Raw genomic sequence first — 68,662 nt, 5'->3', positions numbered from 1 at the left:
ACCACAAACTTCATTTTAGAGTCCAGCTACTCACACTAAGTTGTACAATTATTCACACTAGGTATGGTGGCTCTTTGTTGGAAGTGGCAGAAGGGAGAAGGATGTTTGCCTCTGTTTAAAAGAGCTGCTCTCTTCCACTGGCCCAATCCTGGAGCAGCAGTTCCTTCACGTGGACCAATGAGTGATCTCCACCTGTTCCAGCATCATCCATCTTCCATTAACACACACATGCTGAGGGGAGTAGACAGACATGTACAACATTAACATAGAATGATCCAGGGTCAAAACATACCCCTAACCCCGCTGGAGGTGAAGTCATTGGAGGTTTCTTGGGACCAGAGGAAGGACCTGGAAGTGGACATCAGTGCAGTCAAGAGTGCAGCTACTTAAATATAGCTGTTGATGAAGCAACAATGGAAATGACCAAAATTCAGAAATCTCTGGAGGCTGTGGCCAATCCTGAAATTTCTGGGGGTCCATCCTAGCTTCACCCTGGATAATGATCTATCCCAGGAACCAAACAGTCGAGGTGTAAAACTCACACTTATCTACTTTCAAGAAGAGTCGGTTCTTCATGAATCATTCCAGAACCAGGTGGATGTAGTTGACATGGTACTCAAGGTTTTGCAAGAGAGTCTGGATATCGATTAGTTACACAAAAATGAAATGATTTATCAGGTTCTGGAGCACATCATTTTTCAGGGTCAGAAAGACTGCAGGAGCATTTGTTTGACCAAACTGCATCAACACATATTCAGTATGTCCTGCTGATGTATTAAATGCTGTTTTCCAATCATTTCCCTCCAGGATGCAGATTACATGGTAGACGTTCCGAGACTCTGGTTTGGTGAAGTGTTCAGCACCATGGAGTGCGGTGAACATGGAGCTGATGAGGAGCAGAGGGTACTTTTCTTGAGCATTATGCTGTTTAAACCATGGACGTCAATACAGGACCTGAAGAAAAATCCTTCTTATTGATGGAAAAGAATCCAGCACTGACAGGGGAGGATGAGGGAATGCAATTGCAGTTCTCCATGGTGAGGCTTTCTGTCTTGGATAGGCTGCAAAGTCTGCTACTGGGTAGGCAAGCTCTAGGCAGCAGGTCGATGGTGCAGTCATCGGGACATTGAGGGTCAAAGAGAGGGGATGATCCTTACTAAATACTTGAGCCAGTTCATGGTATTCTGGGGGCACCTTGGACAGATCAATCTGTTCAATGCAGACAGAAGTGGTAGCAGCATCGGTCAGGGCCTAACATAGGCAGTGCACATGGCAATAGGGGCTCCAGGTTAGAACCTTTTATTGGGACCAGTCATTGTGTGAATTTGATTTTTAGGCAGAGGAATCTGAGGACCAGGGAGGAATTAGGGCTATCAGTGATGTGAATGGAAATGGACTCATGATAGTTTCCAGCCCAGACCAGGGTGATAGGGCTGGTACGGTGACTCACTTGGGCTAGGTGCAGTCCGTCCAGGGCTCGAGCCTCCAGTTGCAGAGACAGGGGCTCAGTGGAAAGTTGTAGCTGTTGGACCAGATTGTTGTTGATGAAATTTTCCTCACCTCCCGAATCCACAACGGCCACCACTGTCAGAGACTGGTTTCACCAACAGAGGAAGGCAGAGCGTTGCAGTCACTGGGGGACCCGTACAGCATTTCAATTCTCTAGTCTTCCCTCTGTCATAGGTGAGTCGGTTCTTTACTGGCTGAGTCAACCAGGCTGCAATGAAGTGGCCCAGTTTGCCACAATACAGGCAGGCGTCGGAGGCTCAGCACTGATTCCTCTCCTGAGTCAGCTGTGCTCGGCCCACTTGCATAGGTTTGGGTTTGTAACTGGAAACAGGAATAGAATGTGCAGGAATGGTGTGGGTGGACCATTCTCTGTGTCTCTCTTACAGGCTGTTATCCAGTCACATGGTGAGTGCAATCAACTGATTCAGGTTGGAGAGCCTCATCACCCATCCATTTTCACCTGCAAGGGCCCAAAATTCTACCCTGACAAATGGATAATAGCTGTTTTCTGGCATCCTTTACCTTGACTGGGTGGCTGAAGACCTTCTTCATCTCTTCTTCTTCTTCTTTATGACTTTTTGGGGTGAAAATAATGTTCAAATGAACTGAAAAACGGAAATATACAGGCGGAAATTGACTGTACTTTATAGGGATAGAAGAGGGGCTGCATCTCAAACACCAGAGATATCTGACTTAAAAATGGTTGACACAAGCTTAAATCACCATTGTAGCATTCAGGGATAGGAAACAAAATGTTCTCCAACACGGGACCGAACGAGAACTAGAAATAAACAGGCCTGACATGGAAGGAAGCACAGAGGCAGGAATGCAGGAGTGGAAAGCTGACAGACCTGAGCAGTTAAATCCAACACTATACTGGTTAACTGGGAAACTTGATTCAATGCAGCATGATGGTTTTCCACAGGACTGTGTAACCACTGCATGTGTTTTACTAAAATCTTTATAGCTATCCATATTTTATACTGTAAAAATTTCAGTCAAGTCAGAGATAGTCTAGCAGAAACTGCTCTTAAAATTTAATGATTTGAAATGGAATGACCATTTTAATGTGAAAAAGAATGGGAATAGGTTCAGTGAACAGTTCAAAGATGAACCGACCTCTTGTGATGATCCTACTAACCTTGACTTTTGTTTTTCAAGTGATCAAACTTAACAATCACCTGTCTGAACAGTGTAGGGAGAAAGACAGCCATTGCTACCGTCCATTAACTTCTTGCTCAACCTCCAAATGTCAAGTGAGCAGGAGTCCATTCAACCTCCGTGGATTGTCCTGTCATTTCTGATTAAAAGTCTAAAAGTGGGACCAGTCCCAACTTTACCCTACAGGGTGTCTTGACAGAATAGAAGCACTTGAGTATCTTTAGTGTGGCCAGCCTGGGCATTTTCTTCTCTCTGTCCTGTTTGGCCAAAAGTTTCAGCTTATCTTGGGCCATGCAGGTTAACTAAACTGTTTCTCTTTTCAACTCTGGATGCAAATTCAAGCTTCTTCATGTCAAGGAACAATCAGTTCTCCATACTTCTTGCTTTGGTTGACTCAGACAGATGAGACTTTTTAAATCGGTTGGTCAGGTGTCCCAACTGAGCTTTGTGACTTCCTTCTTATAGTGAGTACTTTGGAGAAGAGACTTTTGGCCTGTATCACTCTTGGCACCATTCCATATCTATAATTCTGTCTAACAACCATAGACAACATATTCAGTGTAATCTTACTTCTTCCCTAAAACTTTCTGTAGCTTTGGATCAACCTTAGCTGAGGCTACACACTCCCCATAGAGACTGGTCCACTGGAAAGTTCAAATTATTCCACCTGTTCTTGAGCTCCCAGATTTGTCCACCATCCCTTCCCAGTACCATGATCTGAACAAGGTGTTTATTAATAATGGGGCTATCTCTTTACCTCCACTGACCCCTGAGATTGAGCATGCCTTTTCAGAGTTCAAGAGTTGATTCCCCTCTACCTCCATTCTGGATCAAACTTATCCGTCTTGCTAGTTCATCATTGGGAAAGTCCTTTCTCAGTGTTCCTAGCCCAGCTGAAAGCAAATTAAACACTGTGGCCTATATCATGTAGGATATGCTCCTATTTGCCCTTTTAATAACTTCCACATTAAAAGGGGAATTGTAATTACAGTGTGTTGAATTTAGAAAAATGGATATTTTATATATTACAGATTATCTTTTGTATAGTCATCAGAAATTTTACATTAGAAATGTAGACTTTCCAGTGGCTTTACTGTTGATGTTGTACCTTAAGGCAGCAATATACACCCATCTTATGTCACCTTTGACTTCTTTAAATTTCATCTGCTATATTAGTACCTGCATTAACCCAGACTGGAGAACCTGAGCACACATTTTGAAGCAGCCATGGACATGGAAAGATGTAGCATGAGAAGTGACCTTTCTAGAGAATTATACTGTCACTAAAACCACAACTCTGGTTGAGCTCTCTCTGTGCTATCCACTACTTTCACTGGCAGCCAGTTGGAACAGAGGGTCATTAAGAGAGTGCCACAGGCATTCCTGGACTTGCATTTCAGAACTGATCTAAAAGTACCACTTAGATTTTGTTGTATTGTTCATATTATGTGTTATTGTACTTTTCTCTTCATAGCACAGAAACATTGATAACCAGATCACATTTCCTAGCCTTGGTGGAAAAGTCCATGTTGTAAAGCTGTACATGTAGCGAAAGTAAAACTTTTAAAGATGCATTTTGTTCCATACTACAGGACACTAATCCTGAAAACTATGGGAAAGAAAGCTAAGAAATGTGGTTTTATGGATCACATTTGATTTGTTCATCAACATATCCCATGAATTATATTTTACTTCTGTAAGGAACTCATCAGATGGCAGGGTGGAGCTGTCATCTCACAGACTGAAGGTCCAGGGTTCCAGTCTCAGCCTGGGGTCTTTCTGTGTGTTTGCATGTTCTTCCTCTGTCTGTGTGGGTTCCCACTGGGTACTCTGGCTTCCTTGCATAGTCCAAAGACATGCTGAGGGTAATTGGTGATTCTAAATTGTTAGTAGGTGTGAATTTGAGTGTGCTTGGTAGTCTGTATCCAGGTGTAGCCCTGAGCTAGACTGGCCTGTCCACGATGTCCCCTCTCTTTGCCCTAAGTCAGGTGGGACAGACTCCAGACTTCTAACCTTTGGACCACAAACTCATAACCTGCAAACTTTGCTTCAAGCTTATCTCTTTTAATTGATTTTAATATATCCAGATTTAAGCAAATAAAATGACTGAACTACATAGTTTTGTAATTATTCTAATGTATAGAACATATAGACATTTAGTTACCATGAAATAATTGAGTCAAATTAGATTTTAAGCTTGCTATGTTTATGTTGCAATTCCATGTCGTGGTGATTATGTAAAAAACAAACATGTGCACTCTGCACATTACAGAGATATTGCACCTGTCACCAGTAGGATGAGGATTAATTTGTATTGAAAATATTACTAATAAAATATTAATTAAAAAAAAATTCTATTTCAGAATATCACCAGTGAAGAGAGGTTGTCAGTGCATTGGACAGAATGTGATGAACAATGTGAAAGAGAATGTGATTTTGAGTTGGAATCAAACAACGCTGTCCCTGGGACTATAGTGACTGATGGTCACGACTCACTACTGGGACTAGGATATAATTCAGTAAATTATTTAAATATAATTTTAGCACATTTTTTTTCACTAAAATAACTGGTCTCTACGTTTTGTCTACTGTATTGTAATCATTATTCAGGATATACACTGATATGGGGCTGCATAAGCAATCAACAGGGCACATGAACCCTTAGTTGTCCTGTATATTAGTTTGAACAGTGGCCGTTCAAATACAGAAATTCTGCTAATTTTTCCGTGCTCTGGTTTAACAGGGTTAATCCTGTGGTTTCTGTGCTTCAGGTCTTCCTGCTCTGCTCCACAGTGATCAGCTCAGCTCTCTGTCTGCCACACTCCTTCCCAGCTTCTCTGCTTGCCCTGCCATCAGCCTGGCGGTTTTTCACTCACCTGCCATGCTCATCTACAGCCACACACCTCTCACAGCATCTCTCCATCACCATCTTTGCTCGTGCCTCTCCATGTCTTAATTTTCACAGTTTGCAATAAAACTGTGCCCAGCTCTTACCAGTTAGTGTCCAAGCTTTTATTACAACAACATTCTTGTACAATTTACCTAATTGTACCCATTAAATCTATAGATGTGTTGATTATGTAGGGAAAGGTTTGCTCAAATAGGTTTTGAGTTACTTATGCCGAATTATTGCACAATCTAACAGGTATTCCACCAGGTAAATATTTAGATCAAATAAATATAATACAACATATGAAGCATCTTTGGTTGCACTGTCAAGAAGAACCTCTGGAATGATCAGGGAAATGATTTAAGGTGAAATTTTTTTATACAGGGGCTTTGCATCTGGAGTCTATACAAGTTAGGGACTGAAATATGAACTACAAAACAGTGGAAGCACTGAACATATATTTAGATACATTTACTAAAATAGCAACACAAAAACAAACTATTTGATGAATGAGTGAGGGGGAAAAGGAAGGAAGAGAACCCAGTATTGCATCGTAGTATAGGACTGAGCCCAAGAAGTGATACAGTGCAGGGCCTCTAATGATCCAAAGGTGGCCACAGCAGGCATCCAAGACAGGAGAGGCAGGAAGTGGAGGGCCGAGGAGGCTGTTCAGGAAGCTGAGTCAAGGCTGCGACACAGGAAGCTGGTACGAGTGGTCACACAAGGTCAGGCTGGGTTAGGATCCTTTCCATCTCCCCAAGCAAACACCAGCAGAGGGAGGGAGAGGTGCCACCAAGTTTAGGAGGAGGTGAGGGCAGCAGTGGAAGAGGTGAGAACCTGCAAGTCGGTGGGAATGAAAGCGCAGGGAGCATGGACAAGATAGGAGAATGCGGTGGAGAGAAAAGTGATCTGGGCTGAGATTTGGAAAGCAGAGCCTCACCTCATCAAATGTCTCATCCAGGCTGTTTATGATGGGCTTCCAAGCCCATCAAATCTGCACACATGGGACAAAACAGAGACACCAATGTGCCCACTGTGTCAGAAGCAAGGGACTCTGGAACACATCCTCAGCAGCTGTGCAAAGGTACCGATGGAGGCATGTCATGAACACCATCGATGAGGACGTCAGCACAGAGGTTGAGTAGGCAAGGCGGCTCCGGCCCTCCAAGCAGACCATCACCTTTGTCAGAGCTGTTGAGCAACCAAAACCTGCCAATAGAACATCAGGCATCCTCACCTCTGCAAGGGACTGGCAGCTATTGGTGGACCTCGAGCGGCAGCTTAAGTTCCTCAACACATTGCAGTTACCACCCTGAGACCAGATGTCCTCATGTCAGAATCCACCAAGCAGGTTGTGCTGTTGGAGCTGACAGTCCCATGGGAAGACATCTGAAAGAGGCCTTCGAACAGAAGCTCTCAAAATGTGCAGAACTGGTCAACAGCTGTAGCAGACAGGATGGAGAGCACCGTGTTTTCTAGTAGAATAGGGATGTTATAGTTTTATAGCCCGTTCTTTAACTAGAGCCTTCAGCCTTCTTCCTCTCTTCCTCTCTTCCTCTCTTCCTCGAAGAGAGGAAGAGGAGAGCCATCCGCAGAACCACTTAAGCGACAGAAAAAAACTCAAGATGGCTGCGACTCAACAGAGAGAGCCATGGAGTCATAGTAGTTAGCTGGGGACACAAGCTGGAGTCTGATCGACTCGGCTCAGTCACCTGGAGGTGGGTGTATTAAAAGACCAAAAACTCCCGACAACTCCAGGAACATCACTGAAGATGTGTCCAGAGGCATCAGGAGATGTTTACTCATGGCTCAATATTACAGTGTAATACAGTGTTCTGAGAGGAAGGGATTACTAGACCACACCTGAAAACAGTCACTAGCCTGATGGTAGGCTAATTTGGAAACTCACTGAAATTGACCCTTTGGGAATAAGATGGAGCTGAGAGTTGCACCAACTTTTCAGAACTTGTATGTACGTCATGATGCTGCGGTGGCGCTTCTGCTGGTGGATGCATGTCATTAACTCATAGGGGTCTGGCACAAACTCCATTGGATAGGGCTGATGTCCAGCTGTCCCTCACAGAGTTACACTTTCAGATACTTTTATGGTTTACATAATTTCAAAGTAGTATAATATTGTGACACATCATTGATTTATTCACGCTTCTGGTGGACAGAGGAGCAAAATAAGATTAAACACACATGCGCATTAGACATGTTTAACTTAAAGTTTAACATATAAATAAGTATGATAAAAGGTTTGAGGAGAGCAAATTCTGTTATCAAGATTAGACCCCAGCTTCAGACAGGATCAGAAGCTGGTCAGAGTTTCTGGCTGTCATTTGGTCCTTTGATAGTGACTGGGAGGTTTGAGCCAGTCACTTGGTTAAACTGGGCCCAATCCACACAATCCACACAACTGGATCCCCTATTGCTTCTCTTCACTGGCTTCCTGTTAAATCCAGAATAGAATTTAAAATCCTTCTTCTGACATATAAAGCTCTTAATAACCAATCTCCAGAGTTCTACTAGGATAATAAGGTACTATCAGATCTTTAAGATATGATGGAGATTGGTTATTAAGAGCTTTATATGTCAGAAGAAGGATTTTAAATTCTATTCTGGATTTAACAGGAAGCCAGTGAAGAGAAGCAAGAAAAGCATTATTAATGTTCCTAAACTTTCATTTTTAACTTTGATTCTTGCTGTAACGGTCTGAAGTTATCCAATGCAGATAAAACAACTTGGAGTGGAAAAAAAAATATTGAAAATTTAGTAGAACTCTTCGCTCTCAAACTGCAGGCTTACTTGTTGTTCCTAGAATTTCTAAAAGTAGAATGGGAGGCAGAGCCTTCAGTTATCAGGCGCCTCTCCTGTGGAACCTGCTCCCAGTTTGGGTTCGGGAGGCAGACACCCTCTCTATTTTTAAGACCAGGCTTAAAACGTTCCTTTTTGACAAATCTTATAGTTAGGGCTGACTGGGTGACCCACAGGGGTTCAGCTTGTGTCTTCATTGCACAGCTGACTCCCTCTTGGTCGTCCCTTCGTTCTGCCTCTAGTCATGCTGCTATAGGCCTAGGCTGCTGGGGGACTTTTCTTGACGCACTGAGCCCTTCTCTATCTACCTTTACATTTAATATGTATATCGTTATTACAGTACATTCACTCTGTTTCCCCCTGTGCTATTTCTCTGAGTGTCCCTGGTCCCAGAGCTGGATGCTTCAGATCTGCGGTTGATGTTCCACCAGCTGGTCCAGTCTCCATCATGTCCACTGTGGGATGCCGCTGCTGACCTTCCTCCAGCCCTCTGCTTCCAACTCCCCTTTTCCACCAGTCAACTCTGCATTGCCTTCACTATAGTGTTATGCTAACTTACATACTGTTTGAATTTTACTGCTAGCTATATATGGAGTATGTTTAATGTCAGAGCCGTACATCATCAGAGTAAACTATGAGTCAGTTTTCAATGTTAGCTTATACTTTGTCTGTGTCACATATCCTGTCATGCATGTATCCAAATGTGTGTTGTGTTTTCCTTGCTTTCCCACCCCTCCCTCTTCTCCCATCCCTCCCCCTTGCCCTCCTCTGTCCCTCTCAACCCGCCCGGCCAGCAGGCAGATGGGTCCCCCTATATAGAGCCGGGTTTTCCTTGCCACTGTCGCCTTTGGGCTTGCTCTGGGGGTCAGGCATATGGGTTCTGTAAAGCGTCTTGAGACAATTTGACTGTAATTGACACCATATAAATAAAATTGAATTGAATTGAATTGAACTGAAAGTATCTTCTTGTCTGGAATCCTCTGGAGATCTGCTTTCTTGTGGTCCGCTCCCGACAACACAAACTTCACACCATCCTGAAAGATCTGGAAGGTGTCCTCCTTTAATGTTGAGCATCTGGTGGGGTGTCTTGGTGTCTCTCCTCTGTTGATCACAGTGGCTCCTGTCTTCAGCCTGTAAAGGAAAATGGATGAAAATTTGTTCTTTCTATGCCTTAAACTTGATCATGGTTGGTTGATCCTACAGTTATAATGCTGTTTTTTTTCATAGTTTTGACGTTGCTCTTTGTCAGTATACCTACGAGCAACCCTGTGTATGGAAACCTAAGAGGGACTTCATGATTTAAAGATATTTATAGTAAAAGTCAAAATGAAAATCCAATAATCTACTTTGCATTTTCACTTTCACAAACTTATTTAACATTTTATGGTCAGTGTCATATCCTTTTGTGCAAGAGGACAGTATTCAAACCCAGCACTCCCCTGGAAATGAAAATTAAATTGTAATTCTCCAACAATGTGAAAATGAACATGACATTTTATTTTTAAAGACTTAATTTGCTCCAAAGTAGACAATCTTGAAATGACCTAACTCACGGTTCTTTTGCATTTGCATTTGCATATCACCGTTGTGTTTTTGTGTCAAAATTAAACGGAAATGCTCTTTTGTAACAATTTCCAAATGACAATGAAAACAAATTTGACAAACACTTAACCTGCTCTACATTTAAAATATGAAAATGCAATAATCCACAGTCTTTTACATGTCAATACACTGTTTGCTATCAAAATCAAAGTATCAAAATGTGATTTTTTCGCAATGTGAAAATAAAATGGTACATGACTGCCATTTTCTGTTACTTCCTGTTTATTTATTTATTTGTTTTTCTTTTTGATGTTTTTGTAGTTGCATATTGTATGCCTATAATGCTTATACTTCACCCCTAGGAGGCCTTACATTATTTCCAAGACTTCTTCTGTTGTATTGTCAACAGAAGAAGTCTTCTGTGCATTGTGGACAGTACACAAAATATAATAGTCTTTATTCAGTTAATCAGCTCGGCAAGTTTATTTTCATCCATCCATCCATTCTCTATACACCGCTTTATCCTCACTAGGGTCATGGGGGGTGCTGGAGTCTATCCCAGCTGACTCAGGTGAAGGCAGGGGACACCCTGGACAGGTCACCAGTCTGTCACAGGGCTACATATACAGACAAACAATCACACTCACATTCACACCTACGGACAATTTAGAATCATCAATTAACCTCAGCATGTTTTTGGACTGTGGGAGGAAGCCGGAGTACCCGGAGAAAACCCACGCATGCACAGGGAGAACATGCAAACTCCATGCAGAAAGGCCTTAAACTGTATTTTATACCAATGATGCATGGCATTCAGTCTGAACCTGCCACATTGGTTGCTTCTTCTGCTATGTAATTTGGACTGTGTCTTTTTTCCTCTGCTGAAAGAGGAGCTGAATGAGGAAGTGACAGATTGACTTAAGACCTCCCTTTATGATGGTACTGACAGACTGCATTGTTGTTTTCATTCAGTGAGGAAGATAAGTATTTGATCCCATGCATATTCATGTTTTGGCCACATAGAAAAAATCAAGCAAACAAAAAAATGCAGTCTATAATTTTAATAGTAGATTTATTTCAACTGTAAACGGCACAATGTCAACAAAAAAAAGACACACACACACACACACACACACACACACACACACACACACGTGTGTGTGTGTGTGTGTCTTGCTGTCATTGTGGGGACATACCATTGACTCCCATTCATATCTAACCCCTAACCCTTACCCTAACCGTAACCAAACCCTAACCCTAACCAAAACAATGGCTAACCCTAAAGAAACGTTTTTGCACTTTTACTTTTTTCAGTAACTACAACATGGCCAAGAAAACACTGTTTAAACTTGTGGGGACCGAAATGAGGTCCACACAAGTGACATAGTTTTCGGTTTTTCCTACAGTTATGGGAACATTTGGTCCCCACAACTGTAGGAAAAACCGAAAACTATGTCACTTGTGGGGACAACTGTAGAAAAAACATGGGCACACACACACACACACGCACGCACGCACGCACGCGCACGCACACACACACACACACACACACACACACACACACACACACACACACACACACACACACACACACACACACATCTACAGCTGCCTAGAGGATAGCAAATCAGTGACCATAACTAGAAATCAGAATTTGTATCCAGGTAAGAATGGAAATAAGATAAGTTCACCCAGAGCAGGTGAGTCCAAGGTTGTACTTTATATTAACTTGTGTTCCTTAGCCTGGACATAAGAACCAAAAATTTTGGCAGAGACTGCGTATGCAGCTCACCACCAGAATGCATCCTGAGCTACAATTCTACCAAAAGAAGAATATTCTGGGGATATCACAACTTCAGATGTGGATCTGCATTACCACCTAGGAGAAACAAGACCTCAATGTCCAGTAACGATACATCAACATCCCAAACTCCAGATCTAAATATGACTTTAACAGCCACATTGACAAGCACACCAAGCCAGAAAGCTACTACACAATTACTAGACCCAGACTTCCATCAGAGGGACAATGGGCATGACCATAAACAATGCAGGAAGCTCAGAATCAAAAATTTCTGTCTTAAATCCATTCTACTGGAATGTATGGTTCAAATGTGACACCCAGAACTTCCATGAAGATTGTCTCGACCAGACTCTGCTGTGGTTGTGGATTGTCCTGTTAAACCCTAACCCTAACCCTACAGGTTAAGAAAGAACTGGCCAAGTTCTAGCCAGACCACTGTGTGGGAGAAAATAGACCCCAGTGCAAGTTGGATGCACAAAGACCATTCTGGGACACCGCATGAAGGACAGAAAAGATGCCGGCTGTAAGATGGTCCCTCATGTGGCAAACCCTAACCCTGCCTAAAGCTTTAAGTAACCGAAAAGTTTAACTTGGTTTTTTGAAACCTATGAAGAATGGGCCCTTCACCAGCCTCTGAGGAATAAAACGCTAATTTTAGGGTGCTTGATAACATGAGTGGGAATCTTCAGGAGACAGGCGAAATGGACTCTGTTCTTGTTCATGATCTTCATACTGGAATGAGGCAACTTTGGCACAACTCAAGCAAGCCTTTGCAAAGGGGTAGTTGTTGCCCTTTGGATGATACTTGATTTCTCCACCATACTCCTAAGCAGATGTGATGGATCAGCACAGTCTACAAAGGACTGTTCACAGTTGTGTTGCTGGGATAGCTCGTAAACATGCCTAAGTCCATGTAAGAAAGAGGAAGAATGAGTTGGATGCTGAAGCTCAGCACCATTACACTCTGAGGCGTAGGCGGAGGAATTACAGCAGCTTTTTACCAGCTACTACCCAAGATGGTGATTCTTATACTTGTCTGATTCATGAAGCTCTTCTTCCAAAGGAAAGAAAACCCAAGAAGTCAGGGATGAACCCAACTATGTAAAAGTTCCTTTGGCTGAGTGCACTGACCCAGAGGTGCTCCAACAAAAAGAGAAAAAAGATTTATAAGGCATATTGTCATATGCACAGAAAACTAGACAGTTACACTGTATAACAACATTCTTATTCTGTGTATTCTCTTCAAGTACATGGACACAATGTAAGAAAAACAACAGCAATTCTGAAAAAATAAGCATACCTAAAGAGACAATGGCAGTGGTCATAAAGTGCACTGTGCAGGATAGTAAACCTTGGTTTGAATAAAGTGAATATGGCAGTGATAAGGTGATTAGTGATTGAACAGTGCATATTGCATCACAGTAATCACAAGTTATACAGCTGGAAACCTGATGTAGCAGCACCGATCTCTGTATAAACAGCAACAGAACTACTTCATTCTACAGTAAACATCCGATGTCCCATTTGGATGTGAGTTTTGGGTTAGCTGTCTTCTGAAATGGTCTCCAGATTTACAGTTGTGAGGATGGCTCTTTGGATTTTCTGTGTGTTTTTTTGGAATGCACCTGACAACAACCTGTGCTGCTGCTACTTAGTACGCTACATGATGGACTTGAAGGAGCCCCAAATCTCTTCCTTTGGACTGCTCAGGCCCAGTAGTCCACTCTGTCCCTCCCCAGTTACACTGTTAGGCAGTATTTAGGTAAATGCTCAGTTCTGTTATTAACCAAAGCTATGATTAATTCTGAAAACATCTGTGTAATACTTTAAGAGCTGTTTCTTGCCCATTCTGCAATTTTGCAATAAATACTTCACCTGCAGCTAAAGATTAATAGTTAGGGCCTTTTGTGATACTGGGCAGATGATTTTTTTTTTTTGTCTGATCAGTGTATCTAGGTGCCTGTGTCTGTGTACGTCCATGTATTTATTTGTATGCACTTATATGTAAATTAATAACTGTTAGTGTGTCATTGATGTTTTAGTTCATGTCATATTTTTACTTTTCTTCACTTTTGTTGCCTGTGAAGCACTTACAACATTTGCTTAGAAATGTTCTTTAGAAAGTCCTAAATAAAGTTTATGATTAGTATCAGTGTTGCTCTGGCCAGTTCAGTCCCTTGCCCATTTCCACCCTTATTAGCCCTCCACAGCAATTCATCATTTGCCGCACTGATATTGAGTGAAATGCCGATCCAATGATCCTTTGCTACCTTCACTGCTCATTTTCAGGGTCTCTTGAAAACTGGATGTTTAGAGGACTAATGAAGACAGAGAAGATGAGGCTAGTTTGATTTTAGTGGCATTAATACACCGTCACTGCATCTGTGTCTTGTGATCCACAAGACAGATGGCTTTGTTCCACTGCTTAGATTTGGGTATCGATCAACATGTCCCTACCAATGTCAAGGTATTGTTGAAGTGGCCCTACTAATGTTTTCACAGATCATAAGAACATGGCATTTTAACTGCACACTTTCATCAGTAAGTCATAAGCAGTGCGGCCAGCTGTGTGTGTTTTTGTGCAGCTAGCATTAAAAGTAGGCTACAAATGTAAGAAACGAGAGTAACATTTGATTATCTTTGGTGAAAAAAGAATTCAGATGTTTTACTTCTTAAAAAGTACAAACACAACAAATTAGAAATGCTCCATTACAAGTTAAAGCCCGGCAGTCAAAATGTATGGAATTATTTCCATAGCAAAATATCCCTATAATATCAAAAACAATGAAGCACTCAGAGAGCACAGTCCTCCGCCAAGGCTGCTCATTCCACCGTATGTCAGAAATGAGCATTTGTTTATTAGTTATTGATGATCAGAAAACACAACAACACAGAATGTGTCCATTTCATATACAGTGGGTACGGAAAGTATTCAGACTCCTTGAAATTTTTCACTCTCTGTGTCATTGCAGCCATTTGCCAAAATCAAAAAAGTTCATTTTATTTCTCATTAATGTACACTCAGCACCCCATCTTGACAGAAAAAAACAGAAATGTAGAATTTTTTTGCAAATTTATTAAAAAAGAAAAACTGAAATATCACATGGTCAGAAGTATTCAGACCCTGTGCTCAGTATTGAGTAGAAGCACCCTTTTCAGCTAGTACAGCCATGAGTCTTCTTGGGAATGACGCAACAAGTTTTTCACACCTGGATTTGGGGATCCTCTGCCTTTCTTCCTTGCAGATCCTCTCCAGTTCTGTCAGGTTGGATGGTGAATGTTGGTGGACAGACATTTTGAGGTCTCTCCAGAGATGCTCAATTGGGTTTAGGTCAGGGCTCTGGCTGGGCCAGTCAAGAACGGTCACAGAGTTGTTCTGAAGCCACTCCTTTGTTATTTTAGCTGTGTGCTTAGGGTCATTGTCCTGTTGAAAGGTGAACCTTCGGCCCAGTCTGAGGTCCTGAGCACTCTGGAAGAGGTTTTCCTCCAGGATATCTCTGTACTTGGCCGCATTCATCCTTCCTTCAGTTGCAACCAGTCGTCCTGTCCCTGCAGCTGAAAAACACCCCCCCAACATGATGCTCCCACCACCATGTTTCACTGTAGGGATTGTATTGGGCAGGTGATGAGCAGTACCTGCTTTTCTCCACACATACCGCTTAGAATTAACACCAGAAAGTTCAATCTTGGTCTCATCAGAGCAGAGAATCTTATTTCTCATAGTCTGGGAGTCCTTCATGTGTTTTTTCAAACTCTATGCGGGCTTTCATGTGTCTTTCACTGAGGAGAGGCTTCCGTCGGGCCACTCTACCATAAAGCCCCGACTGGTGGAGGGCTGCAGTGATAGTTGACTTTGTGGAACTTTCTCCTATCTCCCGACTGCATCTCTGGAGCTCAGCCACAGTGATCTTTGGGTTCTTCTTTACCTCTCTCACCAAGGCTCTTCTCCCACCATTGCTCAGTTTGGCTGGACGGCCAGGTCTAGGAAGAGTTGTGGTCGTCCCAAACTTCTTCCATTTGAGGATTATGGAGGCTCTGAGGAACCTTGAGTGCTACAGAAATTCTTTTGTAACCTTGTCCATATCTGTGCTTTGCCACAATTCTGTCTCTGAGCTCCTTGGGCAGTTCCTTCCACCTCATGATTCTCATTTGCTCTGACATGCACTGTGAGCTGGAAGGTCTTATATAGACAGGTGTGTGCCTTTCCTAATCAAGTCCAATCAGTTTAATTAAACACAGCTGGACTCCAATAAAGAAGCAGAACCATCTGGAGGAGGATCAGAAGAAATGGACAGCATGTGAGTTAAATATGAATGTCGCTGTAAAGGGTCTGAATACTTCTGACCATGTGGTATTTCAGTTTTTCTTTTTTAATACATTTGCAAACATTTCTACATTTCTGTTTTTTTTTTCTGTCAAGATGGGGTGCTGAGTGTACATTAATGAGAAATAAAATGAACTTTTTTGATTTTGACAAATGGCTGCAATGACACAGAGTGAAAAAGTTCAAGGGGTCTGAATACTTTCCATACCCACTGTAGATGTACCACAGACAAAACGACGTTGGGCTGAGCACAGGTGTGTTTTCTGTGTACGTTATGTATGGATACTGAATCGTGTGACCTAAATATGTAGCGGGCAGCAGGAACTGATGGGACTCAGAAACACCCCCACAATTTAATCAGTTGTTCCTTGGATCATTTCTGATGGATCAGTCCTGATAAGTCCTCAGAGGTGGATTTGTAGTAGGATCACAATCAGCTGATGTAGTGTTCACTTGTTGTCATGGTTACAGTGATGCCATGCTGCTATCTGGCAATGACACAGAAATCTTTAACAAATCCAGACTATAAGCTGCATCACTGCCAAAATCTAATCACTCGGTCCTTGTGTCATTTCTGACCTTCACTGAAAATTTCATCCAAATAATCCAATAGTCCGTTTTTGAGTGATGTTGCTCTTAGACGGAATAACAGACAGACAGACAGACAGACAGACAGACCGACAGACCAGCGTTGATCGTCACATAGCTTAGAGGCAGAGTAATAAAAGTTCTTTGCTCCAGCTGATAGGCTGTCACATACGACATTATTACATTACAGATATTTAAGCATCAGTGTAGAACAATAATTACACTGTTATTTCAGGTTCAGTATATTTTGACCATTTCATTTACAGCTATGTAGTCTGATAATAAACCCCATTCAGAAACCAATACACAGTTTATAAGCAAATAATGATGAATTAGATTTTTTCAGATTCAAGCTGTTTATGTGCACATACAGTGATACTGCACATTTTGGTATTTGACAGTGTATCTGAATAAAGTTAAAATAAACGGGGCAGTTTTATTTTCTTACAATCTTGAATAACTAATTGGTAAATGTATAATTAATAGCAGTTCACTGACACAGCATTTATCCAATTCTTCTGGAAACCCAGGACATATTATGAAGCCCTTTTAAAAGAGGCCTTTTCCTCGTGCTTCCACCGATTGGTCGGTAACTTTATTTACTTTATTTATTACAGCTTTAAATGCCTCTTGACTTGCAGGTTGCTCTGGATGTGGAATGTATTGGCTGGGACAGGTTCTGATAGACGAGCAATCTTTCATTTCTGATCTCTACTGTATGGATTACCTGCTTTTTTATTTCTGACATTAAGAAGTGTTTATATTTTGATGAATTCAGAAGCGTGTTGTTGTTTGCATCCACTCCAGAACCATTTTGTGCATTTGTATTTAAAAAATGATTTATTTAGTTCATATTTGTTGATTAAATGATTTTTTATAACAATTTATTTAGTTCATATTTGTTGATTAAATGATTTTTTATAACAATTTATTTCATTTATTGAATGTAATTATATTATATTACTTCCACTACAATTTCTAACTATCCAGTTATTGTTTTTCTCTTGTAGCTGATAAAAAAGCAACACAGACAGGATGAATGGATGTCACAGAGCAGACACTAAGCAGGTTTAAAATCAGTGAAATTAAAACGGTTTCTTCTGCATTATTTGGATAACTTGTCTTTTGGATAGTAAAGCATCACCGTCCTCCCCCTTTCATCTCTCTCTCTCTCTCTCTCTCTCTCTCTCTCCCTCCCCCTCTCCCATCCTCTCTGATGCTTCTCTGTGGTTCAGGTCTCCAGCTCTGATATCACACACAGTAAATGCTCTTGATCGACCCTGAAGAGTTCATCTGCTGTAGAAACACTTCAGTTTGGGCGGTGTGGATTAAACATTCTGTTGCTGGGTCCGACAGCGTTTCCGAGATGCTAAATTCAGTGATTTTGGAAATCTCAGGGCAGTTTGAACTTTCAGAGAGACTTGAATAAGCAACGCATCAGCAGAAAAGCTGTGGAGAAGAGAGAGACGAGGAGGGGAGGGGGCTCTGCCTTGAAAAGTTCATTAACCTGAACTAAGGTGTAGCTTTGCTACATTTTTTTTCTTTTAAGGGTTTCTTGTCCAGGCAGCAAAATTTCACCTAAAAGCAGACAACAGGATCGTCCTGCGCTGACACGACTGGTCGGCAGGAAACGGCTGGTGGCAGCAGGGGTCCTGGGGGTCGTTATGGTTCTGGTTTTGGTGATCCTCATCCCGGTTCTTGTCAGCTCAGCAGGGGCAGCGGCTCACTACGAGATGCTCGGTACTTGTAGGATGGTGTGCGACCCGTACGGCACCAAATCTCCGACCAGCACCGTCACCACGGACACCGTCAGAGACAACAGCCTCATGCAGTCTTTGCCCACTTTTATCCAAGGTCCGAAAGGAGAACCGGGTCGTCCGGGTAAGGCAGGTCCAAGGGGAACTCCGGGTGAGCCGGGACCTCCCGGTCCAGCCGGACCGCCCGGAGATAAAGGTGAACCGGGCAGACCCGGTTTACCGGGACCTCCGGGACCCAGCGCAGCTGCCGGTGCCATCAGCGCGGCCACCTACAGCACCGTGCCCAAGATCGCCTTTTACGCAGGGCTGAAAAAACAGCACGAGGGATATGAAGTGCTCAAGTTCGACGACGTGGTGACCAACTTGGGAAACCACTACGATCCCACTACTGGAAAGTTTACGTGCTCCATCCCCGGGATTTATTTCTTCACTTATCATGTGCTGATGCGCGGAGGGGACGGCACCAGCATGTGGGCTGACCTGTGCAAAAACAACCAGGTAACAAACTGCATGTAGGAGCAGTCCTTTAACAGGCTGTGATGCTTCATGATTTTCCACTGGGTGCAAGACTGCATTATCAGATTCAGAAACAGGTTTGTGCGCGATTTTGTGCACCAGGACTCCGCTTATTTCATCCAGATACAACCTCATATAAACAGATGTGCTCAAAGATCTGGCATGTAGACGCAGCTTTTTTCAGTAATGGAGTTTAAATAAGTCATGAATACGTGCATATCAGCAGTCTAGTCCATGTGTAATGATCCAGTAAAAAAAACAAACAGGAAACCTGTGTGGATGAAGGAGGGAGAAGAGGCAAAATGCAAAGATTAACGGATTTAAAGGTCAGAGGTCAGTTACTGAATAATTTTATTCAATCAGAACAAGAGTGATTTATTGCCACAATAATTACATATATTTTATGTGAAATAGCTCCACCACAATGTTGGAATATTCACTTCACATATTTTTTAAAAAAAGCTCTTTTTCTAAATAACGACCACCGGAGTAGTAATATGACATGGATTTGATTTATTGTAGCTGATTCAGGGAGCAGTGTGTTGTGATTGAATGCAAAATAAAAAAAACATTTGGCCTTTCCCTGTTTGCAGCATGAATCATTTAATGCATAAATAAATGAAGATATTAATAAATGTACATTTTCAAAGTCACACCTCAAGTGTCCCCCTGTCTGGGAAAAAAAGGTTTTACTGCTATTTCCAAAATAAACCAGCAAACTAACAGAAAAATAAAATGAGAAAAAAACTATATATATGTATATATACATTTTAAAAATGATATGAAGAAATGATTTAAAAAGTAGTGCTGTCAGTGCTGCATTAGTAGCAATAACAACAATAATAGTATTAATAATTTTAATAATAAAAAGGCACAGCTGCCCTCTGCTGCCTCCTGTCTCTGTTCCACGGTGCTGTCCTGCCCTCTGTGTGTCTCTGTAGTGATCAGGCTGTCAGCAGCAGATCTAATCTGTGGGGTAAACCAGTGTTGCAGCGCTGCTCCACCAAGCACATCCCTCCTGCCTGTCAGCCGCTACAGTAATACTGCCACAAACTGCACCGAACACAGCAAACATCTCTGGGATTAAACTAGCAGAGCTGTAAGCCATGAGAGATCAGATGCTGAAAGACATGTTTCAATTAAGGCAACTGCTACTCACACTTTTGTGCATTTTCAGAGCAGGAAAAACACGTCTGTGAAACTGAGTGATGCATACTGAGACTGCGTGTTGTTCTGATATACAGTAGAACCACTAAAACATACACTGATTTTATTAACTGATTTAAATCCTCTCAAACTTACCAAGTCATTTTGAGTTCAATTATTGAAAATAAAAAAAGGAAACTATCTTAACACACATTTCTAAATCCTTGCATTGTGTCTTGTTTCCTGGAGCAGACACACACACAAAAAAACTTAATTCATAATAAAAATAAGGAAAACAGTAGTTCACCAAGCAGAACGTTTTTGGTGCTTGTTTTAAGAAAAATGCATCAGGGCATCCCAAAATAAATGAATTCAGATGAAGATATTTGCAGCATAAGAATCTCTCTTCCTAAGACACCTGCCAGTCATTGACTCTCTATGAGCATTAGATTCATGCATCTCCAGTAGAGTGACAACGATGTTATCTGTTTTAATCAAACTATTTGATGTTTTAAGTTTACGTGTGAGTAATGTAATAATAGGGATTTTTGATACCAAAGTTTTAAAATGCCATTTTAAAAAATCATTTCAGTAACAACTTTTTTTTTTTGCATTTGTCATTTAAATAATATTTAAACCTTCTCAGAACTGTGAGCTGTCACACAATGGTGAAATACAGAAGACTTTTATTGTCCTTCATTCTATAAATCTCGACATTTTAATGCAATCTTTGTCTTATTCATTTGTCTTCTACATCCAGAGTCCTTTAACTCTCCAGTTTGTTGTACTGCATTTTTAAACCAGCAAATAAAACAGATAAAGCACATAAAAACATACGGGTATGATTAATCATGTCTTTACTGATATCAGCGTAATTATCCTGAGTTTGGTGTTTGTCTGAAATCATAATTATCAGAACTTTTCTCTTCAGTCGACCTGCTTATTTTCTGTCTGAGAATGCAGATGTGTCTTCTGCGTGACAACGGACAGAACAACAGTGAAGATAATGTTAAAAATAGTAGAAGCAAAATGTGCACATTTATAAACTGACAATAGCACTTTGTTCACCAGGCGTCACACGCTGCTTCTGTCTTCTAAATGTTTTTAAATACTCACGTGCTGTGCTTCATTCTGAGGCACTCTGATTTCATTTTGTTCTCTACTACAGCAGGTTACAGAAACATTTGAAATATTGTATTTATATTGAGGTTTAGTGACCGCTGTACATCGTTGTTAGTTTTTATAATTAAAATGCATACAAACATGAAACTCATATGATCACTCTGATCAGCTACGATATTAAAATGCGGCTTGCAAGTTTATGCATTGGTCATAATATTACAGTAATATACAGTAAAACAAAATCTGTACTTTTACTTATGATAATTCAACAACATTTTACTGGGAACATTTTCACCTCAGATGTAATGCAAGACTTCTCATATTGTTACACTGCAGCATACATACTTCAAGAAGTACCTTTTTCACTACTGCAAAAAATATAAAACAAATTCAAGAAGAACACATCATCCTTACATGAGATCACAATTTAAAGACATTGTTTGTTACAATTTGATTTGTGTAATCATATCAAAATATTCATCCAGCCAGAAATATGGTCTGAAGCAGTCTACAGTCACAGCAAAGAAACTATAATATAAATACCCAAATAATACAAATCTAAATAAAAACTTAATTCTTAGATTATAAAGAAAAACCAGGTGCTAGCTTTGTTGTCAGGGAGGATTTCAGACAGACTCTGTAGTGACTTTCTATCGAGGATACCAGCAGGCTTCTGTTTTTTTTTCCTGAACTTGTACTCAGTTTATACTCTTTGTCTTCACTGTGCTAAAGGCTCGAGCTCGGTGCTGTGCTGCTGCGATACACGGCTTTGCTAATGCACATCTACCTTATGTGGTAAAAATAACACCAAGAAATGTAGCTACTTTTGCTTGTGTTTTTTTTTTTTTGTCCTTTTGTTTTTGCCGCTGTCATGGAAAAGAAGTCAGAGTAAAGAGTGGTGGAGTGAAACTGAGTCCCATTGCATCAGCGCCCACAAACAGTGTTTAGAAAAGCATGTATTGTTTCTTAGACTGAAAATACAGCTACTCAAATGGCCACTCAGTGCTGACTGCAGAGACGAGTCAATGGACCGCTCATGTCTTTACAGCAGAAGAAAATTTTCAGTTACATCCTGATAAAAGAAATAATTATGGTATTTTTACCAAATTTTCCCATTCATGAAAACCCTAAGGGGGTTTACTGTTTTAAAACGTAAATCGTATATAGGTTATACATAATTAAAACCAACGGGTAAGTGTCATCATAGGAAAATCTACGGCCCAGACATGTTTGAGGTCCCCGTCAGCTCGACTTCACCTCTTAGCTCACTTTTGGATTGTCTAGGAGTTACCTAGAGACAGCCAGAGACATCACACTGAGCTCCAAAACCGCTGTTTGAGAAACAAATGGTTAATGTCACAGATTGTTCTTCCATTTTTATACTTAATCAATGTTTCCTGTTCACATCAGCCTTTCAGCCCATCAGCGTTTCACCTCCACAGCGTAATCACCGCTGGGTGACATGCTGTTGGCTTGTTGGAGGACTGGTTACAAGCACATCTCTGTAGCCTCTGCATTAGCTGAATTCCCCGTAATCTGGGGTACAGGATCAGCAGAGCATGTCCATCTCCAGTTATGTAACAGTCAGGAATTTAGTCGGATGACAAAATATATTGTGTTATCATACATGATGATTTCAATCCTGGAATTTAAAGACGGCATGAATGATCCAAACCAATCCACAGGATGTAGATCAAGACCAATAAGTCCAGCCGTTTTGATTTACAATATTAACCTTCAATACAAGTGCTTTTGAAATGACAGCTGTCACAAATACTACACTGTTCTCCATTAAAACAACAACCATGCAGCACTGTAAGCAAATGAGCTGCAGAGCCACAGAATGTGCAAGACACTGCTCAGTTTCACTTTGTTAAATACATGCTGCTATTGTGTTTTTTCAGTTACATTTTGCAGATGAATTCCAACAATATTGCTGTTTTCTGAAGATGCCAGTCTTTTCCTAATGCTAAGGTTAGTCAGTGTCTGTCCAAATCTCCTTCAATGCCTTGTGCTAGAGGTGCACAGTGGCCTCCTCCCTGTGTGGACATTAATGGAAATGCTACACTGCTATACAAAACGAAGAAAGCATGTAGTTTAAATACGGTCTGAACATAACTGACTTGACAACTATTTTAGACATTTATGAGAGCAGCTGCAGCTTTGATCTTTTCATCGATTAATCATTTATTATTGATAATTTTGATTCATTCAAATTTATCTAACAATCATTGCTTAAAATACAGGCCTTTTTCCTTTTCAGCATTTCCAAATGGTAGTTTTCACAAGCATGAAAAAAGCAGTCAGTGCCACACCTGAACAGTTCCTGAAAGGTGTAGAACTGTATCAAAAAGAATTCATTTCATTGTAAAAATCTCTAAACCTTTAAAATCATGGACAGAGATGAGATTTTAGGGGTTTAAGCAATGCCTGAAGAGGCAGTTTAACACTACACAAAACAGCTTACTGTGAGGGCTGAACCAAAAGTAGGATGACATCATCTGTTTTTAGCTGCAAAAACTACTACAAATAATTTTCCAAAAACTGTTTGTATGTGTTCTTATAGAACACATACATATGTATGTAGTACAACTCAGGCTCCAACTAGTGATTATTTTTATGGTTGAAAGATCTATCAATTATTGCAGTGAATAATCCACTATTCATATTTAGTGTGGCACGGTACACCAACGCTAGAAAGGTATTGAAATAAGCTGTTAAAACGATACCAGTCCTGTCTATATTAGTATTAGTAATGGTCGTCGTTTTAATTGAAGCTGTATTTCCTGTGAGTTGTCTTGACGTGTGACAGCGGGGCAGTGTGTCTACAGCACTCCGTTTCCACTCCCTGCCCATATTTCTTCTCCCATAGGCACAGCACAGCTCTTATAGAGACAAAAGGAGAAGAGCTGCAAAACCAAGTACTCTTGCCAAACATTTACAGATTGACCACAAAGTAGATGCTAAAAAGCAAAATAAAGCATTTTTTTGTAATGGTCAAAAATCAGGCAAATCCCATGTACTCTCATCTTTACAACACGCCATGTTTCATGTCACTGCAAACTGCTGAAAAAAAAACAGACATTTAAAGACTGCAGGTCAACAACACCAGTGGAAATGATCAATTTATTTCCTGCAAAAAAAAGTGAAACCATATTCTATATGTCTTGAATGACAGACCTGTAGGGAGAGCAGTAAGAGAGATACATATAGGGCCAGTTTTAACTGGCCCTATCTTCAACTTATGGATGTTTTGATGTCCTATGACTCATACACCACTCTAGAGTCAGATCTTTTAAATGAGGGACAAGCAACGACCAGCAACAGACAAGCACCAGCATTAAGGTCAGGTCCTTTAGTTTCCGTTATTTTAATGGGGATGGGTTGTTTGCTGAATCGACCCTGCTGGCCTTGGTTGGGCTGTTGTTGTGGCTGGAGTCACAAATGGTATGATATGTGGTATGATATGTGACCACAGAACAGAGCGTTGTGTTGCCCACTCCTCATCTGCATACAGTTGATGTCTAGTCTATTAAAGAACATTTGTCAATCATCGATCTTACACTGCTGAGTCATACGTCCATCAATTATCCAATGATGGGAAGCAGCATAGTCCGTCACATCTAAAAGCATGCTTTTAGACACATACCATTAGATTTGGGTTGGTGAGTCACCTCTTTGGCACATACAGTCTGCACATATGTCTGTAACGTGGACAGTCTGCATGCTCCTCACCGACATGCATTGATGAGAAAATGTGCATGATGCACACTGTAGGAGCTAAGAAAATGCTTGAAGCCCCTGAGGTGCTTCATCAGGACAAAAAAAGTTGCAGTGTCGACAAACTTTACCACGCCTGACGAAGAGAGCCTAAGACAAATGCTTGTGTTCCAATAATCTGTGCTTTATGGCTCCAAACAGTTGTGATTGTTTACTGTTTTACCGTCTGGGTGGAACACCCACCCGGACAAAGATTGGTTCCTATGTACTATAATATAGAATGCTCATTGGCTCCTACACACACCCTTACCTTATATAATCACTTATCTGTGTGCATGCTGTGTTCCTCCTGTTCCTCCTTGTCCAAAGAAGCAGATATCTGTCCTGTTGCTGGGTTGCCTTTCTATGTCCCGGTCCAGCTCTCCTCGTGTAAAGGTTTATCTTCTGGTATCTCCTCCACACACTTGAGATTGTGTTAAAAGACACAACAAACATTCCTGCAACATCACATACAGATGAGCCATCCTGGAGGAGGTAGACTACCTGTGCAGCCTGAACCAGCTGCAGGTACTGCCTTATGCTATCAGCAGTCACAAGGGTCATAGCAAAATGCAAAAAAACAAAAAAATCTGTTAGGAAGAATAGTGAGCAAAAAATGGTCTGTGGCCACCACTTACAGGAGGTGGCAGGACCCCTCAGGGGGCTGGGCAGAAAACCAGCAGCAAAGACAGTGCCCTTCTGGAGGCTGGGCTGGGGGTTGGCGAAGGCAGATCCTTTCTGGAGGTGGGCCTCTGATGGGGCACAGTGAAGGCGGAGCCCCTGTGTAGGTAGGCTGGGGCTGGCAAAGGCAGTGCCCAGCCAGAGCAGAGGAGCCACTGCAGGCAGAGACTCTGAAGCACTGGAAGCGACTGTAGGCTCTGACACTGGTGCAAGGGAAGTGACTGCAGGCTCTAATGCTGGTCGCTTTTCCATGGGGAGCATCATCTGACTCCGATGCAGTCTCTATACCTGGGGTATCGTCAGTTGACTCTCGTAAAGTCTCTTTGCCAGGGGAAACATCACCTCGATCTGAAACAGTCTCTGAAGCTGTGGAAATGTCAGTCAACTCTGGCAGGTCCCACGACTTGACGCTAGTAGAAACTGAAATGGGGACGATGGTGTCGACCCTCGCAGGGACAGGAACAGGTGAAAGGGCATTGACTCTCTTTGAGAAAGGAACAAGTAAGGCAGTGTTGACCTTCTTGTCTGGAGTTGTCAACAGCCATGCTTCCTTCTAGGGAGCCTTCCAGATGGTGGTTCCTTGGACTCTCGATGAGCATGTTCAGACAGGAAATTGGCTGGGGTGGTATGGGGATTTTCTAATCTAAGACCTCTGTCCAACAGAAAGAATCACAGAACATTAAAAGATATCTGATGGGGGATTTGTGGGTGGACACGTTCTGAAAGGTTGTTGTGGTGTGGTGTGGACAGAGTGCTATAGCAGACTGACAGGTAGATAGCTTTGGAGAGGACAAGGTACAAGCAGGCTGGGAAACGGTGTAAATACAATCCAAAATAAATTTAGGTTGTGAGTACTACAGCCAGGGCTTTTGCGCAACTTCTCTGCATACCACAGATACCACTGCCCTTTGAGTTCTTTGCACTGGGCCCTCTTCCATTCACCTTACAAATAAATCAAAGAATCCAAGTAATCATCGGACTCATCGACTCAAATAAAGCATCTACTAGGCACGATCTGTTATTGTCAGACAAGCTGCTGAGGAACTGATCGCAGTAGCCGAGCAGCCTGATGAATCTGCAGGAGGGCTAGTGGCAAGCTGAATCACCAGGACGAGGCTTGGTGCTGCGAAGTCTGCTGGGGCTAGGATGAGCCAGAGGCACGTTAAAGTGGGCAGCAGAGATGGACCCAAGGTGGCACGTGAGTTGCTGATGCGGATCAGCAGTGGCTTGGGGCAGGCAGGAGACAGGTCGGAGACTGGCAGAGAATAGAGCGTCAGAGTTAATTATTTGGCGGTGAGTGGAGGGATGAGCCTTTTATGATAGTGGGTGATTAAATGCAGGTGAGGTGATACCTGCAGCTGTCTCCAATCTCTGCAATAATCACATACACTGTATGCAGGACTGGAGTGACAGGAGAGAGGGAGAGAGGACAGCTGACTGCTGAAGGGACAGCAGAAACTGGTAAGACGACAGGTGGCGGACTCTGTATCTACACCAGCAACACCTAGTGCATGGAAATAAAAATCACAGAGACTCTCTGCACAACATGACTGGAAGATATGAGAGTGAAATGCAGACTCTTCCACTCACCACGGGAATTCTCTATTGTTTACCTAACTGGAGTGTACATGCCACCACAGGCTAACATGGAGCTAGCCCTGGAGATACTGCATAGAGCTGTTTGTAATCAACAGGACTCCCACCCTGAAGATGTTTTCATTGTTGCCAGGGATGTCAATCAGGCAAACCTAATTTTCACCAGGATGTTAATGCCCAACCAGGAAAGAGAAGATATTAGACCACATTTACACCAATGTGGACAATGTCTACAAGGCTGTGGCGTGCCCTAATCTTGGACAATCTGATCACCTTTCCTTCCAAATTTTGCCGTCATACAAGCCACTTACTAGCAGGACCAAAGCATGCAGAAAAGAGATTAGGGTCTGGCCTGACACTGGCCCATTGAAGGGCTGCTTTGAGAGCATGCTTTTACACAGAGACTGTTACATCCACAAAAACAATCCATGGGTTTGCCTACCAGAAACCCTGGTCCGACAACAAGATCAGAAACCTACTGAAGATCAGGAATGTTGCATACAAGGCCAAAGACACTGCAGCCTACAGAATCATGAGAACCAACCTGAAGCGTTGCATCAGAGCAGCTAAGAGGGAGTGCAGACTCGAGATAGAGGGGGATTTTACCAGCAATGACACTAAACACATACAGCAGAGCCTTCAGTCAATCAGTGACTACAAAACAACCAGCACCATGCCTGCCAACGGTGAGCCCCTGCTTTCTGAGGATCTGAACCTGTTCTTTGCACGCTTCCAAAAATGGCAGCAGCACTGGACCTGTGAACAGACTGGCATCAGACCAACAGCAGCTGAGGTGACTCACTGTGGTGAGTCAAAGCCCAGAAAGCAACTGGACCTGATGGCGTCCCAGGACGTGTTCTACAGGCATGTGCAGACCAGCTTGCTGAGGTGTTCATGGACATCTTCAACCTGAGCTTGACCCAAGTAGTCGTCCCAACATGCCTTAAATCCACCACCACCATGCCTATCCCCAAGCTGAACAATGTGAGCAGCATGAATGACTACAGGCCAGCCACACTCACACCAGGAATTGCGAAAGGCTAATCATGACTCACATCAAGCGCACCATCCCTGCCACTCTGGACTGGCACCAGTTCACTTACCAAGCCAACAGAATAACCAGGACGCCATCAGCATCACCCTGCATGCTGCCCTGGAGCACCTGGCGAAGCCCAACACCTACATCAGACTGCTCTTCCTGGACTTAAATTCAGTCATCAGCATGGTTATTCTCAGCACCCTGGTCTCCAAACTGCACAATCTCTTTCTGAACTCCACCATTTGCAACTGGATACTGGATTTCCTGACCAATTGCCCCCAGTCTGTCAGGTTAGGGAATTACACATCCTCCACCATCACCTTGAACACCCCAAGGATGTGTGCTGAGCTGCCTCCTGTTTGCCCTCTTCACCCATGACTGTCAACCTGTTCATGAAACCAATACCATCACCAAGTTCGCAGATGACACAACAGTGGGGCTTATCTCCATCGATGACAAATCAGCATACAGGAGGGAGACAGAGAACCTGACATTGTGGTGCTCCACCAATAACATCATCCTGAACAGCAAAAGAGACCAAAGGGATTATGGTGGACTACAGGAGGTCCAGAAGGTCAGCCCCTGCTCTTGTGACCATCAATGGAGAGACTGTGGCAAGTCCCCAGTTTCTAGTTACTGGGTGTTCACATCACTGAAGACCTCTCCTGGACCACACACATTGTCCACATCACCAGCAGGGCACAGCGACACATCTACTTCCTGAGGAAACTGAGGAAGGCTGGACTACTTCGCAACCTCCTCCTGAACTTTTGCTGGTGCACAGCAGAGATCATCCTGACGTACTGCAAGGCGTGGTACGCAGGATGCCACAAGAGTGAACAGAAGGCACTGCAAAGGGTCACCAAGGTTGCACAGAGGATCATCGGGTCTGACCTACCTGCCCTCAGCCACATCTTTGAGACTGGAGGTCAGAACAGGGCCAGGATCATCACCCGCAACCCCACCCACCTGCCCACCACCTCATCAGGCTCCTTACCCTCTGGCAAGAGATACAGCATTCAGGGCTGCACCACTAGACACAGAAACAGCTTCTTCCCCAGAGGTGTCAAACTGTTAAACGGACAATAGGTCATTGACAACTCACCCCTCCCCGAATTCACACACACATGCACACACACCTTACAAGTGCAATGCAAACTGTGCAATTATGGAATACATACTGTTTAAGTTCTGTACAGTACTATACATACTATTAATACGGTGCAACACTGTGCTCTGCAGTGCAACACTATTCTGTGCAAAACTTGGTAATGTACTTTTATACTGTGCAATACCATGCAATGCTACACATACAATGAATACTGTGCTGCTAAACAGACCGGGCAATACTGTGCAGGGCTATGCAATACCATGTTTCTTTGCTTTCTCGCAAAGCATACAGTGCAATACACAAGACTGTGACTATGGCCCACTGACACTGTGTCCATAGCATGTTGTTTTAATGACTGTAAATTGTTGTTTAAATTGGGGTAAATTTATTTACTTATTTACTTCGACTTTTTTTTATTTTACTTTTCTTTTTATACTTGAGTCTGGGAGTACCAAACCTCTTATATAGCTGATAGACTGTGAGTGTGTAAGACAGTTCACCTGTCTGAGGCCAAGAGAAACACATTTATATCATTACATCCTGATCGATTCGGTCTCAGTGTTGCAGCAAATTTATAACAACAAGGAATTAATAAAGTAAATACTGAGTCACATTGAGTTTTGTTTGTAAAAACACACCTCTCTCTCTCTTTGGAGATGTTTATATTGATCCTCCCGCTGTTTAATGCTGCAGATATTTAATAAACTCAGAGTGAAGACACCTACAAACGGCTTGAAGCAACAAACTAAATTTGAGCTCCTGTTAACACTGAGGTCCATGTGTGTGTGTCTCCTTCAAGTAAGTTGGTAAGGAAAGCTGACTGTGTCCTCTGGACTGTTAGTGATGCTTATGAGTGGCTGCAAAGCTGTCTGGCTGTTGCTATCTAAGGCAGTTATAGTATAACTGTATATAGTAAATTTGCTTTCGCTTTCACTCAGTTCCATAACTTGACCTATCAGATCTACGGTGTCTCCGGGAGTGGCCAATAAGAATTGTTAGGAAAACATGAACATGCGTTTTTTTGTGTGTTTAAATAAATGCTGGTTCTTTTCTGATGAAGACAGTCACATATTCGAGTTTACTAATACTACTTTACTACCACTACTAATTTTCTTGAAGAATGTTCATCATTATAATGTATATTATATTTTTGATAAAAATTACAAACACAACCAGTCAAACATTTGGACACACCTTCTCATTGAATGATTTTTCTTTATTTTCATGACTATTTACATTGTAGATTCTCACTGAAGGAATCAGAACTATGAATGAACACATATGGAATTATGTAGTAAACAAAAAAAGTGTAAAATAGGTCAAAACACATTTTATATTATAGATTCTTCCAAATAGTCACCCTTTGCTTACTGCTTTGAACACTCTTGGCATTCTCTGGATGAGCTTCATGAGGTAGAACCTGAAATGGTTTCACTTCAATGGTGTGTTTTGTCAAGGTTCATTTGTGGAATTTCTTCCTTCTTAATGGGGATGGAACCATCAGTTGTGTTGTCCAGAAGTCAGGTTGGTCCACAGTTGACAGCCCTATTTGACAACTGTTAGAATCCATATTATGGCAGCAACCAATCAGCTAAGTAAAGAGAAACCACAGTCCATCATTACTTTAAGAACTGAAGGTCAGTCAGTCTGGAAAACTGCAAAAACTTTGAATGTATCAACAAGTGCAGTCACAAAAACCATCAAGCGCTACGACCAAACTGGCTCACATGAGGACCGTCCAGGAAAGGAAGACCAAGAGTCTCCTCTGCTGCTGAGGAGAAGTTCATCTGAGTCTCCAGCCTCAGAAATCACAAGTTAACAGCAGCTCAGATTAGAGCCCAGATAAATACCACACAGAGTTCTAGTAGCAGACACATCTCTACATCAACTGTTCAGAGGAGACTGACCAATCAGACCTTTATGGTCAAACAGCTGCTAAGAAACCACTACTAAGGAAAAGCAACAAGCAGAAGAGATTAGTTTGTTTCAAGAAACACGAAGAATGGACATTAGACCAGTGGAGATCTGTGCTTTGGTCCAAATTTGAGATCTTTGTTTCCATCAATCATGTCTTTATGAGACCAGAAAAAGTGGAGGGATGGTCTCTACATGCATGGTTCCACCATGAAGCATGGAGGAGGAGGTGTGATGGTGTGGGGGTGCTTTGCTGGTGACACTGTTGGAGATTTATTCAGAATTGAAGGAACCCTGAACCAGCATGGCTACCACAGCATCCTGCAGCGACATGCCATCCCATCGGGTTTGTGTTTAGTTGGACCATCATTTATTTTCAACAGGACAATGACCCCAAACACACCTCCAGGCTGTGGAAGGACTGTCTGACCAAGAAGGAGATGATGGAGTGCTGCTTAGGTCAGATGATCTGACAGTCACCAGATCTAAACCCAATCCAGATGTTTGGGATGAGATGGACCACAGAGTGAAAGTAGAAGGACCAACAAGAGCTCAGCATCTCTGGAACTCCTTCAAGACTGTTGGAGAACCATTTCAGGTTCTACCTCATGAAGCTCAACTAAATTGTTCGTAGGTATGAATGTGAGTGTGATTGTGTGTCTGTATATGTAGCCCTGTGACAGACTGGTGACCTGTTAATGGAAGGTTGAGAAGATAGTGCAGTACATAATTGTTGACACAACAAGGGAGCAAGTCGAAATGCACCAAAATAGAAGAGCAAAGAGCAGACACAGAGGTGTAATAAAATGGAACACTGGAGCTCAGGTGAAATGCTGATGAAGACTGATGAAGTCACACAAGTCTATCATTTTATTTAGAAGTTCAGAGTTCAGTTTTGGTGCTTCCATCTGGTTTGTAATTCCATGTCTCTAGATGATAGATGTGTCACTTACACATGTTTAGCCATAAAATTTACCATAAAATTACCTAAAATATGTTCAACACTCTTAATCAGGAAGAACATTCTTGATAATGTGGGAAAAATTAGGTAAATTTAAGAGCAACAGAGGGGATAAACAGACAGATATGGTGAATTACAGCTGCATAACTCATCCAGAATCTCTTTACATCCATTTAATACCAGATACAAATTTCCATTTCACTTTTCTGTCTGTCCAATGCACACTACCTCTATGATTATTGGCCACACGAGCTCTCTGTTCAGCTCTTTGTTTTTCTCTGCCTCCTCTACACCTGTATCCCTAAAATTATTTCTAGTCATGATAGGAATGTGAGTTCAATAAAGTTTAAGGTGATTTTAACCTGTGTCATTGTGCGAGGCAAAAAAATAACCTTTTTTCTAAAGAATAATTGTTTAAAGTTCGTTTGTGGGTGATAAAGAGGATGCTACTTTAGATTGTAACTAAAAGATTGTTTTACTTTTCCATTCAGCCAGCATCGCATTATGGGAATGGAAAAAGGAAAAGCTATACTTGAAATGAAATATTAGTCAGTATGTATGTGAGAAATTTCGGCTTTTGTCCTTTTTCTAAGTGTTCTCATACTGGGACTAGTATTCTATGTTATTTCACTTTTTCATTTTAAGTGATCCAATTAGTCCAAAGTTTTATGGTGAAAAAACTGTAAATATGACCAACAGCCCTCTACTCAGCAGACATAATAATGGATATTTTCTTTTAATCTCATAATTACTATTGAGCTACCATTTAAATTATTGTCACTGGTAGTAAACACATTCCTCAAAGACATTTGCATGCTGCTCTCTGACCATATTTAATTGGTCATCTGGTTGTATTTTTTTTTCAATATTGCCACATCAGAATTAACTTAGGCAGCACTAATGGTCAGAGTTTCTCTGGGTCTAACAGTGAGTTGTGACACACTGTACTTTTAGGTATAAATGATCCATCAGCTGGATAAGGATGTTGGAGAGGGCTTATCTGTTTAGAATCTTGAACCTTCAGCACAGCTAAGCAAGCTTTTAAATGCTTTCAAACAATTTTTGGGCAGATTTAGATTGTAAACCGTTCACTTCCAAAGCGTGCTGGATGATATTTCTGGTAAGAGTCCAGTGATTTCAGCTGGAACATAATGTGGCCTGTGCTGCCTGGACAAACCTGAAAGCTGCAACATCTGCAAAATAAAGGCAGTTTGGACTGAGCTAAGTGGGTTCCTGTCAATGTTAGGGATGAGGGTGGAAACCCAATGGTGTGATAGCTCAGGTACAAATTATATAAGCACAACATGGATGATCGTGGACAGGAGTGTTACATGTCATGCTAGTCATGTTTGTCTACATTGCAATTGCCAAATAAAGGGAAAATGCCAGAAATAAAGTAAATAACTGACCATGATATAGATAAGATTCAAGAATTATAAATAGTATAGTGTGCAGTGAAATGCATTGTGCACCTGTTCCAAACCCAAACAATAAGAATAAAGAATAAAGATAACTGGTATCTATTCACAGGTCGATATTAAACCATATGTAAAATGTTGTTTATCTGCTACTGGCTTGTGTTTCTCTTTGAACACACTGAGCAAAATAGCTGCTGCCTCTGCCTTGTTCCTTACCAATCCTTATTTCTTGAAGAATAACTGCCATGCTGTGCATGTGAAGAACAGAGCTGTGATGATGGAGATTGTTCCAGGGTTGTTACCTGCTTATTGTTGTAATGACATGTTGCTAGCCTCCAATGTGTTGGAGTCCTTACATGATATGTATGTTTCTTTGTGCCCTTTTTGCCTAGGTACGTGCTAGTGCCATAGCCCAGGATGCAGACCAGAATTATGACTATGCCAGTAACAGTGCTGTGCTGCATCTGGAGCCCGGAGACGAGGTCTACATTAAACTGGATGGAGGCAAAGCTCACGGAGGCAACAACAACAAGTACAGCACCTTCTCTGGATTCATCATCTACGCTGATTAGACAGCACTTACTGCATAGTCACTCCCAGCTACAACAAGCCTTGTAGCCCAGAGCTCCAGATTTTATTTCAACAAATTAAATATTTTAAAACATACTCTTTTTGGTCAAAAAAACCCGACTGCAAACCTGCACATGATTTTCTTTTCTGCATTTTGTCATTTCCATGGTCTTCAGTAAAATTCACTTTGAACAGTAATATCAATAAAGTGGTTGAATCGTTAAAGTGTGGGATCAAAGCACATCCTCACTTTCTACACTGGTAGTGGTTGTCTTATTATTATGGTGTGACGTCTGTGAAAAGCACAGGAAGCCTGTGTGCATGTGTTGGAGGGTGGGCTCTGACAGGACAGGTGGCGGGAGATCACTGTTGAAAATGCTGTCGGCAAAAATCTGGAAAAGGTCGAAACAGACGGGTGATGTTTGGAAAAAAATAAATGTGAACGCATCATTTTAAAGAATGCTACAGGTACAATTGTGGTTCTGTCAAACCTACACCAGAGTATCTAGTCTGCAAGTGTGTTTCATTTTAAAAAAAGATACTTGGACCTGACCTACACCTGATGTGAGCACCCCTCCCAGTAAGCCTCTGATGCAACTGGACATGGCTTAGACTGTGTTGCACCAGTTAAGCTGTTGGGAATGGTGCACAGATTGGATGGTTGTAAAGCTGACAAATCAACAGCCATCAGCACATGTGGAGATTAAAACTTCTGATATGACATATGGTAGTGTGAATATAGCATCACGTCCAACACAACAAAGTAAACTGTAACGAAAACATCAGATTTTTTGCTGACATATTCACCCTCCTCCGCTTCTGTCTCCTCACGTAAATCACAAGATTTATCAGCAAATGTCAGGTTTCTAACTTTTATTTGCCCCTTCCATTAAAGAAGATGTGAAAAGGAATAGTTCATAAATCTGTTTCAAAATCAAAAAGAAACTAAATCAGATTCAATCATAATTACCAGATTTAGAACGTGTCTATATGAAAAGTAATCTGGCTGATTGTTGGACTCCAAACAGAAACTGAGTTCTTATGGATTTGTATTATCTAGCCTCCTGTATCTGGACTTTAGGGTAAGACTAATAAAAACATTATGATTTGATTAATTCAGGTCCAGAGTCAAAGTATTTCTTTTAGTTGGCCGCTACATTTATAAATATGAGTTATATAGGTATGAGAAATATAAAAGGCAGAAGAAACTGTTTGTCACATGAAAAAAAACTTTGCAGAAAGCTTACGGCAGCAACCTGAAAACAAAAAGAACACTGATATTGCAGTGACATATACAGGGTACAGATTCAGTTTTCAATTCAGTTTTATTTACTTAGCACCAGTTACAGTTCAGATTGTCTCAAGACGTTTTACAGAACCCATAAGGCCTGAAGCTCCAGAGCGAGAAAAAACTTCCTTTGTGATGCAAATAGTATCTTTGCATTTCACTCTTAGCTGCTAATGAGGAGTCAGAGTTCACATCCTTTATGTTATTTACACTTGTACACCCAATATAATGTAATGCAGAATAATAGAAGAATTGTTTTATCAAAGGAATGACGCACCTGACAGTTAGCTAGAATATTATCATGTCATGGAAGGTGGAAGTGCAGTTTCTTTTTTTTAGGGGGGTGGGCGGGGAGTGCATATTTTAAAATATGACATCCGCTTGCATTCCTGATCAATCAGCATGTTTAGCTCTACAAGCCCTAAAAGTTTCTCAGCCTTCAGAAAGCAAAACCAATCAGACATATTAGAGGGTGAAAGGACCCCCTTAAACATCCTGCAGTGATACAAGAGTGACACAGAAAGTGCTCTGGTGGTCATTTCAGGATGTTTGAAGTTGTTTGCTTGACCATTCTACAAAAAGAAAATGTTATCCTTCCACTAAAGAAGAAAATCCCACAGTGGTCACTGAAATAACTGATAACAGTAATAATAAAGTAAAAATGAACTGAAAAGCAGACATTGCTTTTGAATTGTGTTTCAACAGAGTCACTTAAAAAAACAAACTAATGAAACAGACCTGGACTAAAATGAAGGCACAGCCTTTTGAGGAAATCACTACAATCAAGTGATGTCTGTGCACTTCTGCACCTGTCAGCAGGTATTTTGGCCCACTCCTGGTGAGCAAACTGCTCCAAGAGTTTCAGCTCCTTCCACAGATGTTCAACAGGATTTAGATCAGAGCTCATAGAAGGCCACTTCACAATAGTCCAGTGTTTTCCTCTTAGCCATTCTCGGGTATTTTTAGTTGTATTTTTTGGGTCTTTATCCTGTTACAGACCCATGACCTGTGACTGAGACCAAGCTTTCTGACACTGGGCAGCACGCTTTGCTCCAGAATACTTTGATAGTCATCAGATTTCATTGAACCTGCACAGATTCAGACACCCTGTGCCAGATGCATCAAAGCAGCCCAACACTTTAACCCCTTCTCCTCCATGTTTCACAGTAGGGACACTGTTCTTTTCTTGATATGCTTTATTATGGCTTCTGTGAATGTAGAGCTGATGTGACTTTACAAAAAGCTCCAGTTTTGTCTCGTCTGTCCAAAGGAGATCCTCCCAGAAGCTTTGTGGCTTATCAGTATGCATTTGGCAAATTCCAGTCTCATTGTATTATGATTTGTTTCAGCAGTGGTGTCCTCCTTGGTCGTCTCCCATTAAGTCCACTTTGGCTCAAACAGTGACAGATGGTGCGATCTGACACTGATGTACCTTCACCTTGGAGTTCACCTCTAATCTGTTTGGAAGGTGTTCTGGGCTCTTTTGGTTCCATTCGTATTATCCGTCTCTTAAATTTGTCTTCAAGTTTCCTCTTGCAGGAACATCCAGGGATGTTGGCTACAGTCCCGTGACCATGAACGTCTGAATAGTCTGTGCAACTGTAGTCACAGGATCAAGCAGCTTGGAGATGGTCTTATAGCCTTTACTTCTAACATTCTTGTCTATAATTTTCTTCCTGATCTCCTGAGACAACTCTCTCCTTAGCGATCTGGGGTCCATGTTCAGTGCAGTACACACCATGTCACCAAAGAGCTCAGTGACAACTTTTCACTCTTTAAATAGGCCGACTGACTGATTGCAAGTATCGAGACACCTGTGATGCTAATTACAGGACATACCTTAGTTTAACATGTTCCTATGGTCAAATTATCTCAGTTTTTTCTAGCGGTAACATCATTTTTGTCCAGATCAGTTTCATTAGTTTTTTTAATGATTCTGTTGAACCACAATTTAAAAGAAATGTCTGATTTTCATGAGTTAATTTTCAGTAATGTTTTCTTTGTTGTTACTTTGTAGTGACCACTGTGGGGTTTTCTGTCTTTAACAGGAGGGTACCAACACTTTTGTCCACATGTCTCAGCTCTGGTGTTTGCTCGTCCTGTTACAACCTCACTAAAGCTGCTTCCTCCTCAACCAAATTGGGATTTTCTGGGTCTAGTAAGTAATAATAAAAGGAATAAATGCTAAACACATCGCCAAGACCTTCAGAGACTTGAAAAATGTATTTTATAGCACTACAACTGTGTTTTCTGTAGCATTTAAGCAAGTAACACAGATGACATAAAACATCAAAGCATTACCTAAGCATTCAAAACTTCTGAGTTGCTTTGCCTTTGTATAAGATCTCAGTTTACTCTGTTGTTCATGTGTGTGTGTGTGTGCGTGTGTGTGTGTGTGTGTGTGTGTGTGTGTGTGTGTGTGTGTGCGTGTGTGTGTGTGTGTGTGTGTGTGTGTGTGTCAGCTGCAATGTGAACAGAAACCACTATGCAGAAGTAGAGAATAACAATAATACAGTCATGTATCTTAAGGATTGAATAAATATGTATCACTGTGTGCATACTGTTGTAATACAAACTGTTCCTTTCTGCCTGTCAGTGTACATAATGTGGAGGAATGGGAGGGGAAATGATTTTGAGTACTCAGTTAATCAACTCATCATTTCACTAACCACTGATTATCTCTAAGTTCTAGCCTACCCCGTGTGTATTGGTATGAAAGGCATACGTAATGGGTGCAATAATATAGAAACTTTGCACTCTCCTTCTGTCTTATAACAGTTCCCTGTGTACTGTTAACTGAACAATGTCTCCATTAAATGGACAGAAACACCGTTGTGTCTGTGTGTGAATGTACAGTGACATTGCTACGAGGCACAGCACTAGATGTTCTCAGCACACGTTGTAGCAGAGCCCTATAGATTAGCTATGACAGTGAAAACATAGCAGGTAGACTGCAAAAAATGCTAGTTTTCCAGAATCAACGATTAATGTTTGAAGTATTAAATATTTATGGTATTATACTGTTAATAATGGATGAAAGGGATCAGAGTGAAGCATTCTATAATCCATTCCATATTCTGTAACAGCTGGTGTCACATCTTATTGTAATCTTATTGACTTTAAGGTACCAGTGATAATACTGATTATAGATTATAGACTAATATGAATACATATATTGATTACTTTGCCTGTCTTGTCCAGCATACTGGGCATAATGTGAATCATTAAAGAACTTTGAATTAAGTACTAAGAAATGAGAGCCTTGTCTTCTTCCCAACATGCCACATACATGCAGCCACGGTGAGGACAACTTAGACTGGTGTTTGGATGCATTGGGTGACCCTTGACTCATTCTTCAGCATACAGGAGCTATGACAGACCTGTAAAATTCCCTGAAGTTCTGAAACAGACACTGTGAGTCTGTAGTTGAATGTTTTCTGCTGTAGTGTAATTCAGTTCTATTTATACAGCACCGATTCACAACATCAGTCATCTCACGACATCTTTAATGACCTAGAAAACTTCCTGAACCTCTGAAAACCACGTCATGAGTCTGTAGTCTTTATATTATGAGGTCAAGATGTTACAGTATCATAAAACCAAACCCGAGAAATCCAAACAGCACTCTCTGAGCAGCACTTTGATTAAAAAAAAAAAAAAAAAAAAAGAATAATGGTTCAACACAAAGCACAAAGCACAAGCTTCTGGGTGAAAGCCTTGCGACTTATGCAACCACCGCTCCAACCTCTTCATGTTACTCTTTTTAACAGTAAGTACCCTACATATGTTGGCATCAAACAATCGTGCAGGTGGTACTAAAGCCAAAGGACACATTGTGCGTAACCAAGCCAGCAGCTTTGACAACCTGGGTATGAGAATGCCTTGACCTAAAAACTGCAGAAGCTATGGCTGTGACCATTTCACAGCTGAATATCATTAGTGTCAGACAACCAGCATCTTCACAACAGAGAACCTGTTTATCTGGTAAGAAAATCATGAGAGCATACTCTACTACAATTAAAGTTGGCATGAAGACCAATTCTGCTTGTTCTTGTATACACACTACTGTTACCCAGGAAATTTCATGTTCTCCATGTAAACTCCCACTTTTATCCATGTGCTAACATAACTGCATAAGGGTTTTCTAATCATCAATGAGCCTTTCAGCACCATTAGCTAACACAATGTAGCATTAGAACACAGGAGTGATGGTTGCTGGAAATGTTCCTCTGTACCCCTATGGAGATATTCCATTAAAAATCAGCCGTTTACAGCTACAATAGTCATTTACCACATTAACTATGTCTACACTGGATTTATCATTTATTTAATGCTATCTTCATTGAAATGAAATGCTTTTCTTTCAAAAAAAAAAAAGGACATTTCTAGGTGACCCCAAACTTTTGAACAGTAGTGTAAATACTGAAATATGAGGGCTGGTGGAACGCTGTGCTGAAGGACTAGATAATGCCTGAAAAAGCATCATGACCACAAGAAACAGCCATGATCATGAATCAGTTTTAAACATGCACTGTGATCCCCAGCTTCACCCATACAGACTGAAAGTGCAGTAAGCTCAGTAAACAGTAAATTCAGCTTCATCTCAGCTTTTAAAGCACCATAAGACAAAAACACTCTTAACTCAAGGTCGATCGTGTGCTTATTCTGGATGTTTGGACCAAATCTCACCCCTCTTTAATGTTTTATTTTGTTTTTCTATTAAATAGAAGGTGTAATATTTGAACACACTAACATTGTTTTTAATAATTTGGAGGGATTTCAGACATAAATTAAGTATAATAAGTATTCCCATGTTCAAATTCAAAATTCTCAAAGGCAACAGAGGATATAACTTGCATTTGTCAGTGGAAGTGTTTCCATATCAAAGTGGACCCAGTGTTGAAGGGCAGTAAAGGAGACTGTTGATGACTACGTTCACACCTCTAGTAGTGTTCCAGATGGAGGCTGTAGCCCGTCTGACAGTACAGCAGCTCAGGAGCCTGCTACGAGTCGAACAACACATCAGGTGCAAATGCTCCTCCTACATCCATCATGTTCAGAGCAGACATTTATATCAGCAAAAAATGATGAAAAGCAACAAAAGACATGTAGTCCAGGTGATGTGTTCACTTGAGGTCCTGGAAATTTTAAGAAATGGAGCCATGGCAGTAAGTCTTTGTGGAAACTATGGCAGCCAGGCGGTTCTAGTGAGTAGTTGGTGGTGAATACAGAGATGTTGTGAAAAGGACAACACAGTATCTGAGACCTTCGGCTGGACCCTCCTTCTCCTGACATCGCCACCCTGACACAGCAGCTGACAGCCACTGGCTAGCATGTAACACGGCTAAACAGGCACATTTATAAATGAGCTAATTTAGTTGCTTACCTGTTGTTGTGTTATTGTTAGTATGAAGTTAGTAAATGCAATGTGTGTGGTTATCTGTGCTGCCGTTTATTTTTTTGTTTGAGAACTAGTCAATGACATCCAAATTCAGAGCATCTGATTAAAAGACCCATCAATATTTTCAGATTTGATCAATTTTAATGATATTTTTTCTGAAATATACACATGCTCTACCATACAAAAGTTTGGGATCACCCACACAATTTCATGTTTTCCATGAAAACTCACACTTTCATTCATTCAAGGGTTTTCTAATCATCAATGAGCCTTTCAGCACCATTAGCTAACATCCCCTATGGAGATATTCCATTAAAAATCAGCTTTTTACAGCTACAATAGTTATTTACCACATTAACTATGTCTACACTGGATTTATGATTTATTTAATGACTTCTTCATTGAAAAAAATGCTTTTCTTAAAAAAAAAAGGTGCATGCATAGCTTTTCTCCAGGTTCTCCAGCTTCCTCCCACAGTCCACAAACATGCTGAGGTTAACTGGTGATTCTAAACTGTCTGTAGGTGTGAATGTGAGTGTGATTGTTTGTCTGTATGTGTAGCCCTGTGATAGACTGTTACCTGTCCAGGTGAACCTTTATCCTCAGTCAGCTGGGACAGACTCCAGCCTCCATGACCCTAATGAGGATTAAGCGGTGTGTAGCTAATGGATGGATGGATTTTCCATTTTAGCTTAACAAAAACAAATCAACTGAACACATAAGGATATACTGCATTCGGGTTTCATTGATCAACAAACGTGTTGTGTGGGACTGAGCATGGTGTTTCTCACTGGGGCCACTTGACAGCAAATTCATGGAGTGCTCCCATGACATTAAAAACATATTTTAATAAAGTAGTATTTAAATATTTCTACTTTTTGTGGAGTGACAAAAGGCTTTAGAATGCACAGTTATGCGTCAAAATGAGAGTTACGCTCAAACTTTTTGATGTGCTCTCATATGTTCTTCACACTCTGCGTGCAATGATTGAAACGTGCACTCTTTCAACTTGTTAACCTATTCTTAATGTGAATGTAAAGTTGGGGTGGGAGGGTGCCACTCTGAAAGGTCACCACGGCTTCAGGTCATGTGCCTTCTGAAGCAGATTCTTCCAGTCCGGTGCTGAATGGTGGACTGAGCACAGGTGTCACAAGGTGTCCTCTCTCAGCTGATTATCTGATCAGACCTGCTCAGGAGAAAGCACACAGGGGAAAGAGAAAAGAGAGAGTACTGCCAGCTAAGTAGAGGTGAAGGCAGAGGGCATGACACTAGTGGTCTTTTTGCAACACTTAAAAACAGTGGAAGGATAAAAAAAAAAAGATACTTCGCAAAAAGGGTAACAGCAAAACCAGAAAAAACCTTATTGCAGTCAGTTCTCACAGGAGAACAAACTCAGTCAGCTAAGAACTTTCTTTTACAATCATCCTCTATATCTGTAAAGGTGACTTCATTGCAAAGTGAAAGAAGAAACCTTTTTAATCTCATCTTCTTAGGCTTGAAGATAGAGTTTACTTTCACTTAATGAGATTAGTGTTGTAGGGGCTTCTTTCAGTGAGAATATAGGCTTGATACTCCTGGTGAGTGGCACAATTAAGTGCAGAGCGGCTGTCAAGTAGAACTGGCTTTTGCAGTGAGAAGCCATTTGAGTCATTTGCTCCCACAGAGAACTCATTCTCACTTCCTCACCATCCCTTGCCCTCTCTGTCTTTCCCCTTAGCCTCAGTTTTCCTTGCATGTCAGCCCCCTTTACATTTGCTTTCTCTCTCTCTCTCCTTCTTTTCTCCCATGTTTTGCCCTCAGCCTCCCCTTCAGCGCCTTGCTGTCTCCGTCATTTACCATTTGCTCTCTTACCCTTGTATTTCTTTATTTCACTCTTGTCCAACCAACTAATGTCTTCTGCTCAGTCATGAGATAATATGGCTTTCTCCTACATATCTCTGTGCTATTTAAATGTCGTGTATACTGTCGGAAGAATGTCACAATCAATTATGCTTTCTTCAAGGAAGGAGGGAGCCATTTCATTTTGAGAAGCCCATTAACCTGTCTTTCCTCCTCCCAGTCAAACATACATATGCACACACATATTTAAAGACACACAAATGTCCATCCTCGTACTTATGTCCATTGTTTAGTCTGATTAACAGAGCCCAATCTTCTACTGCACCATTGTATAGTATAATCCTAAATGAATGCTGTACCTAAGTGCTGAAATTTCTACACCACAAAAGGATCCCTGACTTTTCCCAAACCGTATACGTGTGGCGGAACTAGAGCAAAAATATCAACCACAATTGCAAAGACATGGAGTTTGGTCATATGTTCCAACTCTAGACCATGCTCATTGTAAGGAAACCTGCAGAGGTTTATCGCTATCCTAAAATAATGGGAGCATCAATGTGACATCAATCTGTCGTGTCTTCCATATTCAGTTGAATTAAATTTTATTTATGTAGCACCAATTACAGTTCAGATTGACTCAAGATGCTTTACAGAACCCATATACCTGACAGAGAAAGAAAAAACTCCCTTAGTATACACCATACCTGCATTGTGGAGTTTGGGTTTTTGTTTTGGACCCACAGACAGAACACTGAGAGTTGTTGGAAAGGCGGATTTAAGACATTAACCGTCTTTAAAGGGGAGCAGAGGTGGCTGATGGCTGGCTGGCGAGGATTGGCTGGTGTATCTGAAGAAGGAGAGTTTGCTGACCATGAAGAAGGCTGGAGTACAAGAGTGTTAGGAGTTAGTGGTGAGGCACTCATTAGAATCTGCACATGAGACCCAAGTGATCAGTGGAGTTACAAATAAGAACAGTTACAGAACAGTCTGGCACTGAAGATCAGGAGAATCCAGGATTTTATGGAGCTAATGATGAAAACTCCGGTTTAGCTAGTGGTGCCCTGTAATTTAAATTTAAATCATGTCCTACCAGAGCTGTCGAGGAGTTGAAGCGCCTTGTTAATAGGTCCTGTCCTAAAGGGCATTGAACTTTGGAGAACCTATCACAGCCTTTTCTGCCAATGACATGCAGCATTAGAATGTTAGAGTACATGGATGGGGAAAAACTTATTTATTTAGCACCAATTCACAACGTATGTCATCTCAAAGCACTTCACACTGTAAGGTGAAGAAATTACAAAGTGTAACCAAACAAATCGCACACTTGGTAAGAGTGGGAAAGAACAAAGTAAAGTTCAGCAGAACCAGGTGCAGGGAGGATGGCCATCTGCCTCGACAGGTTTAGGTAAGGCTGGGGATGAGAGGGGACGGAATAGCAGGATAGGAGATGGAGAACAGACAAACAATATGTAAGAGAACAAGAAACACTTGCAGAGAGGACAAAAGACAATCTATGGGAAAAAAAGGCACAGACTTAGTGATATGCAATGGTGGTGTAAGCATGTACTAATTATATAGTATCAATACGATGATTTGTTGTCAGATTGTTAACTAAAAGATCGAATTAATAATCCACATTTAATTGTTCTGTTTTTCGGTTTTCATAAAGCTGTAGTATTAATCTGAATTAACATTTCCTCTTCTGCTAACTGTAGACTTCTATAATCTCGGTGGTCAGGTGGCAGACACAGTCTCTATGGGATATTAGGAGGGTGACAGTCGTAGGGAAGCACCAGGGAAGCATGAAAGACTGCATTTCTGCCTCCTGGTCTCATCTCTGGACTGTCAGGGTTTTAGATTTCTAATAAACTCAGCCATATTCCTAGAAATGAGAGCAGGACCATCCAAAGTTGGATGAATACATTCTTATCTAATCAGACCAGGTTTCCTCCAGAAACGTCTCCTTTTATCCGTTTAGCCCACAATGTGTGCTGGACACCACCTTAGCAAAGCAAAGTCATAGGACACTGCTGAAACACTATTACATGACTATATAATCATCATAGATCAGTTTACATGCATGTATTTCCTCATTTGTGAACATAAAAATGAACACAATACTGTTATCTTTTCATAGAATAAATTGTCAGAAATTGCCAATAGTTTAAATGATGTCCATGTACTTTATATGTAAACTATTATGTTGAACACATGATTTTGTAATGATATTTTACTTTGTAAAACATTTCAGTCTTTATTCTTGTGTGTGATAAAAAGCTGTAGTAACATAAAATGGAAGAATTAATTTAACACATCCATAATTTCAGATTTGAATGTGAAAATCTATAAAATATGATGTAAAATATTTACCCTGATGTAGGAGAGAGAGAGAGAAAAAACCAGAAGGAAAGAAAGAAGAAAGTGAAAAGAGGGAGAGACTGTGACAAATGCGCTTTTGCTATCAAGCGTCTGCTAACTGAGATGAGTCTTTTTACACCCTGACAACAAATGGAGATATCAGTGATATTAAAACAGACAAGGCTCCCTTTAACCTACTTGGCACAATTTGCTCGGAGTTAATAGTCTGTTGTTGGAGATTTGATCAGCAGTGAGACAAGTGGATCGCATCCATTCCAAGCAGTCCACAGTAGCTGTCACTTCTCATCACATCTACACAGCTGGTATAGCAGGCTAATTCAAAGTAAGGAAATACTGCCGCTAAAGGAGGGGGACGTGTGTCTGCATGCAAGAATGTGTTTGTGTACGAACGAGGTCTTATTTCTGTCGAAGGCAAAGCCACAAACATTTGGGTGTCTTCAGAGTGGAGACTGTATTTGTAAGATGTTGAACTACAAGCACAAAGATACTACAGGAATCCCAAATTAAATCTTAGTTATATTTGCATCTAAACTTATGAGGGGCTGCACAGTGGAAGGTGGTTGGCACTGCCGCCTTGCAGCTACAAGATCCCCGGTACATGTTCTGATTCTTTCTGTGTAGGTGGAGTTTGCAGGAACAAAATGAAAGAAGACACTGAACTCTACATACATATTTGTATATGTGTTTTTGTATGTGTTATAGTTTTATTGTTGAAGCATCTATCTATCCATCTATCTGTCTATGTTCCCCCTGCACATATGTGGGTTTTGTCCAGGTACTCCGGTTTCCTCCCACAGTCTAAAAACATGTCAGCATCATCCTGGTATGCCACACATTTAAAAATAATTTCCCCTGACATCCCCCTATGACCGTCCTTGCTGGATAGTCAGAGGTTATCTGAGTGGACTGTTTTGTCCACTGTATTTCTGATTTAATGGAACTCTTAGATGTGAGACATTACAGTGGTACATACTCCCATTATTTAACTGACTCGTGCCTATGTGTTTGTACACACTAGATGTCTCTGCTCTGTCTTAAATAAACACATGCACAAATTATTTATCTTAGTTATCACGTTAACATGATGTTTATCAGACTGGCATCAAAGATTCATCCTGTGTGTTTGAAGGTGATGCACTGTGACAGTTCTGCCAAGTTTCCTGCAGGGCCTAAACACAACCTGAACCTTATCTCCTGCTCAGTGCGTTGGTGTAGAGCTATTTTAAATTCGCAAATTATCTTTTGGAGGTAATATAATGCTATACCTGGAAACCTATTAGATATGCCCTCCGTATTAATTTTTTCTGCTAAATTACATTCGCCTTTTGGGAAATTTGGTCAATAATGTTTTATTTTTAATCATTTCCAACCACAAACACTGTTGTCAGGACCAGGCAATGCACAGGTAAAATTTGAATTGCTGACAAAATTTTTTCTTTAAAAAATGACATCTGACATCCAAAATCAGCACTGCAATAAATATTACAGCATTTTGTTGAATTACTCACAAATGTGCATTGCTTATTCGTGTGCTTTTTATGTTCTTCACGTAGAGAAGAATATGGGTTTGCACAGTGGTGTAGTGGTTAGCACTTTCGCCTTGCAAGAACATCCCCGGTTCAAATCCCGGCCTGGGTCTGGGATCTTTCTGCATGGAGTTTGCATGTTCTCCCTGTACATGCGTGGGTTTTCTCCGGGTACTCCGACTTCCTCCCACAGTCCAAAAACATGCTGAGGTTAATTGGTTACTCTAAATTGTCCGTAGGTGTGAATGTCAGTGTGACTGTGTGTCTGTATATGTAGCCCTGTGACAGACTGGTGACCTGTCCAGGGTGTCCCCTGCCTTCACCCGAGTCAGCTGGGATAGACTCCAGCACCCCCCATGACCCTAGTGAGGATAAAGCGGTGTATAGAGAATAGATTGTTGTACGAAAAAACAAACAATATCTTATTTTGTATCTCATCCCGATAACTTCAAAATTCTCAGATTTTACACACTATGTAATGTATTTTAGAGTTTAGACTTTTTTAGACTTAGACGCTATTTTCAAATGGTTCACACCTGAAATTTGATGAATACTGGCCAAACAGGGTACTGGATTTTTAAATATGTGTTGCTTAAAACTTGGCACCCTTCTGTGTTTATGAAACATTTATGAATGTAAATTATCAGTTTTGGTGGAAATTTAATGGTATTTTGTATAAAATCTGTATAAATAGGCAGATAAGATTGAATCTGTCCTTCTATTTGTGATTTCCTGCTGCCCTCTGTTGATTAGCTTGCATACAGCATGTACTTTGTTCTTCTGTAATCACTGCATGTTGTCTTGGGGTTTAGCTCAGGTTGTGTTGGGCTCAGTGAGTCTTTAATCTAGTTTTGTGAGTCCAAATCAAACCCATGGAAAATGTTACATGTACTCAAGTACCTGGAGTTGTTTGATGCAGTAAACTTTTACCTCTGACTTGATGAGAAAAAAATCATTACTTTTACTCTAAAATTCTGTTATCAGACACCCTCATTTGTGTCTTGCAGTACTTGCAGTTCTCTGAAAAAAGGATTTGTCACATTCATATTTCGTCTATGTTTCTGTGTATCTCATTCCGATCTGTGCAAAAAATACAAGTTTAGAAAATCAGCTGAACGAGGCCACCTGCGACAGGAAGTGGCTCACTGCAGTCCAGACCTGCCATAAAAGAAGGACACTGATCATCACTCGACACCGCATCGGTGAACTATCCGTAGTCAGTCAACTCAGGCCAGCCTCGGTTCAGTTTCTGTTCTGTTGCTTCTTGGTATCACTACTTATTCTTCTGCCTAGTTCTCCGTAGCTCATCTGTCTGGAATCTGGTTCTTCATCTTTCATTCCCTAAGGTCACACATACACTTCCACCATCCACATTCCCCTGATCACTGTCCCTGGTGAACTGTCAGCTAAGTTGTTAGTTTCGTTATTGTCTTGAGATTGTGTCGTGGTAACTGTTCATTCTGATTCGTAGTTCTTGCTGGTGCACTCGTTACGTTTCCCTTCGGAGCCGTGTGTGTTTCGTCGTCGCCTCATGCAACGTTGTGTCGGATTCAGAATTGTTTGTGAGCGGGTTTCAGACTGCGCATTTTTTTACTTTCATTTTCAGCGTTGTGTGCTCCTCCATAGAATCTGCCTTCCATCCTGAAAACTTCCCGAGCCCTGTAGTACTTGGTTATGGTGAGTTCACTGACTGGCGTATATTTAGAAATTCTTGAATAAGTCTGTATTGTAATTCACAGTTTGCGTTTCTAGTTTAATATCCCTTTTGGGCTTCCGTAGTTTCTCCTTGTCGTAGTTCTCTGTCTAGCGTAATTCCCCATCAGTCCTGTAGTTGTCCCCATCATTCCATGACCCCTGCACTTGAGGTCATCCCCTTGTTAAATCTTTAAATAAATTGTTGTGCTGCAGTGTCTCTGTCTGCACTTGGGACTCAGTATTCACAGTGACATATATTAAAAAAAAATTATAATAGTTTTCCTGAAAACCAACAATGTATACACTCACATAAAAATACAGATAAAGTACAGATATCTGAAAGGGAGAAGACCTACCACAAATTGTGGTATTTCATGAGCCAAAAAAGGAGCTTATAATGCATACTACACACTTCACATGTTTATCACATGTGGTAGAAGTCACATGTGCTTTAAGTTCAACATTTCACATTTAGGAGCTGTAGTTACTTAAGCTATAAGATAAGTATTTTAAAAGGAAGATAAGTGTCACATAGATATTTCGGACATAGTGACCGACCGTGATATTTAGTGGTATCGTAAGAGACTCTTAAAACTGCCGTCCACACAGGAGCTCACATGAAGGAGCTTCTGATTGTTTGTTTCTTCCCAACTACACCCACCTTTTCTTAACAATTCACACAGAGGTAGGACTATTGTTAGCAACACATCATCCATCAAAGAAAAAAAAATACTATATGGACTACCTCCTGAAACCCTTAGACGGGATTCATGTGTGTTTTAGAAGTGGATTAAAAAGGCCATTGTGTTGGAGGCAGGTCAGAAATATATGTATTACTGTACATGGATCATCTCTACTTTACAATGTGACTTTTGTATTAAAAGCAACCATTAATTGTTGTGTTTTGTGCATCCTTTTTTTCTGTTTTGTTTTTCCTGACATAAGATACAGGGGTCATAAATGACGCAGGTCTTGAGGGTTGAAGCGGATGAAAAGTGGATACACTTGAGGCCCATGGCATTGATTAGATGGCCCATAACTGCTCGGCTGGAAGCTGCATCTGTACGGAAGAAGTGGCCAGAGAACATGCAAGGAATCTGGATGCTGTCAGGACTTGCTCGAAGTGGAAGAGAAATCGGGACAAGATTGTGACTTGACCGGTCTCTGTAACAAACTGAGGGTCAGAAGAAAAAGAATCCTGAGAGTTTTCTGGTTTGTATATGGTGTACTAGACATTTGTAAGGGCTTGAATCTAGTTTGAAGTATATGATGGGTATGGATTACGCGCTTCATTGCTTTGGCTTTGTTTGAGTGAACAGACTGGGCAGTCTTTAAAGATGGAGGAATGTCGAGACAAGATGCGCAGTTAAAATGATGGTGAGAGCTGAACTTGCCTCGACGGTCAACATTGCAGTGGACTCTGTGCATCGCAGAAACTAAGGAAAGCAAAGCGAACACTGATTGAAGTAGGCTGTTGGAATGTATTGATGGCTTAGGATGGGAGGACAGATGTTGGTGGAAGATGACCATGATTAATCAATGAATCAATTATGCTGCAGAGGTATTGTGGGAATTCTGAGTCCCAGATGGAGGTGAGCAATACAAGATGGAGCTGGATAATGTAGCTACACTGAATGAAGGAAAGGAGAAACCCAATCTATTACTGAGGAAGAAATGGGAGTTAATGATGTTGTTGCAGTAGCCAGGAAGTGTTCACCATGGAGGAGGAATAGGTTAAAGACTGACCAACGAGTGAGTCGTCCCATGAGAGGCATGACTGCGGGAGAGTAGTGTGAACATTAAAGACGATGAAGACGAGGTTATCAGCGTGAATGAGGATGGATTTTTACTTGAATATTCATGTCTCTATGAGAGGGTAGCGATAAGGATGAGTAGATTTTGAATACTGCTGATGTTGGCTAGGGAGGTTTGTTGAAGAACCTGAAAGAATTTGGGATGGTATGGCATGGAGACCATTGTTGACCAAGAAACCCCCACTACTGGCAGAAGGAGCATGACTGCTGACCTGACTGTGGTTTGGGATCTTGTTCATGAGTGACAAAAAAATGGAGCGTTAGATGGGTAGGTGGCTGGTGCAGCATTAGCAGTGGTACTGGACCATCACAATGAGGAGGAAACTGAGAAGGCAAAGTTTTTTGATTTACCAGTCAGTATACATTCCCACAGCTGTCCGATTGGATCCCTTGATTTCAAGTGTACAAATTTGCCTATCTACCCACAAGCTTAAGTTATGTGCAGACGACATCCTTGTTTTTGTTTCCAAATTGGAGCGCTCCCTCCCTGCAGTACTTAAAATAATATACACACGTGGACAAAATTGTTGGTACCCCTCAGTTAAAGAAGGAAAAACCCACAATTCTCACTGAAATCACTTGAAACTCACAAAAGTAACAATAAATAAAAATTTATTGAAAATTAAATAATCAAAATCAGCCATCACTTTTGAATTGTTGATTAACATAATTATTTAAAAAAACAAACTAATGAAATAGGGCTGGACAAAAATTAACTTAACTTAATATTTTGTTGTACAACCTTTTGAGGCAATCACTGCAATTAAACGATTTCTGTATTTGTCAATGAGCGTTCTGCAGCTGTCAACAGGTATTTTGGCCCACTCCTCATGAGCAAACAGCTCCAGTTGTCTCAGGTTTGATGGGTGTCTTCTCCAAATGGCATGTTTCAGCTCCTTCCACATATGTTCAATGGGATTCAGATCTGGGCTCATAGAAGGCCACTTTAGAATAGTCCAACGCTTTTCTCTCAGCCATTCTTGGGTGTTTTTGGCTGTGTGTTTTGGATCGTTGTCCTGTTGGAAGACCCATGACCTGCGACTGAGACCAAGCTTTCTGACACTCGGCAGCACATTTCTCTCCAGAATGCCTTGATAGTCTTCAGATTTCATTGTACCTTGCACACTTTCAAGACACCCTGTGCCAGATGCAGCAAAGCAGCCCCAAAACATTACTGAGCCTCCTCCATGTTTCACCGTAGGGACAGTGTTCTTTTCTTCGTATGCTTGGTTTTTGAGTCTATGAACATAGAGTTGATGTGCCTTACCAAAAAGCTCCAGTTTGGTCTCATCTGTCCAAAGGACATTCTCCCAGAAGCTTTGTGGCTTGTCAACATGCATTTTTGCAAATTCCAGTCTGGCTTTTTTATGAGTTTTTTTCAGCAGTGGTGTCCTCCTTGGTCGTCTCCCATGAAGTCCACTTTGGCTCAAACAACGACGAATGGTGCGATCTGACACTGATGTACCTTGGCCTTGGAGTTCACCTTTAATTTCTTTGGAGGTTGCTCTGGGCTCTTTGGATACAATTCCAACGATCCGTCTCTTCAATTTGTCATCAATTTTCCTCTTGCGGCCACGTCCAGGGAGGTTGGCTACTGTCCCGTGGGTCTTGAACTTCTGAATAATATGAGCCACTGTTGTCACAGGAACTTCAAGCTGTTTAGAGATGGTCTTATAGCCTTTACATTTAAGATGTTTGTCTATCATTTTTTTTCGGATGTCCTGGGACAATTCTCTCCTTCGCTTTCTGTTGTCCATGTTCAGTGTGGTACACACCTTTTCACCAAACAGCAGGGTGACTACTTGTCTCCCTTTAAATAGGCAGACTGACTGATTATGAGTTTGGAAACACCTGTGATGTCAATTAAATGACACACCTGAGTTAATCATGTCACTCTGGTCAAATAGTTTTCAATCTTTTATAGAGGTACCATCATTTTTGTCCAGGCCTGTTTCATTAGTTTGTTTTTTTAAATAATTATGTTAATCAACAATTCAAAAGTAATGGCTGTTTTTGATTATTTAATTTTCAATAAATTTTTATGTATTGTTACTTTTGTGAGTTTCAAGTGATTTCAGTGAGAATTGTGGGTTTTTCCTTCTTTAACTGAGGGGTACCAACAATTTTGTCCACGTGTGTACATTCTCTCACCCATCAGGTTACAAAGTCCATCCAAACGTTATCTATATACCGCTTAATCCTCATTAGGGTCGCACGAGTACTGGAATCTGTCCCAGCTGACCTGGAACGAAGGCAGGGTACACCCTGGATAGGTCGCCAGTCTGTTTCAGGGCTACATATTGTATACAGACAATCACATACAACTCACACTCGCATTCACACCTATGGGCAATTTAGAATAATCAATTAACCCAGCATATTTTTGGACTCTGGAAGGAAGCCAGCGTACCCGGAGAAAACCCACATATACACAGGGAGAACATGCAAACTCCGTGCAGAAAGATCCTGGGAAGGCCAGGAGGTGAACTGTGGATCTTCTAGCGACAAGGTGAAAGTGCTAACCACCACGCCACTGTGCAGCCGGTTGAAAAATCTGTTGGTCAAAATCAGAAGTTCTCCCTTTAACATCATACCGCCCTAGGAATGTCTTACTGTGGGGAAAATTTTCTTTGCCTAGCCATGGCATCAAATATCTGGGTGTCATTATTCCCTCAAGACTAGCAGACCTAGCTAAAGTCAGCATGGATTGTGAACCAATTCAAAGCAGACATTGAAAGATGGGCCCCTCTATTCCTCTCATTATGGGGGAAAGTTCATGTTCTGAAAATTATTTGTGCACCCAAGATTTCTTTCTTTCTCCAAGTGCTCCAAGGTAGAATCCCTGTCAAGTATTCCTAGCAAGTAGACAAGCCTTTTAACACATTCCTCTGAAATAGTTAGCATCATATGCTTAATTTATCGAAATTACAAAAATCTATTGACCAGGGGAATTTGAGCCTTTAAAATTCACTATTATACTACTATGCCTTTGGCCTTCGACACTTTGCTCACTGGTGTCTTTCTCCAGAACTTGCCCCTCCTTGGTTTCACATTAAAAAGAACTTCTGTGATGCCCCCATCCTGCCTCCTATCCACCTAATCACAGCAGACTGCCCAAAAAGGCCAAACCCAACCTATTCTTACAAATCTGCATTGGATCTAGAAAAGAATCCCAATCAAGCTTAAACTGAATTCCTACTTGAATCTATCTGCAAGTATCTGGTTGAATCCTAAGCTAAAATAAGAAAATAAACCATTCCTGTGGAAGCAATGGATGGAAAGAGGCATTCTGGTCCTAGGAGATCTGTATGATGGAGGCGTACTGAAATCATTTACAGTCCAAGTACAACAGTTCAGCTTCCATCACCAGCAGTTCTGCCGATACCTCGAAATTAGACAGTTTCTATCTCAGACTTTTGGTTCCACTTCAACAGCTCAGACATTCTGTCTTATGTAGTAAAGATATTTGGTACAGGCCATGAGGCCTCCAAATATTACTCCTTGTTACTTACAAGTGTCACTAGCAAGGGTGCCAATCTAAAGCCAGCTTGAGAGTCTGAACTTGGACTTCTTTTTTTACAGGTGAAGAAAGGAGCAGTAGAACTATAAGAAAACAGGAATTTAAAACTAGACTGGTAAAATTGAAAATATTAAACAGGATTTACTGGTCCCCTTCTAGGCTTCATAAGGTGAAATTACAGGACAGCCCAAAGTGTTGGAGATGTGGGAGGAGTATTGGTACACTCCTCCATATGTTGTGGTCCTGCCTTCGAGTACAAACATTTTTGTCAGCCATTCATTGAAACATTAAACTGATTCTCAAGTTGAATATCCCATTCTGCCCAAGCCTGTTGATCCTACCTTCAGCACAGACTGAGTAGGTGCAGACATCCCTCATGCTGGGATGGAAACTTATAGTCTCAGAATGAAAGACAACAGTTTAACCACCAGAGTGTTGTTCTCACAGCTGAGCCTTGTGGCAGCTTATGAGTGACACCTCCCTAAATGGAGGAACTACATCTCATTCATTAAGCAACCCTGACATTTTTGGAGGCCTGATAATAAACTGTGCACATCTACTACAAGAATTGGATTTTTATTTTCGAACTGTCTGCTGATCTTGTTACGTCTCATATTCCTTTCTTTGTATATTTTTTAAAGGTGCATATATATGTGCACGTATAACTGTATGCATATATGTATAAGTGCAAGTATGCACTGTGTATTTGCAGGTTTTTGTCCACGTATGCACATATGTTTTATGTAATTTTATTTTCAATGTTGATTGTTTTGATGTGCTGTTTGTCTTTGTTGAGAAAAGTAATTACAGTTGTTTGGACAAATGCTCATGTGAAATGGAGGTAAACTTCTGCATAAATGGCAGAAAATAAATAAACAATAAACAGCTGGCAAATAGCAAATGCCATAATTGATCATACCAATGTGTGATCATTCCAACAAAATACAATAAAAGCATTTTCATCTCTAGTATAGATAGAAAAGACATCATTTTGCTGATTTACATGAAGCATAATAATTTGTCAAAAATGATGATGTTAGTGTGTCTTAGTCACCATAGACTTATACCATATTCTAACAAGTGTTTTATTATTGTGAACCATATCAAATGAATGAACTATTCTTGAAGCCCTGCTTTCATTTTAGTTGTTCTGACTGAAATTACTTTGTTCACTCAGTTCAAACATTTATAGCCAGTTACTGTAACATACTATAAAGTACATACCAAATCAGTGAGTGCAAACCAATGCATGCTCATTTAGTGCTGATTCTAACTTAGAGTGGCTAAACTTTGACTGCAAATGGGATCGTGAGCGGGATAAGGAGAGAGTCTCAGTGAGAGAAAAAAGGTGAAAAAGAAAGGAAAGTTCAGAACGTAATTGGACATTTCTCTGTGTTTTCTCTTCCTTTCTGGATTAGGTAGGAGGGTCAGGGAGGATTTGGGACACATGTTAATTATCCCATCGGAGATCCCATCTGCGACCCTTCCTCTTGTCCCTAGCCTGTTTCCTAAGCCCTCCCCAGCCCTCTCAGCTTAAGCAGGATTGTCTGTCTCTGCTGCAGAGTCTCTGAGGTCACTGAAAACAAGCTTGGCTTTTGTGTCACAACAACAAAGGATTTCAAACGAAGAAGCAGATACCTTTAAACTCCCTCTGAGGGGGAGGACGGACTTGTTTTGCAGCCTTCACATTTTCAAGGAATGCTTGAGTTTGGGGTTTGTGTGGGTTTTATTGCTTGTACTTGTACCTGATGTACTTAACTGGAAGGGAAGGTAACAGCAGAGATAGCACTATGACCAAATCAAAGGCGAGAGTCACCTGCGCTTGTTTTCATGCACTTAGACACCCGACGGAGCAGCTGAGACTACTCATTGTTTTGTGATCGATTTGGTAGCCTCTTTTTTTTAAAAAAAACATTTTTTAAATATCTTTAATGGCATGATTTAAATAGTGAAACAGTAGAACCATTAGATATTTCTAAAAACAGAATAGAATAGAATTTTTCCACAAAATTAGTTAGTAGTCTCTTAGTTCATAATCAACAAATACAAAGTGCATAAATGGGTAGTAGTAATTGCAACAAGGTACTCAGGTCCTGACTGTGTGAGTATGGCTGTGGAGTAGAAGCTGTTTTTCAGTCTGTCCATGATTTGATGGACTTGAAGCACATACAGTGCCTTGTGAAAGTATTCGGCCCCCTTGAACTTTTCAACCTTTCGCCACATTTCAGGCTTCAAACATAAAGATATAAAATTTTAAATTTTTTGTCAAGAATCAACAACAATTGGGACACAATCGTGAAGTGGAACGAAATTTATTGGATATTTTAAACTTTTTTAACAAATAAAAACCTGAAAAGTGGGGTGTGCAATATTATTCGGCCCCTTTACTTTCAGTGCAGCAAACTCACTCCAGAAGTTCAGTGAGGATCTCTGAATGATCCAATGTTGTCCTAAATGACTGATGATGATAAATAGAATCCACCTGTGTGTAATCAAGTCTCCGTATAAATGCACCTGCTCTGTGATAGTCTCAGGGTTCTGTTTAAAGTGCAGAGAGCATCATGAAGACCAAGGAACACACCAGGCAGGTCCCAGATACTGTTGTGGAGAAGTTTAAAGCCGGATTTGGATACAAAAAGATTTCCCAAGCTTTAAACATCTCAAGGAGCACTGTGCAAGCAATCATATTGAAATGGAAGGAGTATCAGACCACTGCAAATCTACCAAGACCCGGCCGTCCCTCTAAACTTTCACCTCCAACAAGGAGAAGACTGATCAGAGATGCAGCCAAGAGGCCCATGATCACTCTGGATGAACTGCAGAGATCTACAGCTGAGGTGGGAGAGTCTGTCCATAGGACAACAATCAGTCGTACACTGCACAAATCTGGCCTTTATGGAAGAGTGGCAAGAAGAAAGCCATTTCTCAAAGATATCCATAAAAAGTCTTGTTTGAAGTTTGCCACAAGCCACCTGGGAGACACAGCAAACATGTGGAAGAAGGTGCTCTGGTCAGATGAAACCAAAATCCAACTTTTTGGCCACAATGCAAAACCATATGTTTGGCGTAAAAGCAACACAGCTCATCACCCTGAACACACCATCCCCACTGTCAAACATGGTGGTGGCAGCCTCATGGTTTGGGCCTGCTTTTCTTCAGCAGGGACAGGGAAGATGGTTCAAATTGATGGGAAGACGAATGGAGCCAAATACAGGAGCATTCTGGAGGAAAACCTGTTGGAATCTGCAAAAGACCTGAGACTGAGACGGAGATTTATCTTCCAACAGGACAATGATCCAAAACATAAAGTCAAATCTACAATGGAATGGTTGACAAATAAACGTATCCAGGTGTTAGAATGGCCAAGTCAAAGTCCAGACCTGAATCCAATGGAGAATCTGTGGGCAGAGCTGAAGACTGCTGTTCACAAACGCTCTCCATCCAACCTCACTGAGCTCGAGCTGTTTTGCAAGGAAGAATGGGCAAGAATTTCAGTCTCTGGATGTGCAAAACTGATAGAGACATACCCCAAGCGACTTGCAGCTGTAATTGCAGCAAAAGGTGGCGCTACAAAGTATTAATGCAAGGGGGCTGAATAATATTGCAAGCCCCACTTTTCAGGTTTTTATTTGTTAAAAAAGTTTAGAATATCCAATAAATTTCGCTCCACTTCATGATTGTGTCCCAATTGTTGTTGATTCTTGACAAAAAAATAAAATTTTCTATCTTTATGTTTGAAGCCTGAAATGTGGTGAAAGGTTGAAAAGTTCAAGGGGGCCGAATACTTTCACAAGGCACTGTACCTGAGGGTAGTACATCAACCAGATCCTGTTCAGGATGGAGTTGGTCTTAAGAATGTTTGCTGCTCTACTGAGGCAATGAAAGCTGAATAAGTCCTTCAAAAAAGGCAGGTAACAGCTGCAGATCTTCTGGGAAAGTCCTGGGTGACCCAGTTTAGTGACCAGTCTGCAGGGGATAGGCAGATCAGCATAGGTGTTGAAGGCAGCACGAGGAAGTCAGTGAAAGCATCCTCACATAGTTTCCCTGCTGTTCAAAGTGAGGCAGTGCAGTGTGAAGATCATCTGCAATGATATCCTGTGTCGGCCTATGTGGCTCTGTAGGCAAACTGGTATGAGTCAAATGTGGATGGCTGGCTTTGATGTCCTATAGGACCAGCCTCTGTGCAGACCGAAAATAAAGTCTTTTGAGCATTTTACTCACTGTGCAGAGAAGGTTTATTATCATAAAGAAAGCAGAGCAGATTGCAGAGGAAGAACAAAGACAATTGAGTATATGTTGAATATTCAAACCTTTATTTAGTCTCAAAGGGACATTGATGTTTCCCTCATTTCCAATGCTGTTGAGATTACAGACACAAATAAAAACAAGTCCCAAATAATCGCTGGTAAATAAAATAAGATAAAAATAAATCATTAAAATAAATAAAAATAAAATAAAATCAGGTAAAACAGTTGCAATCAGAAACACAATAATTATAAAGGCTAGGACAAGAGTGATGCAAGCAGGAACACAAGTGTTGCCTGAAACGTGCTGCTTGCAGGACTTAACCCTTGGATAAGATGAGAAGCCAAGCACAGGTAAAATATCGGCCTCAGTGTAAAAATACTAGCACAGTGAAAAATGCATCTGTGTCTTCTGTTTTTATGGTGTTGACATGGTCACACTGTTGAAGTTTTCCAGAAATGTAAGTATAAACAACAAAAACTAACCTTTGATTCAAACAATGAGATTGTTTGTAGAAAGCTCATCAGAGCTTGTATTTTTATTGCACAGAATTTCCCTCTGGAGAATAATAAAGTCTGTCTAAGTCTCAGTCAAACTTGTTGTGGGTAAAAGTAAGGAGAAAAGTTGCAGGGACTGACTGAGAAATCTCTAGGTACTTTACAGAGACACCGGCATAAAAAATGGTGTCTGCAGATGCAGGACTAACAGATTTAAAAAGTAATTTTTCAGTCTGTTAAATCTACTAATTTGTAACACATTTAGGGCCTCCCAGTTGAGCTCATGGATGTTCTTGAAATAAATCAGGGATAAACATCTACTTAAACCATGGAATCTTGCAGAATCCCACAGCTACTCCAAATACTGTTTGGGTTATGAATTTCTGAAAACAGGCCCTCAGTGTTGAATTTTAGAACTTCAGCAGTCCCTTTAAAGCATCTTTAAAGCCTCAACAATTCCTTACTATTCACAGGATTTTACAGATCTTTTTCCTGAATGTCCCAGAAACTTCAGGAAAAAGTTGGAACTTGTCATCGTGTGAAAAGTTAATGCTGATTTTTATATTTTTTTTTAACAGAAATTAAAATAATGAAAACCTATACTTTTTCATCAAAACAAACATGAATAATTTAAAAAAAATTAATATCTCCATTAATATTTACTCAGTTCCAACCAAAATGTTGTGAGTTGAAACAGTTTTGTCATACCAAAACATCATTTAGTGATGGACCAGAAGCGACTACCTCAAGTCTTCCTAAAATTAGCTTCGGAGCTGGAAAATCCACATTTTCAGACATTTTAACAGTTTCTTTTTTTCCAGGAAGGATTGTTTTGATTTATTTTAAATTTTTTGAAGGAACAATCATCGTATCCATTGAAAACATATAAAAACACAAAAAGATGTGATACTACTCCTTCATTATTTAAAACATTTTTGAATTTTTTTGTAGTTTGTAGTTTTTAGTAGCTTTAGTAGCATGTGGTGGCTTTAATTGTCAGGTAAATATTTGTATTATATAAATTTCAAGGTTTTATGTGTCTGTATGGTCCCTGTTGAGCTATTTTGTCACTTGTTCAGGAAATAAACATTACAAGTTTATTATATACCTATATATGATATTCCACTGGCACATTTGTTTCAGCTTCTAGTAACTCTGTCCTTATTCACCATACATGTACTTGTATCTCTGAAAATAAATGATGACCACAACATAGGACATGGCTATGAGGAAATAATTCTTTTTATTTTCTTTTACTCATGACCTCTGCACACACATTGTATTTCTCTTTCATGACAAGCATAGCCAAAGCTGTCAGACCAGTCAAACAGATCACGAAGCCACAACCATGAAATGCGACACTCCCATCTCTCTCTCTCTCTCCTCCTTTCTGTCTCTGTCTCTCTTTCTCATGCAGTCATGAGCTAGCTAATTGTCTGCACTTGAAGACCAATGAGTAAGACAGAAGAAAAGCTGGACTTTTTACTCTGGTGTGGATAACATTATTACAAACAGGTATGATGACAGCGTCGTCAGCAGATAAAGACTTACTGTAATCCCTACAGTTTCAGCTACATGCTGTGACAGCCCTACTGTGTATCGTGTGTCGTGTGGTCGTCACAGCACTGATTGGCTTTAGCTCCAAATTAGGGACCGATTCTTTCAGAACAGGACAAACCTAATGTTTAACAAGTCAATGATATCTTGATATGTAGTGACATTTTGCTACTGTATCTGCAGGACATTTATTTGCTTTACTCAGATGCTACTTTCTTAACAGAACATCACCTTTTTTGGTGTTATCTGCCTCCTTCATAATTTTTATCCAACTTGGAAGTCGTTCTGCTATCATGACTTTTCAATAATAAATCACGGTCAATATAATTCGTTTTTTGACAAGATTTTTATATAGATTCCTTTCATGTCAAAGTGAAAACAGATTCCTGCAAAGTGATGCCAAATATCTAAACATATGCCTGTGTGGACAGGTCTCAAACAGCCACTCACTGGACACTGTAATTTCACTCCATTTCTATTTACAAAACTGCCATTGTGCACAGGGGTTGTGAGTGAACAGTCCATTTTTAGTCCAGCCAGACATTCTCAGTTGGATTGAGGTCTGGGCTATGACTCGGCCCCATCTTAATGTTATTAAACCATTCTTGTGTAGCTTTGTATTCTTTGGCTCATTATCTTGGTAGACATCAAGTCATTTTCCAAGTCATAGTTGTCTTGCAGACTGCACTAGGTCGTCCTTTAGGATTTCCCTATATGTACTTTGCATCATTTATTTCACCCGCTATCATTACAAGCCTTCTTGCCTCATCAGACCTAAGAACCTCAATTTACTTGACTATAGAGGCTCTCACATGCCTTCTGGTGAACTCTAAACAAGATTTAATGAGCTTTTTTCAACTGTATCTTTCTCTCTCCACTGTTCAGTAAAGCTTTCACTGGTCAAGAACCTGGGCAACAGTTGTCTCTCTGCTGCTGAAGGTTGTAACTCCATCCTTGGAGTCTTAGATGTCTTGGTGGTCTCCCCCACAAGTCTCTTTGCTGTACAGTCACTCATTTTTTTGAGGTTCTGGACAGATTTACACATGTGCCATATGTCTTCCATTTTTTAGTGATGGATTTAGCTGATTTTCAGTCATCCCCTTATCTGTGTGTTTTAATACCCTTTTTACAGAGTTGCTTGGAGTCTTTGTCTTCAAGGTGAAGTTATAGCCAGGAGTACTGATATGCAGGTGTCTTTATACTAGAATCATAGGACCTTCAGTAAAAAGTAAGTGGACTTCTGTTTTAGGTTCTTAAAGATGGTTCACCTCTTTTCCAAGAGGCTTCTTTAGTTCTGGACTTCAGAATTCCTTACGAACTGAAAAAGCCTCTTCGATGAGAGGTGAAGCATCTTCAAGAAACCTAAAAGAGAAGTCCAGTTGTTTATTTGTGAAGCTCCGACCATGGCCTGGGCCACTGAGAATCAATTGAAAAACCTTCATTGCACTCAGATGACCTCCATTTGACTAGTTGTGTGACTTCCAGTGCCAGTTGGCTGTGCCTGTTTTTGATTTAGGGGTTGAATGCTTATGCAATCATTTATTTCACATTTTATATTTTTATTTAATTTCTAATTGACATTACTTTATTTCACTGTAATGTAAGCCTTTTTTGTAAATTGTTGTCAAATTGAATTGACAAACATTCAGCATTGAATATCAATAAAAGGGGAAAACTTCCAAAAGGGTGAAAACTTTTAATAGGCACTGTAAATACACATTAGCCACCACATTATCCAAAATGATTTTTTGTAAAAAGAAATAAAATATAATAATAATAATAATAAAATCAATTCAACATAGTGAAAATATCCACTTTAAGCCTTTCAGTGGGCTAACAGTAGGTATGGATTCTTTATTTGTGACAATTTGTACCTAAAATTATTTTATTTTGTGTAAATTCTATAAATTACAAAGAGTGGCACAGTTTAGGCAAAAAAACACAATAACCCTCCATCCATCCAGCATCTACACACCACTTAATCCTCATTTGGGTCTTGGAGGAACTGGAGTCTATCCCAGCTGACTGAGGGTGAAGGCAGGAGACACCTGGACAGGTAACAGTCTATGACAGGACTACACATAGAGACAAACAATCACACTCACATTCACACCTATGAACAATGTAGAATCATAATTAACCTCAGCATGTCTCTGGACTGTGGGAGGAAGCTGGAGTACCTGGAGAAAACCCACGCATGTACAGGAGAACATGGAGACTCCATGCAGAAAGATCCTAGGAAAGCTGTAACACAAACCAGGGATCTTGTAGCTGCAAGGCGACAGTGCTAACCATCAAGTCACTGTGCAGCCTAAGACTATAACCACAACATTTGATTTTTACTTAGGGTACGCAATATGATCTAATACACATAGAAAGAGAAATTCTGGTTTTCTACATTTTGGGTTTTATAGGTTAGTCTTAATAGTAACGCTGTATTCAATTGTTGCAGTCTAGGGACATATCATATCACTAAGATGCCCAACCAGAAATAAACATGAGCAATAAGACAAAAGCACAGGTGAGGACTAAAACAAATGGCTCCAATCAGGTTATCTACTTTGTATGGCTTTGAGGATGTTTTGGTTCTGCTGATGGCACACCTTCAAGGCAAGACTGAGGGATTAATCTACGTCTAAAAGACAGAGAACGCTTGTTTAAGGATACTTGGTGTGTTAAAGCAGACACAATTAAAGAGAAGTAATACAAAGCTTCAAAACCCATTTTTCATCCATACATGTTTGGTCAGAAGTTTGTCAACAATCCACACCTTTATTCAAGCGACTCTAACAGCTGTGCCTTCTGACCCCAACAGCCTTTGGTTGTAAATCACAAAAACCTTAATCATTATCTGAAGCAGTTCAACAGACAATCTCTGTCTGCAAGAAAACTCACTATTTACTGGTTCCAAACTTGAGCTAAATGACTTCACTTTGACAAAATGAGGCTCATTTTCGTTGTAGAGCCACAGAAAGCTTTACAAAATAAATTGAAGCTGTTTTTATAGGCTGAGCAGCACTAACCATGAACGGTGCTCTGACCTTTAACAGGAGGGGTAGTGGAGCGGTCCTTTAAAACACTGCAGTCCTCCCAAGACGGAGTACTCATGGACAGTGTTCGTTTTAAAGATATCTTCAGCAAATAAGCTGGAACCATTCTATTTTCTCATCCGTGTTTTATCTCCTACTTTGCAGTATGGGTTCTGGCCACAGCAGTGACAAGTTTCACTGCAACCGCTATCTGAGTGGACAGGGTCCTCCATCACTGGTACAACAAGGTCTTTCACAAACACACACAGCTAATTGTTATGATTTCCATTATCATCGTCTTTTTACCTCTGGATAATCTGACTAAAAATGCTGTCTGTGCAGCTACTCAAGAGGTGAATGGGAAGTTTAACACTCTTAATGGATGCCAGCCAGAAGGCCAGATGACCTGGGTGATCCTCCACAAAGACCTGCCAGGATTTCCTGATGACAACACCTTGCAGATCAACTACATATTCCCAGATGGAATACAGACAGTAGGCTTGCCTCACACAACACCAAGCATTTCTTTACAGTTTGAGTTTTCATGGATCTGCTGAAACTATTTATTAATAGTTGTTTGCCTGCTCATTTTTTATTGAAGTCACTGCCCAGATGACAAAGTAAAAAAGGTCACAACAGAGCACACTTGCAGCATTCTTACCAAGGTAGAGGCTGATGAACTGGCTTGACAGGTTAACAGTGTTGTGGCTTCCACAGTGACTTTCAAATAAGACAAAAGTCTGGACTTCTGTTTCACAAATGGCTTTAGTGAACACAAAGAGAACCACAGCTTTAGCTCATGGCACAGTATAACTTGCTACTAGCAAAAACTAAGCATTTTTCCTGCTTGTACATGCTGTTGACCTTCTAAAATTCCCTTGCTTGAACCCGAGCATCATGGGTAATGGAGTCCCAAAGTTCAACTGACTCATTACTTCCGTGAAATACTCAAATAAAGGTGCGCTCTTTCTGAACTTATTAATTTCTCAGAAAATAAAATGTAGCTTTGTCAAACAAAGTCATAACAAACAGAGCTACAGGGGGTTGGAACTGAAAACTCTGAAGAGCAGTACAGATTTCAAAACGTGTTTCCTCCAGCATTGGTTAAATGTTAAGGCGAGGTAAAAAAATTATCTTTTGTCTCAATAATAAATGTAGAAGTGTCTGTATGTTTTCTTTGTCCTCCACACCTTTCTAAACAACTGTTTATCTAATCAACTTTGTACAGTACTGAAATATTCCAGACCTAAAACCTGTCTGGAGACAGAAAGATGACAGTCCAGACGTTAAGTTGGTCTACAGAACGAAATAAGTGTCTCAAAACCAGAGGCCTTACCCCAGATTCAAGCTGTAATTATTGTCAAATGGTCTTCTATAAAAAAAACAAATAAAATGTCTGAATATGGGTTATTGAGTGTACAGTGAAGGGAAAAATAATTTTGCAATTTCAGTAAGTATGATAAAACCTGCAATACATAAAACTCAGCAAAAGATCATCAGGTCTGTATTCTTACTGAAGTCACCATATAGTATGCTATAAACCTTGTTTGGATTACAGTGTTGCTAGGCTTAACATATGGGTTAATGAAAGATGGTGTGTGACTAAGCATTAGACATAAAAGCCCAGACATTCTTACCTCATCCCTGTAGTTCAATAGAACCATGTTCCCGCAGAACCACATACAGGATTTAATACAGCAAAAAAAACTACTAGTGCACTTTATTGCTGAACCAATTGTTTCCTTCAAAGCAAATTATTTGACATAAGGAGAGTTTGCTATAGATGTTTTTTGTATTGTTTGCCACTGAAACTTAATCTATCTTCTTTCAGGACAAACACCCTCACCCTGGCCAGCCGTTTGCAGGGCTGCGGCTCTGTGCTTACCTGCCTGACAATCGTGAGGGCAGAAGGGTTCTCAAGCTACTGGACAAGGCCTTCAACAAGAAGCTCCTTTTTACTGTTGCCACCAACAACGAAGGAGAGGATGTGGTGACCACCGCTTCCATTCCACTAAAAACACAAATAGAAGGAGCAAGCGGAGCGTGAGTAGAAATCTCAGCCGATGTATACAACTAAAGATGGATATACAGTTAAAGATTGGTGTTAGATCACTTCTCAGAATCAGAAAAAGCTTTTGCCACGTGAACTCTCACACACATAAGGTTCTGGTAACTGAAACTCACGGTTCTCATGAAAACTTAGTTAGACAATAAGTACTATATAAAAACAAAAAAATAGCTTCAGCCATATTGCATTGTTACAGGTGATCTATTGAACAGGATGAAGCATTACAGGTGAATAAATCAGGTGAAAAAACAAAAGTGCAATTTATACTCTAAGTGAAGATTGCATGTACTGGGCAAGCAGTGACATTATATTTACATAACCAAATAAAATAAATTACAATATTGCACGTGGATAATAAAGAATTGCACCCAGAATACAGCATTCACATGAGGTGAATGGGTTCAAATATTGAACATGAGTCTGGTATTTTAAAGAGTCTATTTGTGGTTAATTGATTTATTGGTCATGAGGGAGGTGGCCTGAGGGAAACAGCTTCTCCGGTGCCTCCATCTTCAGGACACCAATGATCCTCTCAGCAGACTGTCGTTGAAGTCTCCTCATGTCTGATTTGGTCACAGAACCAAACCAGACAGTGATGGAGGAGCACAGGATCGACTCAGTGACTGCCGAGTAGAACTGGTCCAGCAGCTCCTGTGGCAGGTTGAACTTTCTCAGCTGGTAGAGGAAGTACAGTCTCTGCTGGGCCTTCTTCACCACAGAGTCTATGCGGATATCTCCCACCTCAGGTCCTGAATGATGGTCGTGCCCAAGAACCTCAGTGACTCCACAGCAGACAGTGCTGTTTAGGATGGTGAAGAGAGAGTGCAGGAGTGTTCCTCCTGAAGTTCACTGTCATCTGCACTGTTCTGAGCGTGTTCAACTCAAGGTTGTTGGCACTGCACCAGACAGCCAGCTGCCCCACCTCCAATCTCTAACCAGACTCATCACTGTCCTGGATGAGACCAACAACAGTGGTGTCATCTGCAAATGTCAGGGGCTTCACAGAGGGCTGTGAGGACATGCAGTTGTTGGTGTACAGGAAGAAGAGCAGAGGGGAGAGAACACATGCGTGGGGAACACCGGTGCTGATGGTGCTGGACATGAAGTTGTCCAGCCTCAGCTGTTGCTGTCTGTCTGTCAGGAACCTGGAGATCCACTAACAGGTGGAGGCTGGTACCCACAGCAGGATGAGTTTGGACAGGAAGAGATCCGGGATGATCATGTTGAAGGCCATGCTGAACTCCACCAACAGAATCCTAGAGTAGGTCCTCAGTCTGTCAAGATGTTGGATGATGCAATCAACAAGGAACTGAACAAAAAACTAATAAATAATAAATAAATAATAAATAGTATAAAATTACCAAAATACATTTTAAGAAAGTTGTACTTGCACTGCTTTGTGTGCCAATGTATGGACATTTGTAGTAACACCTAAACTTCTCCTTTTTTGTAGCATGGTAATGATAACTTAGTGATTCTGATGAGGATGCCAAAAAGTTCTTTATAGTGGTATTGACCCAGTCAGCTCATCCAGGTCGTCAGCAGCAGCTTTTAAGAAGATCCAGACTGTGCAGTCGAAGCAGACTTGAAAGTCCTGTTCTCCTTCTTTGGTCCATCTCTTCACAGTTTTTACAACCTGCTTAGCAGGTTTTTGCCTGTAGACTGGGATGAGATGGATCAGGGAGTGATCACAGTCCTACAGCTGCTGTGGGCTGTAACAGTGGTCCAACATGTTGTTCTCTCTGATGGGTCAGGTTATCCATCCATTCTCTATACACCGCTTTATCCTCACTAGGATCGCGGGGGGTGCTGGAGCCTATCCCAGCTGACTCGGGCGAAGGCAGGGGACACCCTGGACAGGTCGTGGGTCAGGTTATGTGTTGTCTATATTTTGGCAGTTCACATGTTAATTTCACCTTGTTAAAATCCCCATAGAGAGGCCCGGTGCTGCTGCTCTGAATCAGTCACCTGATCGACCAGAAGTTGCAGTGCTGCACTCACACAGGCCTGAGGAGGGACTTAATCACTAACTAGAATGAATGAGGAAACTGGCCCAGTGAAAAAAAAGGTTTGCATTTGATGTAGAGCACTTCCAAGTTAGGACAGCAATGCTTCTTCATCGTTATAATGCCCATGCACCAACCTTCGTTCACTAGAAACACAATCCGCTGCCTCTGGTTTTTCCTGTTCACTCTGTGATACGATCTGCTCTGAACATCTGGAAGCCCAGCAGATGTAACACGCTATCCGAGGTGCTTTCTGTGAAACACAGAGCATCAGAGTTGGAAAAGTCCCTGTCAATCCATGTTTGGAGCAGCAGTTCTTCCGTTGCAAATGCTTGCATAGGATCGCCACTCCTCCAACTAAAATGTCCAATAAAGCCTCTGTATGTTTGAAAACCAGCAGAAAAGCATCAGGAGTGTGTTGCCTGATGTTTAAAAGTTCATCTCTGTTAAACTAATATATGTTGAGAGAATAAACCCTGGAAAAACAACAAAAATATTGTGGAACTCCACACCAAGGCAACCATGGCTGTTGAAGGATTTATTGGACTAAATGAGCTGGTCTGCAGAGGATTTTTGCCTTAGTGTCAGCTTTAGATCCTGCACCTGAACCAAAATATCACTAAACTGATTATAGTGTATTTAGTTAGTGTTTGTTCATTCCTATCAGAATACTGGAGGTTCATACCAGGGTGCTGCTTAAGAACTGGCAAATTGAAACATGGCAGTACTGAAATCTATGCTGTTCCAAAACATAATGATCTTTAACATTTGTTAATGAGCAGGAGCTGCTCTAGATAGCACTACAAAGATTCAGATTAGGTGAATCTATTCACACAATAAAATAAAGTATAGAATGGACAGATTTTTGAAGGGGGGAAAAAGAAAAACAAGGGATGCTACTCAAGCAAAGGCATCAGTCAAAGCCAAAGTCTGCTCTTTGAGTGACAGTAATTGTAGTAGGAGAAGCTTGTGACACTGTAAATTTGGTGTATGTGATAAAGTATTCATAATTCTAATATTTTGATAATATCGTTAATTTCCACTTGTTCTTCTGGAATGGGAGGTTTGAATATTCAGGGTGACCATGACAGAAAAATATTACTTTGAGAAACATTGCTGCTGATCTTATAAAGTAGTTGTCTCTCTGTACTATGTGTTCTTTCAGTGTTGGGTACCCAGATTCTCAGTACTTGAAGACTTTGAGAAAGCTACTAAGGAATGAAGGCATTGAATAACACGATACACAGCTGGATGGACAGATGAAGGAAGACGTCAGACTACAGTATATCTATGAATGGACAGAGAACTGCTGCTGTAAATGCTGAATGTCTTAGCAAAACTGTCTATCAATGCCAGTGTGTAATCTTTTGTGTAATCTGCATATTATTTCATTACTGTTGTTCTGACAAATATATCTATTTTATAATGCATTTACTCCTACTTTGGTGATGTTTTATCATTTACATATGCCATGACATTTTCTAGTGTGTAACCAGCATTTTATTGTGAATTATTGCAAACCTATGCAAAAATAAAGGTTGCAGGGAAGGAGATGTGGATTTGGGGGTCACAC

General features: G+C 40.9%; 2 protein-coding genes across 2 annotated transcripts in view; both read left to right on the top strand.

The window, feature by feature from the left end:
* Window positions 1-17,869: 17,869 nt before the first annotated feature.
* Window positions 17,870-38,756, top strand: c1ql3a (complement component 1, q subcomponent-like 3a). Its single transcript, XM_022204827.2, has 2 exons — window positions 17,870-18,890; window positions 34,048-38,756. Exons 1-2 carry the CDS (start codon window positions 18,300-18,302, stop codon window positions 34,225-34,227), a joined length of 771 nt encoding a protein of 256 aa, XP_022060519.2. The 5' UTR covers window positions 17,870-18,299; the 3' UTR covers window positions 34,228-38,756.
* A 21,053-nt stretch (window positions 38,757-59,809) lies between these two features.
* The window catches only part of dtx3la (deltex E3 ubiquitin ligase 3L a), a 9,351-nt gene continuing 498 nt past the window's right edge, over window positions 59,810-68,662 (top strand). The window contains exons 1-5 of the mRNA XM_051940036.1: window positions 59,810-59,944; window positions 63,181-63,263; window positions 63,358-63,509; window positions 64,847-65,058; window positions 68,255-68,662. The exon at window positions 68,255-68,662 is cut by the window's right edge and continues 498 nt beyond it. Coding sequence (XP_051795996.1) covers window positions 63,182-63,263; window positions 63,358-63,509; window positions 64,847-65,058; window positions 68,255-68,324 — 516 coding nt within the window. The 5' untranslated portion in view covers window positions 59,810-59,944; window position 63,181 and the 3' untranslated portion in view covers window positions 68,325-68,662. The remainder of the gene's footprint in view (window positions 59,945-63,180; window positions 63,264-63,357; window positions 63,510-64,846; window positions 65,059-68,254) is intronic.

Source organism: Acanthochromis polyacanthus, chromosome 20, assembly GCF_021347895.1.
Source record: "Acanthochromis polyacanthus isolate Apoly-LR-REF ecotype Palm Island chromosome 20, KAUST_Apoly_ChrSc, whole genome shotgun sequence".
Lineage (NCBI taxonomy): Eukaryota > Metazoa > Chordata > Actinopteri > Pomacentridae > Acanthochromis > Acanthochromis polyacanthus.
Note: the sequence above shows the minus strand (reverse complement) of the source record. Positions and strands in the feature narration are given on the sequence as shown.

What these genes read in the sequence shown, in the direction of transcription:
- c1ql3a (XM_022204827.2), top strand. Translation starts at nt 18,300, where the DNA reads ATGGTTCTGGTTTTGGTGATCCTCATCCCGGTTCTTGTCAGCTCAGCA. An exon ending in ACCTGTGCAAAAACAACCAG is followed by an intron (nt 18,891 to 34,047) that starts GTAACAAACTGC and finishes CTTTTTGCCTAG; the next exon opens with GTACGTGCTAGTGCCATAGC.